We start from the raw sequence: 72089 nt of genomic DNA on the forward strand, positions 1-72089 counted from the left end.
AGTACAGGTAAAGGAACTGCACAACTGTGTCTGTCATCTTTCTCCTGCGCCTGGCGCACGACTCTGCTACATCCCGCACTGCTCACCATCTACTAACTCTTTCATCTACCCTTTGCATGGACACCCAGGGCCATGGAACGGGTCATCACCACCAACGTGACACATCCCTCTGAGACACCGGCCTGGTACCGATTAACCCCACTGCACTGGCTGGTCACCCACACTCCATGTCAGATTCATCTTTGACTGGGGAATTCACGATTTGACTTGATAACCCAGGCATGGTATGATAGAAAGAGCGACATGGACTAATGTGAAGTGTAGCCTGCTGCATCATTCACTTTTGGTGGGGGTGAAGGACACAAGGAAAGGGGTTCTTCCTGACCAGGAGCCAGCACTTGACGACTCAGTGCTTGCATTTTTTTGAAACATCAGAAGAGGAGGGCATATTTGCTGGAGTCTGTTTCGGCAATGTAAGCCAAAACCAGTTCCTGATGCTCTGGCTTTAAAAGTGGTTAACCTACTCCCAGAAAAGGTAGCCTTCCAGGCGATCCGGAGCCAGACCATGACGCAGGCTCAGCACCTCCTGCCTTAGCTGCTATTGTGCTTTTGCCACTACCAGCAGATGCACCACCACCATCAGCACCAGCTGGCCGCCCCACGCCCACGTCCGCGGCCTCTTCCACCAAACTTCAAAATGTTGCAGAACATGAACCCAAAATAACATCAGATATATGGTACTGTATCAGAAGCGTACAGCTCTATACAGTCAAAGAATGATTGTCAATCTACCTATATATACCATCAGTCACACAGAGACGCTCACAGGCTCAGCATGGATTAGACAAGAATATAAAAAGTAGAAAAAGTGTACAGTATCATCAGATAGCAGGTATATATAGTATAGTTTAAACATTCTAAATCTCTGTAGATATTTCAGGAGGCAGACATAGACGCTCTCAGGCTCAGTATGGATTACAACACAATATAAAAAGCCGTAAAACGGTAATGGATCTGAAGAGTACAGCTGTACATAGTGTAGGTGTCATTGTTGTCAATCTCAGTATTTATTTTCACAGTCAGAAAATAACTCTCACTTGGTCAGTTTGGATTAGACCAGAATATAAAAAGCAGTAAATGGGTAATGTATCACAAGCGTAGAGCTGTATACACTAGTGTTGGGGTAATTTTTAAATGTACATCTAAATTGCAGGACTAACCCACAGACTGTCACACGCTCAGGATGGATCAAACCACAATATAACAAGAAGATCCGCAAGAAATAATCACACATGTGGGACAATGTTCCAGGTGTCAATGATACACTTAGAGTGGTGGGTGGAGGAGGACTTGTGACAAAAGGGGTATGTTAAATCAAAGTGTGTCCACTAATTAGCATCACAGGTGTCTACAATCTTGGAATCAGTGAGTGGGCCTGTATTGAGGGATACAGATACTCACTGTGCTGTTTGGTGACATGATGTGTATCACACTCAACATGGACAAGAGGAAGCGAAGGAAAGAGTTGTGTCATGAGATTAGAAAGAAAATTATAGACAAACATCTTAAAGGTAAAAGTTATAAGACCATCTCCAAGCAGCTTGATGTTCCTGTGACTACAGTTGCACAAATTATTCAGAAATTTAGGATCCATGGGACTGTAGCCAACCTCCCTGAACGTGGGCTGCAGGAGGAAAATTGATGAAAAATCAAAGAGACGGATAATACGAATGGTAGCAAAAGAGCTCAGAAAAACTTCTAAACAAATTAAAGGTGAACTGCAAGCTCAAGGAACATCATTGGCAGATTGCACCATCCGTCGTTTTATGAGCCAAAGTGGACTTCATGGGAGACAACCAATGAGGACACCATTGTTGAAAAAAAATCATAAAAAAAGCCACACTGGAATTTGCCAAACTACATGTTGACAAACCACAAAACTTCTAGGAGAATGTTCTATGGACAGATAAGACAAAACTGGAAGTTTTTGGCAAGGCACATCAGCTCTATGTTCACAAATGGAAAAATTAAGCATATCAGGAAAAGAACACTGTCCCTCCTGTGAAACATGGAGGAGGCTCTATTATGCTATGGGGCTGCTTTTCTGCATCTGGCACAGGGTGTCTAGAATCTGTGCAGGGTACAATGAAATCTCAAGACTGTGATGAAGGAGCAGCCGCCATCTTAGATATGGGGCCACATGTCTGAGCTTGGCATCCATTTTGGTCTAAGTTCAGGAATTACAGGCAGCTTCTATACCCCCCAGGTGCTGTGTACTTAGTGAATACAAGCAGGATTTAGTTTTCCAATGCTAAATAGCCAGGGCCATTGGTGTGATAATGAGGATAGGCCCAAAACAGAGCTTCAAAGCTCAGGTATGGAGCTGTGCCAGCAGGGGGCCGGAAAAAAGCCTAGGGCTTCAATTAGAATGTACCTGCTAGCAGACGCAGGAATATACATCCTTTGTGTGTCCCAGACACTTTGGCTCCATCCTAGGAGCATGGATTATTAGCCCACCCTCTGACACAGGGGGAGGAACCTAGCGTGTTTAAGGGCTAGCAGCCCCTGGCAGAGATTCAGTCTTTCACACAGAAGATCTGGACATTGATGATCTAAGAAGGACCTGGGGACAGACCTGCCAAGGGGAGCAGCGGCCCATGCTTTGGGGGTCTGTCCGGCAACTAAGATTCTTGTGCCTGTGGACTGCAGAGCTCCCCAGCACCCACATGACCCTACAATCTGGTAAATTGACCTCCAGCTTACTATCTTAAGTCTTGTACCCTTATTGTTATATCTTTTCTCTGACTGTAAATTTACTGTATATTTCTGTAATTATCTAGTGCGCCCTTAAGGCAATTAAACTATAAACTTAATCTTGGGCTGATGCTTTTACTCTGATCACGAATCTTAGAACCCCCAGCGGGTAACAGGACCTCCTCCCCGGCGACCATTTGCTCTAGGTGCAGTTCCCTTACTGACCTGAGAGACAAAGGGGGCGCCGGAGAGCTGTGTCTGTGTAGTTACGTCACGGTGGTGACGTGGGAGGAACGGGTCTATGCGTGTTCCTCCACAAAGACTATCAATGGATTCTAGAGAGAAATGTGCTGCTGAGTGTCAGAAAGCTTGGTCTCAGTCGTAGGTCATGGGTCTTTCAACAGGATAGTGACCCAAAACACACAGCTAAAAACACCCAAGAATAGCTACTGTAAGAGGAAAACATTGGACTATTCTGAAGTGACTTTCTATGAGCCCTGATCTAAATCCTATTGAACATCTTTGGAAAGAGCTGAATAATGCCGTCTGGAAAAGGCAACCTTCAAACAAGAGATAACTGGAGCAGTTTGCTCTTGAGGAGTGTGCCAAAATACCTGTCGAGAGGTGGAGAAGTCTCATTGACAGTTACAGGAATCGTTTGATTGCAGTGATTGCCTCAAAAGGTTGTGCAACAAAATATTAAATTAATGGTACCATCATTTCTGTCCAGGCCTATTTCATGAGTTTTATTTTTTTTTTTAATTCTGTGGAAGCATGGTTGAAAAGCAATATCTGACTTTCATTTGTTTATTTTCATAGATTTTTGATGTGTCATTACTTTTGTCAGATTCAAGTTAATTCTGTCACCATTGTGGGTTTTCTATCATTAAACGAGGGGTACCAACAATTTTGACGACGTGTGTGTATGTATATATATATATATATACACACACACACACATACACACATACATTCCATGTGTTTAAATCGGTTGTATATATAACATACGCTTACTGTTAGTTCTCCGATAATCAGCCTAGTAGTGGAAACAGCTACGATCACCTCCGTTAATTGTTGGTCAATTGTGTAATTGTCCTGATGAGAGGAGGCAGCACCCGGCTGATCGTGAAAATAAGATAACATCGTCGTGGGCTCAGCGTGACCTTTCTAGCTGTGATCTTTGATTACGGCCAAATTGATATTTCCAGATACCAATGTGAGCAGTATGGGACAATCCCCTCCTCTCTCTTGTTGCCCTCATGGACACATGTGCAGGTAAGCAGGGCCGGCATCAGCATGATAGGTAATGATAGGATGTCTTGCAATGATTTAGTTACATGCAGGTACACCAGCACCTTGGGCCACACCTATCAAGTTGCTCAATCAGGCGTTTGGGTCAGGTAAAACACTTAAATCAGGCTCAGTCTAATATAAATTCACGGTCTGCACGCTAGGAGGCATTACCTTGAAGAGAGTAGCTATCTCTCGAAACGCGTTGGTTTTTTGCCTCCTTTGAGCCACCGTCTCATCCCCAGTGTGACGTCACGCTAGCCCCGCCCCCACCACACGCCGACTCCCTCAGCGTTGCTTTCAGATGGAGCACGCGAGGCAGCGGCGGTCTTCACTCTCATACTGAGCACCAGCAGCAGCAGCAGCCTCCACGCTGAGCACCCAAGCCTGCCTCACCGAGCACTGGCCCTGCAAGTAAGTGCACCAGACATAAGCACTTCGGTTCACTAGCGGGCATAAGCTGCCACTAATGCTCAATCACTTTGCAGGACGTGTACCACTATTTGCTCTGCACAGGATAATTATTCTGACCCTGCCTGTTGAAATTGGTTTGAAGGTCAGCATTTAGTGGTCATATAGAACATATATCACATCCCCCTCCATTTGGTGTGTCATTTTAATTTTTAACTATATTGTTCTACATCAGAAATTTTCAGCAACATTCCAGTTTTAGTGCCTAGAAACTGCTACATATACAGCACATATTTTATGTTGCTGACGTATTCAAGTGAGTAAATCAAGCCTGGTTCAACTTGTTTTTTTTTTGTCTTGAAATATAACAGACTCACCTCTATTTTAACCCTATATTATTTATTTAGCAGTTTTAGCATCCAAATGAGAGGCAATATACCTCTATAACAAGGTGAATAATCTTAGGATACTGCTATACATCCATCATCACGTGCTTTTTCTTACACCAACAAGTGAGTACCTAGTTTTATATACCTTATTTCCCAGTATAGCGCGGTGTATTTCTTTTCTTATCAGCTTCAGCTTTTTCAAACAGGCACCAGCACAGAGCCTGTTATCCACCAGCTGCATCTGGGAATATTGGGCCTTCCTTCTCTATCCAAGTGGATTTGCGCCGGTGTGTTAATTTTATATCAATTTACTCTTTATCTGTGCCTACACATTTTTGGCTGCTCCACTATGGCCTTTGAGGCTCTTAGACAGGACAGAGAACACCGAAGGTCCTTTTTGAGCACACATTTTAATGAGTCTAACAACTCCCTGGATGAATTCAACCAAACCAGGGTACTATTGAGATCTTTGGAGAAAGAACTAGTAAATGAGATGCGTGACATATGGGAGATCGCTTCTTTAGAAAAATATGCCCAAGCAGGAACCGTACCCAAGGGCCTGACCATCTATAAAACTTTAGCGGGGGATTTTGGCAACCCTGAAATTCAAATGGAATGGGATAACCTTTTTTCCAATTTTTCCAATCAGATTTTACACTTCATTATTGATAAACCTAAAGTCAATCTAAGACAGACCAGTCGGTCAATCAATACAATATTTGATCAACTTAGTGCCTATAATCATGTAGTAGGGCTGGAAAGCCTAACTTCAAATATTCTCTATAGGCTGAAAGAAAAAGAAATCTAATATATAAAGCTCAAAGTGTGTATGTATGGGCACTCGACTATGGGATGGAGGATATGTATGATGGGTATATATGGGCACGGGACTATGGGATGGAGGATGTGTATGATGGGTATATGGGCACGGGCCTATGGGATGGAGGATGTGTGATGGGTATATGGGCACTCGACTATGGGATGGAGGATATGTATGATGGGTATATGGGCACGGGGGTATGGGATGGTGGATATGTATGATGGGTATATGGGCACGGGCATATAGGATGGTGGATATGTATGATGGGTATATGGGCACGGGACTGTGGGATGGAGGATAATTATAATTTGTTGTAACTAACCACAGTTAGTTACTATGCCCGGGCAGCCCCGGGCTCTTCAGCTAGTAATAAATAAAAAAATGCAGAAATTTGCAAGGGATAACATCCCCATATCTGATACACGCAACACCGATATTTCAGAAAGACAGGGGAGGCTAAATAGCTCCATCACTAACAATTTTATTACATTGAATGAGTACGATGGATCCGCAACTGAGATTTCGGATACATCGCTAGTTTTTTCTACTTATTTCAATTCCACCCAGTATACACCAGTTTCCACTCGTACAGGTAATCACAGGAGATCTCAACCTAGTAATTCACCGAGGGAGGTGAATCCTCTTGAGATTTCCCAATACACTGAAAACCCACCGTCAATACCAGTCATCCCAATAGAACAACCAACTATCCCCATCACCAACAGGTATTCCCATCTCCCAACGGTGGTTGAGGAACCAATTGCTAACAGAGTTTGGGAACAGTCGACTCTGTCGACTAGTGCACGGCCCCATAAACAAATTAGCGGATGAAATTCTGCTCTCCCTAATTTAATTAGACAACCCAATACGTATGCGAAACAAGTCCAAAAGACTAACCAGGTACGACCTACGTTTTACAACAAACCAAATACCAACAAATTAATGAAACCTAGAACACAATTATCCATCAATAAGGATTTTTTTCCGTATTCCAAACAAAAAACAAAAAGAGGTAAAAGAGGTGGGACATTCTCCCAAAAGAAAATAAATAAAGGCATTGATGACCAGCAATATGTACAAAAAATTTTCAATCTAAGTTCTTATCAACTTACTCCAAATGGGCCTCAAATTTGCCCCATCATCTTATCCTAAACCGTTTATTTATTAGTATCAAAAAATACCTACGGAATCTTGCTCTTAAAAAATGTTTTCTTAAGAAGGGTGACAATCCTTCAACTACCACTTACACTACGGGTTCAGAATTTGTTCATACCGGTCTTTCTTTACCCTCCTCATTTAATCCCTTGAATGAATATTCTAATTCATTCAACACCTTCGAAACTCTGGTATGAACAGATATAAGGAAACTAGCTAATAAAAATAACCATAAAGTGCGATATATGACATACAACTTAACAGCTGGTGAACAAGACTCCATTATTAATCTACAGGCAAACAACAATTTGATCATTCGTCCTGCAGATCAAGGCGGGGGAATTGTAATTATGGATCACAGTATGTATCACAATGAATCCATGAGGTTACTGGGTGATCCTGTTACTTGTAAACAAATTCCCGCAGATCCAACAGAATCAATTCTTAATAAACTCAATTCTCTAGCCCTTAAAGGTAAATCTTTAGGCATTTTAACAAAAAAAAGAGTATCAGTTTATCAATAACAAAACGCCATCAATAGCAATGTTTTATCACATTCCCAAAGTTCACAAAAATACAGTAAATCCACCAGGTAGACCTATCATATCGGGCATAAATTGCCTTACAGCTAACCTATCTAAATATGTGGATAACCATCTACAAAAATGTATGCCCTTGCTTCCAGCCTATCTAAAAGACACCACTCACACTTTGCATGTTCTGGAACCATTGGAGTGGAATGATAATTTTATTTTAGCAACTCTAGACATTAAATCATTATATACGGTTATTGATCGTCTAAAGGTCAGGCGGCAGCTCAGTTTTTTCTTGACGCTTTGAAAATTTACAGACCTCCACAGATCCAATTTATCCTTGATAGTATTGACTTCATTATGAAACACAATTATTTTATATATGAAAATCGGTTCTATATTCAGACCCATGGCACCGCAATGGGCACGAGATTCGTGCCTAGTTTTGCAAACATTTATGTAGGCATGTGGGAACATGAATACATTTATAATAACGGCGCCTTACATAATAATGTAAAATTATGGCGCTGTTTCATTGATGATATTTTGTTAATTTGGGATGGCCCCTTATCTGACCTTAATTCATTTATTTCTAGATTAAACACCAATGATTTTGGACTGGAATTTACACCCACAGTTAGTAGATCCAACATAAATTTTCTGGACTTAAGCATTTGTATTGAACAAGGTAAATTAATTACAAAAAGCTACCACAAAGAAGTGGACTCCAACAGCTATATTCATATTAGTAGTTGCCATTTACCCACATGGCTAATTAATATTCCAAAAAGCCAGTATATGCGAATTAGACGCAATTGTACAAACACCATTGACTATCAAAAGGAAACACAATATTTAACTAATCAATTTGTAGCCAAAGAGTATGATACAGAGCTTCTTAATACGACCAGGCAGGAGGTACAATCTATGCCAAGATCATCTCTGATCCATAAACCTCCTATGGCTAATAACCTTCCTACTATCCAAGAACAAATTCAAAATTTAACTATTATTACCCAGTTTCATGCAGGCCATAAGGCATTTAACAAAATAATATGAAAACATTGGGCACATTTACAGGGAGACAAGTATGTAGGCAACTTGCTTCCCAAAAGACCTCGGTTTGTGTACACTAAAGCGCAAAATCTAGGCCTATTATTGGCTCCCACGACCAAAATGCGCAGTTCTACTAATTATGACCACCAATTAGCCCCGTCAAGTTCTAATCTACCAGGTTTTCAATCATGTGGGAAGTGTGTTTGTTGTATCAGAACAGCAATGTCTAAACAAGAACATAATCATTTTATGGATTCATCCAACAATAATACTTATTATATCAAAGATAGCATTTCGTGTCAAACATCAGGTGTTATTTATATTTTAAAATGTCCCTGTGGAAAGATTTATGTAGGGAGGAATAAGCGACCCCTTCAGGTTAGGATCAAGGAGCATCCATTGTCCCGTCACTTTTCAGATACTCATAATTGATCGTGCAAAGGAGTTTCCTTTTTTGGTATTCAAATAGTTTGGCCAAATCCAAGAAGGGGTGACTATCTTAAAGTAATGTCCCGGGTGGATCTACACCCTGGACAGTCTGGCCCCAATGGGCCTGAATCATGAAGTTGAGCTGTATGCATTCTAGTCTTCTCCCTTTTTTTTTTTCTTTTTTTCTTCTTTTTTCCCCTTTTCCCCCCATATCATTTTCACAATCTTTGACATGTTTTTATACAATTCCCCAAGATGACCTAGGATTTTTCCTTTTTCTCTTTTTGTATACTTGACTGGAGATTTATTCATATATAACTGTCAATTTTAATTATATATTTTCTAATATATATAAGAAAGAGAAAGAGAAGGAAAAAAAAAGAAAAAAGGAAGAAAACCTTTTTGACAGAAAATTTTTTGGACACAAAGGATTTTTTTTTGACACAAGAAAAATAAAAATTAAAACAATTTTTTTCTAATAACACTAGAATATGTCTCATTGATTGGAAGCAATTTGGTAGGAGGACGGGGAACTAATCGCAATTATACCATCGCGCTGAATAAAATACTAGCACCATGAATTTATTCAGCTGCTATGTATTCCTATGTATGCCTTTGAGCACAATGAAACAAATATCCAAAGGGGCATTTGACTGACAGATATGGAGCTTTGACACATTTTTATTGACATTTTTATTGTCATTTTTTAAATATGTTTTTTAATAACATTTTTTAACAACACTTTTTTATGCATTTAGGTAAATAAAGGTTATGTTTTATTTCATTTTTATCTTCATTTGTCACTTTTATTTTCATTTTCCTTTTTCCACCTTCTGATTCCTACAAAGAAGTTTTTTGGGGTTAAATTTTAACCCATCTCTGCAGTATATTGGTAATGATAGCATGTCTTGCAATGATTTAGTTACATGCAGGTACACCAGCACCTTGGGCCACACCTATCAAGTTGCTCAATTAGGTGTTTGGGTCAGGTGGTCACTTAAATCAGGCTCAGTCTAATATAAATTCACGGTCTGCACGCTAGGAGGCATTACCCTGAAGAAGAGAGTAGCTATCTCTCGAAACGCGTTGGTTTTTTGCCTCCTTTGAGCCACCGTCTCATCCCCAGTGTGACGTCACGCTAGCCCCGCCCCCACCACACGCCGACTCCCTCAGCATTGCTCTCGGATGGAGCACGCGAGGCAGTGGCGGTCTTCACTCTCATACTGAGCACCAGCAGCAGCCCCCACGCTGAGCACCCAAGCCTGCCTCACCGAGCACTGGCCCTGCAAGTAAGTGCATCAGACATAAGCACTTTGGTTCACTAGCGGGCATAAGCTGCCACTAGTGCTCAATCACTTTGCAGGACGTGTACCACTATTTGCTCCGCACAGGATAATTATTCTGACCCTGCCTGTTGAAATTGGTTTAAAGGTCAGCATTTAGTGGTCATCCTGAACATATATCATATCCCCCTCCTTTTGGTGTGTCATTTTAATTTTTAACTATATTGTTCTACATAAGAAATAGGCAGCAACATTCCAGTTTTAGTGCCTAGAAACTGCTACATATACAGCACATATTTTATGTTGCTGACGTATTCAAGTGAGTAAATCAAGCCTGGTTCAACTTTTTTTTTGTTGTTGTCTTGAAATATAACAGACTCACCTCTGTTTTTACCCTATATTATTTATTTAGCAGTTTTAGCATCCAAATGAGAGGCAATATACGTCTGTAACAAGGTGAATAATCTTAAGATACTGCTATACATCCATCATCACGTGCTTTTTTCATACACCAACAAGTGAGTACCTAGTTTTATATACCTTATTTCCCAGTATAGCGCGGTGTATTTCTTTTCTTATCAGCTTCAGCTTTTTCATACAGGCACCAGCACAGAGCCTGCTATCCACCAGCTGCATCTGGGAATATTGGGCCTTCCTTCTCTATCCAAGTGGATTTGCGCTGGTGTGTTAATTTTATATCAAGTTTTTTTTTTTTTATTTATAAGTCCGGGGTCGGTTCTCCGCCCAACATCATACTGACCACCATCTTTTTTCCTGTGAGAGCACGGGGACCACATGTTAGCGCTCATTAAGGTCATGAATATAGATGCCACTCCTCTCTCATAGACGTGTCACCCATATTCATGACCTTAATGAGCGGTACCACGTGACTGCACGCTCTCACAGGAAAAAGGTATGGGTGCCTGGACTCGGGGGAGATGAGAGTGAGGGGGGGAGAAATGAGCCCATTATTCTCTATGGGGCTCTACGGCCCATTATCCAGTGCAGAGTATTATATGGGGCCCATTATCCAGTACAGAGCATTATATGGGGCCCATTATCCAGTACAGAGCATTATATGTGGCCCATTATCCTGTTTGGAGCATTATATGGGGCCCATTATCCTGTTTGGAGCATTATATGGGGCCCATTATCCTGTATGGAGCATTATATGGGGCCCATTATTTTGTATGATGCATTATGTGATGTCCATTATTCTGTATGGAGTATTATATGGGGCCAGTTCTGTACAGAGCAATGTATGGGGCCTATTCTGTATGGAGCATTATATGGGGCCCATTCTGTATGAAGTATTATATGTTGTCCATTATTCTGCATGGAGCATTATATGGGGCCCATTGTTCTGTATGGATCATTATATGGGGGCTCATTATTCTGTATGGATCATTATATGGGGGCCCATTATTCTGTATGGAGCATTATATTGGGCCTGTTATTCTGTATGGAGCATTATATTGGGCCTGTTATTCTGTATGAAGCATTATATTGAGCCTGTTATTCTGTATGGAGCATTATATTGGGCCCATTATTCTGTATGGAGAATTATTTGGTTTCCATTATTCTGTATGGAGCATTATATGAGGCCCATTTTCTGTATGGAGTTCTGTATGGAGCATTGTATGGAGCCCATTATTCTTTATAGACCATTATATGATGCCCATTATTATGTAAGGAGCATTATATGAGGACCCTTTTTCTGTATGAAGCCCATTATTCTGTATGAAGCAATATATGGGGCTCATTATACTGTATGAAGCAATATATGGGGCCCATTATTCTGTATGGAGCATTATATGAGGCTCATTATACTGTATGAAGCAATATATGGGGCTCATTATTCTGTATGGAACATTATATGAGGCTCATTCTGTGTGAAGCAATATTTGGGGCTCATATTGTATGGAGCATTATATGAGGCCCACTATTCTGTATGAAGCAATATTTGGGGCTCATTATATTGTATGGAGCATTATATAAGACTCATTATTCTGTATGAAGTATTATAAGAGGCTCATTATTCTGTATGGAGCATTATATGAGGCTCATTATTCTGTATGAAGTAATATGTCGTGCCCAATAAACTGTATGGAAGACTGTGATGCCCAGAATACTGTATGGAGTTCTATACTGTCCGGTCTTAAACGAAAACTTTTGAATCCCCACTAGGGCACGCACTGTGCTCTGTAAAGATTTGCTGATTTCTGAGCTATTGTAGAATTTACAATACATATCACTCATGTAATGTAAGAAGTAAGTGATATCTTTGGCATTGTAGTATACCTATATTTCTTTGCCGTATCTGTGCATTATGAATTGTGGTACGTGTTAAAGGGGCCCACTGAGACACTTTCGCCCGGGGCCCACAAAAACCTGGAGCCGGCCCTGCAGGTAAGGGTTAGCATTTCCTATACTGTCACCCCTCATATGATGCTATTAGTTAAATAACCCAGGGCATCCAATAGCAGATAGTGCCCGGCAGCCCCACCTAGTGGTAAGAATATCTAGTGCAGATATCAGGAGGATATAATCCTTGGTCGTATCTGCTGTTCCTACAGATCGTCTTCTCCTGGATATTCGCTCTGTCTCTGGTGCACAATGATAACCTGGCTGCTGCTCCTCCTCAGTCTCGGTAAGTCCTGATATTATCCGGAGCCTCTCAGGTGATGGGAATATAGCAGGGACTGATCACCAGGCAGCTCCTTGACCCAGGGGAGGAATACTCCCTGTAACCTCCATCATTCCTGGTGAATGCAGCGCTCCGTGTCACACAAGGTGATGGTGGGTTTTATCTTCTAGGGTCGGTGGAAGGCCGCAAATTCAATTTGCCGATCAAAAATTTCAACAATATGCTGAAGGAAACAATGAACCAAGAGATGGCAGATGCTCTTCCTTATGGCTGCTTATGTGTATCATCTGCAAGTAATCAGAATGTGGAGCACATCGAAAGGTAAGTGAAAATCTACAGTACAAGACGTGAGCTGCAGTTCTATGTAACACCACAGATAAAACAGAGTTATCACTGTTATCTGTGGTGTTACGTGGGACAGCAGGTGACATCTACATTATCTGTACTCAGAGTTATCATTGTGCTATATGTGGTGTTACATAGGACTGCAGGTGACATCTACTACATTATCTGTACTCAGAGTTATCACTGTGCTATATGTGGTTTTATATAGGACTGCAGGTGGCATCTACTACATTATCTGTACTCAGAGAGTTATCACTGAGCTATATGTGATTTTACATAGGACTGCAGGTGACATCTACTACATTATCTGTACTCAGAGAGTTATCACTGTGCTATATGCGGTGTTAAATAGGACTGCAGGTGACATCTACTACATTATCTGTACTCAGAGTTATCACTGTGCTATATGTGGTTTTATATAGGACTGCAGGTGGCATCTACTACATTATCTGTACTCAGAGAGTTATCACTGAGCTATATGTGATTTTACATAGGACTGCAGGTGACGTCTACTACATTATCTGTACTCAGAGAGTTATCACTGTGCTATATGCAGTGTTAAATAGGACTGCAGGTGACATCTACTACATTATCTGTAATTAGCAGTGTGTTATCTGTGATGTTACATAGGACTGCAGGTGAGATCAGGTGCACTTTTGCACTTTCACCATCGCCATAACTGAACTCCTCCATCTCAAGTGCTGCTCACGATTGGCTGCTGCCCTCTAATGTGCTTCTGCTACTTAATGTTATTTCTTGCATTCTAGGCTTTGTTTCTTGTTCTCCCTTTAGTGATGTCGCCTTCTTCCTCTTCCCCCCTTCTTTTTCTTCTATCATTTATTCCCTTTCCAGGTATTTTATTACAATCTGTTGATTCCATGCAATACAGATTTCTGTTATCTTCGTATTTATATTACCTGGCGTCTTATTAGCTTTTGAAGGTGTATTGTTATTTTCTCTTACCTAGCAGTAGACATTATTGGTCCTTAGCCATAATATATTCTTTATTTATGCCATTGTAGTTTAGTGGTTGTTTTACACTTGTACATCTACAAAGATAGTTAAAAAAAGGAGAAGGTTAGAAAACAATAACTGAAAAATTGCCCGGTCAAGAAAGGGTTAATAGTTCGGGTCTTCTACAGACCAACAGGATTTTTTTTCTTTTTTGCCTCCAGGGCTCAGGTGTTATTGATGACATTATGGTTTCGCCCTGTGACATTACTCTCTTGTTTCCTCAGGTGCTGTGCTCTAAGTAAATGTTGCCGTGAAGCTATTGGCTATTTCTGTTTAACAGGATTTTTGAGATACACTTTCACATACAGTAATGGGATCATCCGTTGTGGTAAGTGCACAGTTCTCTTTGGGTCAGGATACAAGGTGACATTGTGAAATACGAGTGTAACAAATCCTCAGCTGTGATTACAATTAAAAAAAGGTTTTAGGCCTCGATGGAACAAAAAAGTTCTAGTTCATTCACTTCATTCAGAAACATTAAACTTGTAAGAAGCTTTAAGCATAATGGCCCTGATTCATCAAATCTGATGTTTCTTTGCCAGTTATGATCCCGGATGCGCTGGAGTAAGAATCTCCAATCTCCTGAAAAAGCATGCAGCTCACAGTGAATCTGGTGCATCGTTCAGATCTGTGCCCTAGTCATAGATCGGAGATTATTTCTATAGTACTTTATGCCATTTTCCTGCTATATATTATAATGAATTTGTAGCATTTTGCTTGGCCACGCCCTCCACTAAGCTCCACCTACTTTTCAAAAATTGGAAAACGGCAGAAGTTGCAAAATTTTAGTTTGCGTGGTAGAAAAGAAAGAGAAAAGGAAGAGAAAAGAAAAGAACTATATAATGATGAGCACACTCATAAATATACAAAATAGACACAATATTTATTGGCAAAAAGAGGCACATATCTCCCAACTTTTGAAGAAGGGAAAGAGGGACAAAGGCTGTGGTACACGCAGCGCACCGCTGCAAATTTTAGGTCACGCCCCGACCACACACATTTCACAACTAGTCACACCCATGTCCATGTCCAACCGCACCCATTTAGCACTGCTGATCTCACTGACTGGTACTGAGGGCACATTGGCTTGCATTATGGGCACAGTGGCTGATACTGTGGGTACACTGACTGGTACTAAAGAAAAGAAAGAAAGAGAACAGAGAGAAACAAGAAAACAGAGAGAGAAAAAAGAAAACAGAGAGAGAAAGAAAGAACAGAGAGAAGAAGGAACAGAGAGAGGAAAGAAGAAAGAAGAGAGCGAGAAAGAAGAAAGAACAGAGAGAGAAAGAAGAAAGAACAGAGAGAGAAAGAAGAAAGAACAGAGAGAGAAAGAAGAAAGAACAGAGAGAGAAAGAAGAAAGAACAGAGAGAGAAAGAAGAAAGAACAGAGAGAGAAAGAAAGAGAGGAAAGAAAGAACACTGAGCAAAAGAAAGAACAGAGAAAAAGAAAGAAAAAACAGAGAAAGAGGGGGCAGAAAAAAGAACAGAGGGAGAAAGAAAGAACAGAGAGAAAGAAAGAGGGGACAGAAAAAAAGAACAGAGAGAAAGAAAGAACAGAGAGAAAGAAAGAGGGGAAAGAAAGAACAGAGAGAGAACAGAAAGAAAGAACAGAGAGAAAGAGAAAGGAAGAAAAGAGAGAGAGAGAAAGAAAGAGGGGAAAGAACAGAGAGCAAAAGAATGAACAGAGAGAAAGAAAGAAAGGGGAAAGAAAAGAAAGAACAGAGAGAGAGAGAAAAAGAACAGAGAAAGAGAAAGAGGGGAAAGAAAGAACAGAGAGGAAGAAAGAGGGGACATAAAAAAAAAAGAACAGAGGGAGAGCAAAAGAAAGGGGAAAGAGATAAAAAGAAAGAGGAGAAAGAAAGAGGGAAAGAAAGAACAGAGAGAGGGGAAGAAAGAAAGAACAGAGAAAGAAAGAGGCAAAAGTGTTATGAATGGGTCACCAAGGAGGAAAAAAGCAACACAATGCTAAGTCTCAGAAAACCAGAGAGGTTGGTAACTATGCAGACTGCAGAGCCCTGATCTTAACACACAACTAGAAGCAGTCGTGGAGTGTGCCTACGGTGGTCCTGGACGTCTCGTCACAACCGGAGAGCTAAATAAGCCGAAAGTAAGAAAAGAGGAAAACTAACTCCCCAGAGCAGACCCCAAAGGAAAGACAGCCCCCCACATGTATTGACGGTGAAGCAAGATGAAAACACAAACAAGGGCAGAAAAATAGGCTGAGCCAACGATGGGGCCAAACTAACTTGAAAGGACAGGAAAGGAAAGATACTGTCTGCAATCTGCCAAAAAACCCTACCAAAAATAATGTCCAACGCTTCTGATAACAAAATTAACCCTGAAGTCACTAGACTTCTCCCACTATATCAGCACTCTGGAATATTCTGAGACAGAGCAAAAAGAGGCCAATCTAATAAAGGACAAAAAGGCAAATTGGCAAATACAGATAAATAAGAGTGGAAATTCAGCACAGCCCAGCCTGGCTGGCTGACCACACAAAAACTGAGTTGACCAATAAGAGCAAGTGTGAACATTAGCAAAAAACAAACTTAACTTGAGATGACTGGAGCAGAGCTGAAGTCCAAGACCTGAGAAACAGACTGAATCACCAGCAACAGGATAGGGCATTGGCTGTCTTATATCCAGTCTGATACTCCAGAGATCCAATCACTATCCTCCTCATCAGGTGGCAGATCATTACCAATTAAACTAACCTCACTTCCTCCTGTCACTACCAGAGGGAGAACGGAAGGAGAACTCCCAGCTGGTGGAGCAGAAAATGAGCTCATAATAGTACCCCCCCTTGAGGAGAGGTCATCGAACCCTCATCCACGCCACCAGGCCGATCAGGATGGGCCCGGTGAAAAGCACGAACCAATCTATCGGCATGAATATCCGAGGCAGAGACCCAAGAATTATCCTCCTGGCAATAACCCTTCCATTTGACCAAATACTGGAGTCCCCGTCTGACCAAGCGAGAATCCAATATTTTCTCTACCTCATATTCCACATTGCCTTTAACCAAAACAGGGTCAGGAGGAGCTGCCACAGGAACTACTGGCTCAACAAACCTCTTCAACAGTGATTTGTGAAATACGTTATGGATTTTGAACGTAACTGGTAGAAGCAACCGAAAAGAAACAGGATTAAGAATCTCCAAAATCTTATAAGGTCCAATAAATCTTGACTTAAATTTTGGAGATGCAACTTTCATAGGAATATTCTTAGACGACAACCAAACCATATCACCCACTTTAAACCTGGGACCAATGGTCCTATGCCGGTTGGGAAAACGCTGGGCCTTTTCCTGAGAGAGTGACAACTTATCCACCACTTGGTCCCATATCTGCTGCATTCCCACAACCACAGTATCCACACCTGGGCAGGACGAAGATTCCACTTGTCCTGAAGAGAATCGAGGATGAAACCCAAAATTACAGAAAAAGGGTGACATCAAAGTGGCAGAACTAGCTCTATTGTTCAGCGCAAATAAGGCCAAGGGCAAAAATGAGACCCAATCATCTTGATCAGCAGATATCAAACATCTTAAATAAGACTCCAAGGTCTGGTTTGTTCTCTCAGTCTGCCCATTGGTCTGGGGATGAAACGCGGAGGAGAAGGATAACTGAATTCCCAGATTGGAACAAAAGGCTTTCCAAAATCTGGAAACAAACTGGACCCCTCTATCGGACACAATGTTCTCAGGAATCCCGTGTAACCGAACCACCTGTTGCAAAAACAAGAGTACAACTCAGCAGAAGATGGCAACTTTGGGAGTGGTACAAGATGGACCATCTTCGAAAATCTGTCACAAATCACCCAGATAACAGTCATTCTCTGAGAGACAGGAAGATCAGAAATAAAATCCATTGAGATATGGGTCCATGGCCTCCTGGGCACGGGAGGGGCATCAGCAACCCACTAGAACGAGAAGAGGGTTTAGACTGAGAACAAGTCCCACAGGACTGTACAAAATTCCTGACATCACGAGACAAGGCAGGTCACCAAAATGACCGACTCACCAAATCTCTGGTACCAAAAATACCTGGATGACCAGCCAATGCCGAGCAATGGACTTCAGACATCACTCTTCTCTTTCTCCACGGGTCAGGAACATACAATCTTCCCAAAGGGCAACGCTCAGGTTTATCCTCCTGAAATTCCTTCAGGGCGCGTCTCAAATCGGGCGAAATGGCAGAAAGAACTACCCCCTCACCTAGGATAGTAGTAGGCTCAGTCACTTTAAGAGAATCAGCAAAGAAACTCCAAGAAAGGGCATCTGCCTTAACATTCTTAGGGCCCGGAAGAAAAGAGACCACAAAATTAAAACGCGTGAAAAACAAGGCCCATCTAGCCTGTCTAGCATTCAAGCGTTTAGCCGACTCCAGATACATCAGATTCTTGTGATTGGTGAGGACCACAAATTGATGTCTAGCTCCCTCCAACCAATGTCTCCACTCCTCAAATGCCCATTTCATGGCCAACAATTCACGATTCCCCACGTCATAGTTGCGTTCAGATGGGGAGAACTTTCGAGAAAAGAAGGCACAGGGATTCATCGTAGAAGTCACAGGATCTTTTTGGGACAAAACAGCTCCTGCACCAATCTCAGAAGCGTCTACCTCCACTTGAAATGGAAGTGAGACATCAGGTTGCCGTAGAACTGGAGCTGAAGTAAATCTCCACTTAAGCTCCTGAAATGCTGAGACAGCCTCAGGAGACAAATTCAGCACATCAGCTCCCTTCTTGGTCAGATCAGTCAGTGGTTTGACAATACTAGAAAAATTACCTATAAATTTACGATAGAAATTGGCAAAACCCAAAAACTTCTGGAGAGCCTTCAAAGAAGTAGGCTGAACCCAATCATAAATGGCCTGTACCTTTGCCGGGTCGATTTCAATAGTCGATGGAGACAAGATAAATCCCAAAAATGAAATCCTCTGTACACCAAAGAGGCATTTCGATCCCTTAACAAACAGGGAATTCTCCCTCAAAATCCGATACACAGTCCGGACATGTTCTACATGGGAATCCCAATCACTAGAAAAGATCAAAATATCATCCAAATAGATGATCAAAAACTTATCCACAAAGTCTCGGAAAATATCATTCATAAAGGACTGGAAGACAGAAGGGGCATTGGAGAGCCCAAAAGGCATCACCAGGTACTCAAAATGTCCCTTTGGAGTATTAAACGCTGTCTTCCATTCATCCCCGTGCTTGATGCGAATAAGATTATACGCCCCCCTGAGGTCAAGCTTAGTAAACCAGCAGGCACTCTTAACTCTGGAGAATAAATCAGACATCAGAGGTAACGGGTACTGATATTTAACCATCATCTTGTTAAGGGAATGATAATCAATACACGGTCTTAATGAACCATCTTTCTTGGCCGCAAAAAAAAAAAAACAGCGCCCAAAGGTGACGAGGATGGTCTAATATGACCCTTCTCCAATGACTCCTTAATATATGATCGCATAGCATCATGTTCGGGTACAGATAAGTTGAAAAGCCGACCCTTGGGAAATTTACACCCAGGCATCAACTCAATTGCACAGTCATAACTTCTATGAGGAGGCAAAGATGCAGACTTACTCTCACTAAATACATCAGAGAAATCAGCCAGATAATCAGGAATATCATGAGACTGAGGAGAGGTGGAGAAAACAGGAGCGTCCCAAAGAACACACTGACAACCCCAACTCACCACAGACACAGATTTCCAATCCAAAACTGGGTTATGAGTTTGCAACCAGGGGAAACCCAGAGCAATAGTATCATGTAAATTATGCAGAACCAAAAATTTACAATTTTCTTGGTGGTCTGGGGCAACTTGCATTATCACCTGGGTCCAAAACTGAGGTTTTTTCTCTGCCAAAGGAGTGGCATCAATACCCCTCAAAGGAATAGGCGTCTGCTGAGGCGTCATGGACAAGCCACAATGTTTAGCAAAGTCCAAATCCATCAGATTCAGAGCTGCTCCTGAAAATGTGGACAAGGAGCAGATCAAAATAATTGCCAAAAGGAACTTAGGTTGTACACTGCCCACAGCAAATGTGTGTGCAAAATGTTTCTCTCGTTTAGGGCAGACAGAAATAGTATGAGAGGCGTCTCCACAGAAAAAACACAGCTTATTACGCCTTCTAAACTCCTGATGTTGCGCCCTAGACAACACCCCATCACATTGCATAGATTCAGACATTTGTTCAGAAAGTGTAGTCTTACGTTCATGTAAACGCCGATCAACTTGAATGGCTAATGACATAGAGCCATCCAGACCAGAGGGAACAGGAAATCCCACCATAACATCCTTTACGGTCTCTGATAAATCTTTCCGAAAGAGAGCTGCCAGTGCACTATCATTCCATGTAGTAAGGACCGCCCACTTTCGGAATCTTTGACATTATAACTCTGCAGGATCCTGACCCTGGCTTAATGCCAACAGGGTTCTCTCAGCTTTAGGCATTAGGTTCATCATACAACAACAAAAAATCATTTGAAAGGTAACTCACCAAACCCTGACTGATGCACTGGCAGGACGCAGCAGAGCCCCATTGATAAAGGTTTAGGCAGCACAGGTGCACTCCACTGATCAGGACAGCCAGTAACCATTTGTGGTCTGGCTGCCCAGTGGAAATGCACACAGATGAGGCTTGCATAAGGCATAAGTCACACTGATAAATGTGATGCAAAAGTGTCTGAGCAGCCTATTGATCACGCCCATAGTATTAGCAGGCGGGCCGCTCTACACTATAGATACATGCAACACACAAAGAACCAAGCCAAATATAAAGGGCTCTAGCTGCATCCTGCTGAAAAGTGCAAAAAAGATATGGGGTATTGGTTACTATGCACTGGCAGGACGCAGCAGAACCCCATTGATAAAGGTTTAGGCAGCACAGGTGCATTCCACTGATCAAGACAGCCAGTAACCATTTGTGGTCGGCTGCCCAGTGGAAATGCACACAGATGAGGCTTGCACAAGGCATAAGTCACACTGATAAATGTGATGCAAAAGTGTCTGAGCAGCCTATTGATCACGCCCATAGTATTAGCAGGCGGACTGCTCTGCACTATAGATACATGCAACACATAAAGAACCAAGCCAAATATAGAGGGTTCTAGCTGTATCCTGCTGAAAAGTGCAAAAAAGATAAATAGATATGGGGTATTGGTTACTATTTTGGCCAAAGCAGATAAGCTCACAACCCAACGTCAAGGGTCCCCAGATATTGTGAGTCCCTAACACTAAATATAAACAAACACTAATCAGAAAAAAATCCATAAAAAATCATTTGAAAGGTAACTCACCAAACCCTGACTGATGCACTGGCAGGACGCAGCAGAGCCCCATTGATAAAGGTTTAGGCAGCACAGGTGCATTCCACTGATGAGGACAGCCAGTAACCATTTGTGGTCTGGCTGCCCAGTGGAAATGCACACAGATGAGGCTTGCATAAGGCATAAGTCACACTGATAAATGTGATGCAAAAGTGTCTGAGCAGCCTATTGATCACGCCCATAGTATTAGCAGGCGGGCCGCTCTACACTATAGATACATGCAACACACAAAGAACCAAGCCAAATATAAAGGGCTCTAGCTGCATCCTGCTGAAAAGTGCAAAAAAGATATGGGGTATTGGTTACTATGCACTGGCAGGACGCAGCAGAACCCCATTGATAAAGGTTTAGGCAGCACAGGTGCACTCCACTGATCAAGACAGCCAGTAACCATTTGTGGTCCGGCTGCCCAGTGGAAATGCACACAGATGAGGCTTGCACAAGGCATAAGTCACACTGATAAATGTGATGCAAAAGTGTCTGAGCAGCCTATTGATCACGCCCATAGTATTAGCAGGCGGACTGCTCTGCACTATAGATACATGCAACACATAAAGAACCAAGCCAAATATAGAGGGTTCTAGCTGTATCCTGCTGAAAAGTGCAAAAAAGATAAATAGATATGGGGTATTGGTTACTATTTTGGCCAAAGCAGATAAGCTCACAACCCAACGTCAAGGGTCCCCAGATATTGTGAGTCCCTAACACTAAATATAAACAAACACTAATCAGACTTCAAGGCAAGAAATAATTTACAATTCTTAAAATTCAGAAATTTAGACCGATCCCCAGAAAACACATCAGGAGTAGGGATCTTGGGTTCAGCAAACATGTGACTGAATGAGGTAGGTAGAAATTCCCTGCACTTCAGCAGCAAGTTGCTCCACACGATCAGACAGTTGCTTAATCTCCATTAGGAGAGAAAAAAAATCCTCCTACGGCCCCAGAGAAAAAGAGGAAAAAATATATAAAAATAAAAATTCTGACACTTTTTTCTTTCCCTTTTCTTTTTTTCTCTTAAACAATTCCTTCCTGCTTTTGAGTACCCTAGAATCTGCGGTATGGCTGGTGATTCTGTTATGAATGGGTCACCGAGGAGGAAAATAGCAACACAATGCAAAGTCTCAGAAAACCAGAGAGGTTGGTAACTATGCAGACTGCAGAGCCCTGATCTTAACACACAACTAGAAGCTGTCGTGGAGCGTGCCTACGGTGGTCCTGGATGCCTCGTCACAACCGGAGAGCTAAATAAGCATAAAGTAAGAAAAGAGGAAAACTAACTCCCCAGAGCAGACCCCAAAGGAAAGACAGCCCCCCACATGTATTGACTGTGAAGCAAGATGAAAACACAAAGGCAGAAAAATAGGCTCAGCAAACGATGGGGCCAAACTAACTTGAAAGGACAGGAAAAGAAAGATACTGTCTGCAATCTGCCAAAAAACCCTACCAAAAATAATGTCCAACGCTTCTGATAACAAAATTAACCCTGAAGTCACTAGACTTCTCCCACTATATCAGCACTCTGGAATATTCTGAGACAGAGCAAAAAGAGGCCAATCTAATAAAGGACAAAAAGGCAAATTGGCAAATACAGATAAATAAGAGTGGAAATTCAGCACAGCCCAGCCGGGCTGGCTGACCACACAAAAACTGAGTTGACCAACAAGAGCAAGTTTGAACATTAGCAAAAAACAAACTTAACTTGAGATGACTGGAGCAGAGCTTAAGTCAAAGACCTGAGAAACAGACTGAATCACCAGCAACAGGATAGGGCATTGGCTGTCTTATATCCAGTCTGATACTCCAGAGATCCAATCACTATCCTCCTCGTCAGGTGGCAGACCATTACCAATTAAACTAACCTCACTACCTCCTGTCACTACCAGAGGGAGAACGGAAGGAGAACTCCCAGCTGGTGGAGCAGAAAATGAGCTCATAACATGAAAGAAAGAAAGAACAGAGAAAAAGAAAGAAAGAGAAAGAAAGAAAGAGCAGAAAGAAAGAGAGGACAGAAAAAAAAGAACAGAGAGAGAGAAAGAAAGAGGGGAAAAAGAAAGAACAGAGAAAAAGAAAGGGGATAGAAAAAAAGAACAGAGAGAGAAAGAAAGAGGAGAAAGAAGGAACAGAGAGAGAACAGATAGAAAGAACAGAGAAAGAGAAAGGAAGAACAAAGAGAGAGAAAGAACAAGGGAAAGAAAAGAGCGAAAGAAAGAACAGAGAGAGAAAGAAAAGAAAAAAGAACAGAGAGAAAGAAAGAACAGAGAGAAAGAATGGAAAGAAAAAACAGAGAGAGAGAAAGAGGGGACAGAAAAAAAGAACAGAGGGAGAGCGAAAGAAAGAGGGGAAAGAAAGAATAGAGAAAGAGAAAGAAAGAACAGAGCAAAAGAAAGAAAGAGGGGAAAGAAAGAACAGAGAGACAGAGAAAGAAAAAGAAAGAAAGAGAAAAAAAGGAAAGAAAGAGAACAGAGAGAGAAAGAAAGAGGGGAAAGAAAGAACAGGGAGATAGCGAGAAAGAAAGAAGTAAAGAAGAAAGAACAGAGAGAAAGAATGAAAGGAAAGAAAAAAGAAAGAAAGGGGATAGAAAGAACAGAGAAAGAAAAAAGAAAGATTAGAGAGAAAGAAAGAACAGAGAGAGAGAGAAAGAAAGAACAGAGAGGGAAAGACAGAATAGAGAATGAGAAAGAAACAGAGAGAAAGAAAGAACAGAGAAAGAAAGAAACAGAGAGAGAAAGAAAAAAAGAAAGATTCTATAAAGATACTCTAGCAGCCCGGCTCCCATTGTAATGCCCACCTGAGCCTCCCGGTGCAGGACATATCATGATCCGCTCACATGGCCGGCATCCCTGATTCCAAGGCAATCCTGCTATCCGCGCTGTCGGAGGAGGACACGGTGATGGATATGAAGCATTCCTGGTTCCGTCACAATTTCCTCATGAAATGACTTCATTTCCGGTCAGCTTCCAGCACATCACTTCTGGTGAACCGTCATGTGCAAGTTTTAAAGTGCTCCTCGGGGCACTGCCGTGTACTCCAGTGTCCATGGGAAAAACCAGCTTTGTATGCCTCGTACACACTTGGCTCCGCTCCGTACATCCCGTACACATATGGCTCCACTCCATACACACACGGATCCGCTCCGCATACCCCATACACACACGACTCCGCTCCGTACACCTCATACATGCGCGGCTCCATACACCTCGTACATGCACGGCTCCGCTCCATATGCCCCGTACACACGTGGCTCCGTTCGGTACACCTCGTATACATGCGGCTCAGCTCCGTACGCCCCGTACACACGTGACTCCGCTCTGTACATCTCATGCACACGCGGCTCCGCTCTGTACACCTCATACACACACGGCTCCGCTCCGTACACCTCATACACACGTGGCTCCGTACACACGCAGCTCCGCTCTGTACACCTCATACACATGGCTCCGTACAACTCGTACACACACGGCTCCGCTCTGTACACCTCGTACACACGGCTCAGCTCCGTACACCTCGTACACATGCGGCTCCGCTCCATACACCTTGTACACACGTGGCTCTGCTCCGTACACCTCATACACACGGCTCCGCTCCATTCACCTCAAACTCACACAGCTCTGCTACATCCACACTGTAAACCACTTCTCTCCCCACACAGAAACTTACCCCCAGCACCATGACAACCAGCACAGCAGGCTCCTGATCAGGTGACCCCTGACTCCTCTCCTTCTGTGACCTCATCACAGGTCCTGTGCACACAGCCACAGAACAAACCCAGCCACATCATTGCAGGTCTCTGGGAGGGGAGGATGGGGTCGGTTCATGGGGGAGTGTGGCAGCTCAGTGCAATGCGGGACAAATAGCGTCCTGGGCGGGACGCGGGTGGGGGGGTGTCAAAAACGGGACTGTCCTGCGAGAATCGGGACGGTTGGGAGCTATGGAGACATACATTTAAAAAGAAGTAAAACCGTACAATGGTCCCAGTTAGTGATGATCGAGCACTAAAATGCTCGGGTGCTCATTGTTCAGGTTGAGCAAACTGGAATACTCGGGTACTCGGACAGAACAACGAGCCCAATGTAAGTCTATGGGAGACCCGAGCATTTTTGCCGCGATCCCCCCCGGGACCCTTTAAAGGTCTAAAAACGTCTGAATATAATGGAAACACTGCTCAAATAACATGGGGACATCATGGGGATCGCCCCGGAAGCATTCCTGACTCCTAGTTCACAGTTTTAAACAATTTTTTCCGAGATTCATGCCATTTTTCCCGGTGCAACAAAAAACACACCAAAACCAAACCAAAATGGATTTTGCAGGGAAATATGTACATCCTTTGCAGGTAATGACTTGCCTGTAAGGCAAAATAATTAACCCCAGACCGAAATGTTCCTCCCCCACTTGGGCTTAGTTCAGATGTGGCATTTTTTAAGTGTTTTTCAACCACTACAAATGCATTCACTGGGAAATGTCATTGTAACATTTAACAACCCTAGCTGGCCCTGTGGTGTGACACATAAACAGACCCATCTTGTTTCATTTATGAAGGAGGGACTCAAAGTCACGGAGCCTATTTTTACTGGTGCATCAGGCGGCATTAATATTCTTAAATGGCCATTATTAAACAGTGGGTCTCCTAAACTGTTGTAGCCTATGCTGTGAGTGGATGGGCTGCCAAGAATTACGACGCACCCCAATACCCCTTTCATAAGATGTCCAGGAGGGCTTCCAGAAAAAAATGTTGCATTGAATGCAAGGCCTGCCCTGCTACCAATTCATATGCACCCCAAAATGCCTTTGAACCCACATACTGGATGGGCTCAGGAAAATCAAGTTCACAATATGCATTTTGTACTTCCGTACTCTTTTGTTTCCACAGTGACAGCAATGTCTGCCCTGCTGCAAAGTCATATGCAACCCCATTACACCTTTGAAACCACATACAGGATGGACCCAGGAAAATCCACTTCACAATATTTATTTTGTACACCCAGAAGTCGCCAATGATACACATAAAAGGTCAAAGTTCATCTACCCAAGTGATGATTAATGGGGCTTCAGTGCAAAACTTCCAACATAGCAAAGTCAATGGCCTTTCCACGGCTAAAAAATTACTTACTCCTCCATGCAAAGTGCGTTTTATCCACAGAAACACTTGAAGATCATTCTATTTTTGGTTTGAATGTAATTGTATCAGATAAAGAAAATAACGTGGCTTCCCTGAAATCGTTTTCTTATGGCAAAGAAAAGCATTCAGTGAACTGTGAAACTGTAGATCGTAGATTGCAAGATAGTGGACGTTAAACAAGACGTGTTTCCTAAAGATTTTTTTCAAATGTCATCAAAGAGATGCTTCCTCTACCAAATCCAGTTCTCAATGTTAAAAAAAAAAAAAATCACGGAGTAGTGACTGCAAGGACAAAAAAGGAAAGAATCTGCATCTCTTACACCAAAACTTGCTAACACTTCAGAGTTGTGGTTGCTAAAAATCTCAACAATTAGTCCAAAAGCGAGTGAAACAGATAACTTAAGATCATTGCAAGACTATACAGTTAAATAATGTGTCCAAAAATGATGTCTGGTTTCAGTAAAGCTTTTAAGAATAACCAACAATGCAGTCTGAATGACGTGATTGGAGACAGGAGACTGTTAGTTTAAAAATAAAAAAACAAATAGTGCACCATGAAACCTTAAGCTGTCAAACCCTTTCTTGGTTTTCAAATGGTAATGGAATCCTGACAATATGTTGATAGCAGAGTGCACTACATTGAAAAAAGATCAACTTTTGGTATTTTGTAATGGTGTCATGGTTCCCTCTTTGCAGAATTATTAACTGGACAATTTTGCTATTTGATTTGCTAAGCTTTTATCAGTAAGGTTCAGATACAGCTTTAACCCTTTTCCTACCTTAGACGTACTATTCCGTCCATATGCCCTGGGACCTAAGTCCAAAGGACGGAATAGTACGTCTAATGCAATCAGCTGCGTTCACGGGGGAGCGCAGCTGATCACGGCCGGGTGTCAGCTGATTATCACAGCTGACACCCGCCACAATGTGTCAGGAGTGGTCACGGACTGCCCCCGATACGTTAACCCCTGGCACACCGCAATCAAAGACGATCGTGGTGTACCGGGGGTTAAAGGGAAGCATCGTCAGGGAGGGGGCTCCCTCCGTGCTTCCCTGAGACCCCCGCAGCAGCGCAATGTGCAGTGCTGCTGCAGGGGCCTCTTCCCTGCAGGTCCCCGGATCCAATATGGCGACGGGACCTTCAGGGGCCTGCAGGGAGCTGGTTTCCTCAGTGCCTGCAAAGCACAGGCGCGAGGAAGACTGCAGCAGTGCCTGTCACAGATCGCTGATCTGTCACAGCGATAGTGAATGTCCCCCCTGGGACATTACAATAAAGTAAAAAAAAAAAAGAAAGTGTAAAAATAACTTTAAAAAAAAAATCGCTAAATAAATTGAAAAAAAAAAATATTCTCTAATAAATTCGTTTTTTGAAAATAAAAAAAACAATAAAAGTACACATATTTGGTATTGCCGCGTCCGTAACATTCCACCCTATAAAACTATCCCATTAGTTAACCCCTTTAGCGAACCCCTTAAAAAATAAAAAACGAAGCAAAAAATAATGATTTATTATCATACCGCCAAACAAAAAGTGTAATAACGCGCGATCAAAAAGACGCATATAAATATCCATGGTACTACTGAAAGCGTCATCTTGTCCTGCAAAAAATGAGCCACAGCATCATCAGCGAAAACATAAAAAAGTTATAGCTCACAGAATAAAGCGATGCAAAAATAATTATTTTTTATATAAAATTGTTTTCATTGAATAAAAGCGCCAAAACATAAAAAAAGACATAAATGAGGTATCGCTGTAACCGTACTGACCCAAAGAATAAAACCGCTTTATCAATTTTACTGCACGCGGAACGGTGTAAACGCACCCCCCAAAAGAATTACATGAAACGCTCGTTTTTGTTCATTCTGCTTCCCAAAAATCGGAATAAAAAGCGATCAAAAAATGTCACGTGCCCGAAAATAGTACCAATAAAAACGTCAACTCATCCCGCAAAAAATAAGACCTCACATGACTCGGTGGGTCAAAATCCGGAAAAATTATAGCTCTCAAAATGTGGTGATGCATAAACTATTTTTACAATAAGAGGCGTCTTTTAGCGTGTGACAGCTGACAAATATAAAAACCGCCATAAATAGTAAATCAAACCCCCCGTTATCACCCACTTAGTTAGGGAAAAATAATAAAATTAAAAAAAATGTATTTATTTCCATTTTCCCATTAGGGCTAGGGTTAGGACTAGGGCTAGGGTTAGGGCTAGGGTTAGGGGTGTGTTGGGTTTAGGGTTGGAGTTAGAATTGGGGGGTTTCCACTGTTTTGGTACATCAGGGGCTTTCCAAACGCGGCATGGCATCCGATCTCAATTCCAGCCAAAAAAGTTAAATGGCGCTGCTTCACTTCCGAGCTCTGCCATGTGCCCAAGTAGTCGTTTACACCCACATATGGGGTATCAGCGTACTCAGGACAAATTGCACAATAACTTTTGGGTTCCTGTTACTCTTGGAAAAATAAAAATTGGGGGTGAAAAGATCATTTTTGTGGAAAAAATATGATTTTTTTAATTGTACGGCTGTACGTTATAAACTTCTGTGAAGCCCTTGGGGGCTCAAAGTGCTCACCACATATCTAGATAAGTTCCTTGGGGGTCTAGTTTCCAAAATGGGGTCACTTGTGGGGGGTTTCCACTGTTTAGGCACATCAGGAGCTCTCCAAACGTGACATGGCATCCGATCTGAATTCCGCCAATTTTGAAGTGAAAAAGTCAAACGGCGCTCCTTCCCTTCCGAGCTCTGCCATGCGCCCAAACTGTGGCTCCCCCCCACATATCAGGTATCGGCATACTCAGGACAAATTGCACAATAACTTTTCCAGTCTAATTTCTCCTGTTACCCTTGGTAAAATAAAAAAATTGAACCTGAAGTAATTTTTTTGTGAAAAAAAGTTAAATGTTCATTTTCTTTTTAAACATTCAAAAAATTCCTGTGAAGCACCTGAAGGGTTAATAAACTTCTTGAATGTGGTTTTGAGCACCTTGAGGGGTGCAGTTTTTAGAATGGTGTCACTTTTGGGTATTTTCTATCATATAGACCCCTCAAAGTGACTTCAAATGTGATGTGGTCCTTAAAAATAAAATGGTGTTGTAAAAATGAGAAATCGCTGGTCAACTTTTAACCCTTATAACTTCCTAACAAAAAAAATTTTGGTTCCCAAATTGTGCTGATGTAAAGTAAACATGTGGGAAATGTTATTTATTAAGTTTTTTGAGTGCCATATCTCTGTGATTTAAGAGCATAAAAATTCAAAGTTGGAAAATTGCGAAATTTTCAAAATTTTCACCAAATTTCCGTTTTTTTCACAAATAAACGCAAGTTATGGGAATGAAATTTTACCACTGACATGAAGTACAATATGTCACAAGAAAACTGTTTCAGAATCACCGGGATCCATGGAAAACGTTCCAGAGTTATTACCTCATAAAGGGACAGTGGTCAGAATTGTAAAAATTGGCCCGGGAATTAACATGCAAACCATCCTTGGGGGTAAAGGGGTTGAAGAAGGCAAATACTTGCAATATAACACTATTTTATTTCCAAGTACCAAATTCAAGGAACAGTATGATTGAATAGTATGAGTGCATAGTCATACACTTTTGTATATTTTAACATACAAAGGTTAAGTACATATAGGGATTCAATACATATAATGATTAATATATATATATATATATATATATATATATATATATATATATGTGTGTGTGTATGAAGATGAACTACATACAGTATAGTTACATCATCACCAAGAGGCTTTTAAACATCACCCGTCTGGAATATCAGAGAAGCAACACCAAGACAGAGAACCCCGAGGAGATTCACTACACTGCCTGAGCATCCCTAATTATGCAGGTATGAACACACTGTACATGTACAGGTACCCCAGTTTTGGCTTCAGTCTTAGTCATGTTTCGCTGGCCTATATAGTGATTTTGTTAGGGACAGCGGAACGCACTAAATATAAATAATAGGAAGTGCGTTCGCCACCCGGGGTCCACCGTGCAGTACGTGTAACAACTGCTGCTGAGTAATGGCAGACTCGCTATATGGTGGTATACTGCGCTCGGGTTAAATGTCACCTGAGGTGCACAGAGCGGACTCTGTTAAACTCACAGAGGCGCTTTAGTACAAATAAAGCATAAACGCCGAGCCTGTTAGCTTCACAGGTGTCAGCTGGCGTGCACACACGGTATATGGTCACAGGACACGGCCCAAGGCAGAGGTCGGTGTCCGTCTTGACCTACCGTGCGTGCAGCATCGCTACCGCAGACGCCAGTAGGTGCTGCTAACTGCAGCGCGGCGGTAACTACTGCCGCTGTACGACAGTGCCGTGAGGCATCACACTATCGGACGCTAGAGTAGCGGTTCGGTATGCACTGTGGCGTATGGAGAAGCTGGAGAACAAAAGGAGTTTCTTAATAAAATATAGTCTTTATTGTACATGCAAACAAATAAATAAAAAACATCATAATAATGCACATATACAGACAATGTATAGAAAGGACACCAGAACCGGGAAACAAATGGCAGTGGACATGTATACCAGCAAGCGTGCTGTAACATTCCCCATATGCTAATGCCCCCACAGAATGTAAGGTCAAAAATAATGTCCTATAAATTTCCCATGGTACTAATATGAGGTCTGGCTATCCATCGCCTCTGTAAACCCATACCATAAAGCATGTAGGACCAGCATGAAATGCTGAGCGGACACAGACCGGGGGAAGCAGGGGAGTGAGCAAAGAGTAAATACTCACATGTTGCGATACCACCGCCGCGTCCCGGGACACCCCGACGCGCGTTTTGCTAATACCTGTTAGCTGTCTCAAGGGGAAGTGTGTTTGTGCACTTAAAGGGTGTGTGCTGAGTTACTATGAGTCTGGTTTTTGTTATACTAACTGTGGCGTATGGCTTGCCACTGACTGGCGCTGACTATAACTCTAATTCCCTATCCACATGCGTAATATCAGAGGGAAGGGGTTTCATAATGAGTCAGTCACCAGAATCATACATCCATCACCATTCACACATAGCAAGCATAGTCTATACTAGTGCATGGGCGAGCGGCCATTCGGGCCTTTTATAGCCATGTGCTTCCGGGACCTTCCAGACCTCTGAGATGGGCCAATCACATCAGGACAAGCACCTGAGCACGTGACCCCCAATCTCCACTGGGAGATCGTCTCGTGGACATGCCAGTAGTGCAGCGAGAGGACTTAGCCTCTGGAGTGGTTTCCTGCAAAAAAGGTTGCGCTACCATTGCTGGTCCAGAGGTGGCAGCAACATCCAGACCCAGAGAGCTGGTCTGAGCAGGGCGCCTGGATCGCCGAGATTGCTGTGCAGGTCCCTGAGCAGTCAGAGAGGAATGGGAGACAGCTGGATGTATGGCTCTGGATTCCTGCTGTGCAGCTGCAGGAATCCGACGCCTAACAGATTTACACTATCTAGTAACTCTAGTTTCACCCAGCCCTTGAAGTGGCCAGCTTTCAAGGTCAGATGAAACAGAGATATCATGGAGTCATCAGACGAGGGTCCATAAACCCTTAGAATATAAAAGCCACAAGGATTTAGATAAAACCACCACAGACACAGGTTAATTAAACCTTAAGGTTTTACAATGACAAACAACAAACATATAGAAGCTTAGAACTGTTTGTGAAGTGAGCAAAAACAGTTCACAAGATTGTGTCACTGTGAGCATTGTCTGTCACATCTGTAAGTGTTTGAGCCGAAATGCAGCCATGTAATTGTCTGAATGCATTGTGTATATTTCAATATGGATTCAAAATAGCCAGATCTATATTCGCACTACACTCTTAACAGCAATCATATCTTTATTCTGCCTTTGTAGAAAAAAATTAGGCTTAACCCATTGAGTACTCTGAATAATCATGACAATCTTCTTGACCAGTATCTATAGTTAAGTGATGTTAAAACTAGCTTCTACTATGTCCTCCTGAAATAAAAGAGAGAACTGCAAGAATGTGAATATGTTCTAAAACATAACTGTGACGTTCAGCTGTGTTGTAAATATTAGAGCCACAATAGATGATCTGACCTCCTTTTAGAAAATAAGTTACAGATACAAAGAGCATTTATTATTATTCCTGTTCATGATCTAGGAAAGAAGGAACATGCAGTCTCCCTCATACAAGTTATCTCATCCAAAATTGATTACATTACGTACTCTGCATCTACAAGCATTCAGCTGTCACATTTTGCTATTCAACATTTCCCATTTGATGCTGCCAAAGTAATGTATTTCAATAAGAGCAAACATATTGTGTCAAAAGATATATTTCTATTGAGCTACTGAGCCACATTACCACCATTGCTTTAGCTAAGTTATATGCAGTATATTGTGCCGAATGTGATCAAGCAGTCAACAAAAAACGGACCTTTCCAAGTGAGCTCTTTAGAGCACCGAAATGTTCGGAACTCTTTTCAAACCAGAATATGGTTTACATATGGGGGGGTACCTTTGTTAAAAATATACTCTTGTCATCACAGACACAGTTGCCCCAAATTGTATTGCCTATAACAGCACAGACAGAACACGTTCACCCTGGTCATCTATTGGCTGTTAAGGAGGAGACAGTGATGAAGACCTCAGTAAAAGTAGGCCAAATGTTAAGGACCGGTCCGCCTAGACAAGAAATAGCCAAACATCCAGTGCATGGGCTGACAAACCTTTCCCTATGGTGGGGAACTTTTTAAAAAAATTATTATTGTAATCATACACACCCTTGCCCAACATTGTACTTCCGTAAAAGCACAGAACACGTTTACCCTGGTCATGTAGTCGCAGATAACAGGTAGACATTGAAAAGGTATTATTACAATATTAGCTCAGGGTAAAGGACCGGGTCTCTTACACTTATAATGCCCATACATGCAGCGCGTGGGCTGTCAACCAGTTGCCAATGGGGGTATACATTTTTAACTACTACACTCAGGGCATAATTGATACCTTTGTCAAAAATTGGACTGCCAGGCAGGAAAAAGAAACAAAGAATCTGCATCTGTTCCAACATTTGACAACACTTCAGAACTATTGCCGAAAGAAAACAACAAATTTTGCCTGAATAATAGTGATACAGATTCCGTAAAATCGTCCAAAATCACCAAACTAATGTGCAAGAAAATTGTGGATGCTTTCATTAAAGCTCTGGAGAAAAATCAACAATGCTGTCTGAATAACGTGATTGTGGACAGGAGACAGTTAAAAAATCTCAAAATATTTTTAAAGTGTAACCTGAAACCTCAAGCTCTCAAATGCTTATGTAAAGCCGACAATATGTTGAGAGCAGAAATCAATATATTGTTGGACAACATTTTATTTTTTTTTATGGTCTGATTGTACACTGTATGAGGCATTATTTTAAGGAGAAGATGACGATCCACAGCAATCGTATGTTTATTCAGCCTTTCAATACAAACACAAGCTTTACCCATTGAGTACTCGGGAGAAACATTACAATCAACTTTCCCAGTATCTACAGGCAATTAATGTCAAAAACAGCGTCTACTATGTATTCATCAAATACAAGAGAGAAGTACACTAATGTGAAGATGTTCGAAAACATAAGTGTGACCCCATGATAAATTTTCCATAAGGCTATGTGCACAGGTAGCGGAACTCTCGTGGAAATTACAGCGAGAATTCCGAATTCCATTCCTCAGGAAAATTGCATTTAAATTCCCGCGGAAAAACTAGCGTTTTCCAAGCGATCTGTAGCATCGCTTGGAGAACTAATTGACAGGTTGGTCACACTCGTCAAACATAGTGTTTGACGAGTGTGACCAACTTTTTACTACTGATGCTGCCTAGTAGTAAAAGATAGGATGTACAAAATAATTTAAAAAATAAAAAATATTGTTATTCTTACCTTCCGGCGTCCCGCGCAGCTTTCCCGCCTCTCTCCACGCTCCCGTTCTCAGTAATCCTTTGCACGAATGACCGCGAGACATCGCGCTCCAAGATCACGACGTCATCGCGGTCATTCTCGCAAAGGATTACTGGGACCGGCAGCATGGAGAGAGGCGGGAAGGCTGCGCGGGACGCCGGAAGGTAAGAATAACAATATTTTTTATTTAAAATTCTATTTTTTACAGGGATATGGTACCCACAGACCGGAGGACAGTCTCCTCTCCTCCGGACCGTGGGTACCATCCACAAATGTTCTGCTTACTTTTCACATGGTGGGCACAGCCACATGCAGAAAGTAAGCAGAACAATGCATTCCTATGTGGGCGGAATCGCCGCGATTCCGCAAATTAATGAGCATGCTGCGTTTTTTACCGCAAAGCGATTCCGCCGTGGAAAAAAACGCAGCATTAGCACAGCATTGCTGAATCCCATAGGAATGCATGGGATGCTTATTTTTTGCGGCAAAATCGTGCGTTTAAAACCGCCGCGGAAACGCAAAAAAAAATGCGACGTGTGAACACAGCCTAACTGTTCCTTTCAGCTGTGGAGTAAATATTGGAGACTAGAGTTGAGCTAATAGAACCGCACATGTTCGAATTTCGAACATTTTTATCGAACATTAGCGGTTTTGTGCGGTTCGATTGATTTCGAACTGGTTGTGCGGTCTGATACTGTTCGAAATCGTGTTCGAAATAGTGTTCGAAATGGCTGTTGCGTCGCACTTTCAGTTTCGCCGCCACGCCCGACATTGTGTCACCGCGAATAGAACCAATCATGAAGCGAGGGAAGGGTGCCACGGCCATGTTCGTTCCTGGCATTACACTGATTGACTCAGAGCGGCGTGTCATCGGTCGCGTCAGCCCTCGCGTCCTCGCGTCTGCATTCGCTCTTGCGAATGCGGTCCAATTAGTGAGCGTGTTCACACGCGAACGCACTCGCAGATAAAAGTGTATTCGAACAATGTTCTATTTGAATTCGAAATGAAATCGAACATTTTCGAATCGAACCGCACTTTTTGCGGTTCGATTCGAAATTAGATTCGAATAGAACATTTTTTTGTTCGCTCATCTCTATTGGAGACACCATAGATGATCACAGAGGCTTTCAAGAAAGTAATTTTGAGATAATAAGATCTTTTTTTTAGTTCTTCCAGTTTATAATCCAGTAAAGAAGGAACATGCAGTCTCATTCATAGAACTTATCTTTTCAAAAATTGATTAAATTAAGTCCTCTGCATCTACAAGCATTCAGCCATTACTGTTTTCTATTGAACTTGTCTCTTACCATTTGATGCAAAGTCATGGCTCTCAAGGAGAGAAACAAATATAGTGGACAAAGAAATTTTTGTAAGGAACTAGTGACCCAAAGTAACAGCATTGCTTTAGCAAATTTAGATGAAGTGTATTGTGTCCAATGTGAGCAACCAGGCAACACAAAAAGGATATTTTTCAAGTGAGCTCTTTAAGGTACACAAATGTTCTGAAGTCTTTGACAACAAGGATGTGGTTTCACCAATGGGGGGGTACCTTTTTTCAAAATATACTATTGCTATCACGGCCCCCCGTGCCCAAAAGTCACCAGCCTATAACAGGACAAAACACGTTCACCCAGGTTATGTAGTCGGAGATAAGGAAGAGATATTGCTGGAAACCAAGTTAAAAAGTTGGCCAAATGTAGGGATGTGGGTCTCTAAGCCTTGCAATTGAGTGCATGACCTGACAAACAATTCCCCAAAGGGGGTTACCTTTTTTTAAAAATAGACTATGGGCTTCATGGACACCCTTGGCCTGCAGCAGCACAGAACACGTTAACCCTGGTCATGTAACCGTGGACAATGAGGAGACATAATGACAAATCATAGTGAAATTACGTTACTAAATTCCAAATGTGAAGCCACATATGAAAGAAAATAACAAAACGGAAGGGCGAAAACAGGTTCATAGATATCAAGCCACAAAGTGTTCGATGAGATAGGTTTGTCCCTAGCAACAGCTCAGAGACAGTGATATAAATAAAAATATTATATAATACCATTGCCAAAAATTGAGTTACTTTTGCATCACGTAATCCATTCGCCATGGTGTTCGACTGGTTGTGGATGATGAAGATGAGGAGGCTAACAGCAAACAGACCAACTCAGGAAGTGGATAGATACCATTGTGTGGTTGTGAAGAAGGGCCTGAGAATACACCTCCCCAAAAAACACAATGCATTTAAGGTTATATTTCTGTGTTTTCATTTGGAGGTGTACAGAAGTCTGGGCCAATCCATCCCTTGTTCATTTTGATAAGGGTCAGCCTGTCAGCATTGTCAGTTGACAGGCGGATGCGCTTTTCTGTTATAATTCCCCCAGCGGCACTAAAAACCCGCACTGACAGGACGCTAGCAGCAGGGCAGACCAGGACCTCCAAGGCATAGAGAGCCAGTTCATGCCACGTGTCCAGCTTGGATACCCAATAACTAAAAGGCACAGGGGAATCCTGGAGGACGTTTGTACGATCTGCAAGGTACTCCCTCACCATCTTCCCAAACATTGAACTTCTTGTGACAGCACTCCTTGCCTCTGTGGTGGCACTATGGGAGGGTCGGAGAATATTTTCCCACGACTTAGCCATTGTTCCCCTGCCTGACCTGGATTGAACTTCTGTATCTCTCGCTTGGACTCCTTGACTATACAGCAAACTCTGACATCTGCTGCCAGCATTCTCACATGGGAATTTTTTTAATAATTCAGATACAAGGGCCCTATGGTAATGCACCATTTTAGACCCCTGTCTGACTCTGGAAAAAGAGATTGAAAATTTTCCTTGTAGCATGGGTCTTAAAGTGTCACCAACCAGTAATGAGTGTCCCTGAAAATTTTTATAATGCGAGGGTCACGGGAAACGCAGCACAACATAAAGTCAGCCATGCGTGCCAAACTACTAACAGACATGCCTTCCAGGTCCTCACCGACAGGACGACTGACCATGGTGTCCTCCTCATCATCATCCTCATACTCCTCCTCCCAGTCCTCAGGCCATCCACGGTGAACAAACAGTATGACAGCTTTGCTTGTAGCACCGTTTACAGCGCATGAAAGTAGCTCCTGTTCTTCCTCCTCCTCTTTATAGTCTACCAATCCACGTTGCGACGACATGTAGCTGGGCTGAGTGTAATCATCCGGTATGTTTCCTGGCTCAATGTCCTCATAGTATTCCTGCAATGCATCATGCATCCTCTTTTTGCTCTTTTATTGTGAGCAGAGAGGTTTTCAGAATGCCGAGAAGCGGGATGGTCACGCTAATTATGGCATCATCGCCGCTCACCATCTTGGTGCGGTCATCTAAGTTCTGGAGGATGGTACTTATGTCTGATATCCATGTTCACTCCTGAGGTCTTATATGTGGCGTCTGACCTGAATATCGATGTCCTTGTTGAAGCTGGTACTCAACAACTGCCCTCTTCTGCTCATAAATCCTTTGCAACATGTGCAGTGTTCCAATGCGTGGGAACATCACACACCAGTCAGTGAGGCAGAAGCTGCAAACGCTGCTGAAGCCCAGCAAGGGCTGATGAAGCTGTCGCTGTTTTTTGAAAATGGGCAGACATATGGCGTACTTTCAACAGCAGATCAGGCAGCTCCGGGTAGCTTTTGAGAAAACGTTGAACCACAGTTAAGCACAAGGTACATATGTGAGCTGACCTTGCCTCAGAGCTGCCACCAGGTTCTGGCCATTGTCTCACACGACCATGCCTGGCTGTAGGTTCAGCGGTGTCAGCCAAATATCTGACTGCTCCTTCAACATTGTCCACAACTCTTCTGCATTGTGTGGTTTGTCACCTATGCAGATTAGCTTCATCACAGCCTGTTGCCGCTTGGCTGAGGCAGTGCTTCCAGCTTGTGTTCATTTCAGAGATGGAGGCTGAAGTAGAGGAGGAGGAGGTGGAGGAGCTGTAGACTGTGGGGGCAATCCTGACTGACGTAGGGCCAGCAATCCTCAGCGTGGGAAGGATGTGTTCCATCCCAAGGTCCGACAGGGTGCCGGCTTCCACTATATTAACCCAGTGTGCCGTCAGTGAGATGTACCATCCCTGCTCACCGACACTTGACCACGTATCCATGGTTAGATGGACTTTACCAGTAACAGCATTGTTGAGGGCACAGGTAATGTTGTGGGACACATGCTGGTGTAATGCCGGTATGGCACAATGTGAGAAATAGTGGCGACTGGGGACTGAGTACCTTGGGACGGCCGCTGCCACCAAGTTGCGGAAAGCTTCCATCTCAACGAGTCTAAAAGGCAAAATTTTTAGTGCAAGCAGATGAGAAATGTGTGAATTAAGTACTGTGGCCTGTGGTGCATTGGCTGGGTATTTCTGCTTGCATTCCAATGACTGGGGCATAGACAACTGAAGGCTGTGCTGGGACAAGGACGTGGACAGGCTTGATAATGGTGCTGGTTGACTGTGGGCAACAGGTGCAGGGCTCTAGGCATCTTCACAGGCACGTGGAACTGGGGATTGGCATGTATGAAAAACAGTGGATGAAGTGTTGTCACCTGCATACAGTGTTCCTGGAGACTATGGTTCTGCCCGCAAAGTCGGGTGCTTTAATGCCATGTGCCTAATCATGCTCGTGGTGGTCAGGCTAGTAGTTTTGCTACCCCTGCTGATGCGGGCATGGCAAGTGCTGCAAATGGCCTGTTTGGGGTTATCGGCAGAGTCCTTAAAAAATAACCAGTCTCTGGAAGATCTAACACTTTGAATGGCAACTTCCGGCCTGTTGGTGTGACGGGGAATGGAAGCACGACTTCTGTGTGCGGCCACCACGGCCACCACACTGCTTCTTCCTGCCTGTTGGGGTGATATGCCTCCTTCCCCATGTGTGCTGCTTTGCTCGCTCTGCATGTCCTCCTGCCAGGTTGGGTCAGTCACTATGTCATCCACCAACTCGTCTTCCACAGCCGCACCCTGATCATCCTCCTGACTTTCCGGCAATTGTGTCTCATCACCATCCACCTCAGTTGACCATGGCTGATCAAAGATTTGTGAGTCGCTACATGGAATATCATCTTGCCCCGCTTAAAGTTGAGCAGGCGAGAGGCACGAATCTACAAAATGGATGACTGAACAGCTCTTCTGAGTGTCCGAGTGTGGCATCAGTTGTTTCAGGGCACTCGGCATGGTAGGAGGAAGGAGGAGCAGGGTGAGTAAAATCCGGTCCACACTCACGGCTGCTCAGACTTGACCGTGTGGAAGACCTGGTGGTGGTGGTGGCTAAGTGACTTGAAGCATTATCCAACCAACAAACGTTTCACACTGCTCTGGCTTCAGTAGTATTGTGGTGCGGTCCCCTAGAAACTGGGACAGGAATTTCAATCACGAAGATGTGGGTCTTTGCTGTGTCCCACTGTAAGCTTTGCCACGGCCTCATCCTCTGCATGCACCATCAGCATCATGTCTAATTCCCTATCCCTTGCCCATTTTAAATGGAGTAATGAAAGAGGTAAAAAGCTGCCTACAAATGGATGTCTTTTGAGAACAATTAGATGTCGTAAGTACTGTAGGCCTGCAAAGTGAAGATTTTCCACCAAATATACACCAGGCCTCTGCCTGAGATAACAGACTATTACTTACTGTATTACTTTTTATTTTTTTGGGTTACAAAAGACTGCTGGATATCAAAAAAAGTGACAATCAGGCGAAAAATCAAACAGCTGTAAACTGGCAAGAGTTTCAGCACGCACAGATATGAGTTGGCATGGAAGTACCACTCCAATGTGTGTGTGGCCTTTTTTATTTTGTGCCCTAAATTCTCATGTATTTAAAGCAAAGTGACAGGCAGCCTACTAAAATCAATCAGCCGTAAACTGGCAAGAGTTTGAGCACGCACAGATATGATCTGGCACGGAGGTACCACTACAATGTTTGTGGGGCCTTTTTTATTTTGTGGCCTAAATTCTCTTGTATTTAAAACAAAGTGACAGGTAGCCCCCAAAAATCAATCAGCCGTAAACTGGCAAGAGTTTCAGCATGCACAGATATGAGCTGGCACGGAAGTACCACAACAAAAAATGTGCGGCCAGTATTCAAATTGCACCTGGGGCTAGCTATATACAGCTAATATATCCCAGAGATAGCAGCTGCAGCAGCACCAGAACACAGGCAGGGAATGGACGCTCTTGATATATGCAGTGCTCTGCTGTATATACACACATACAATGCCTGCAGGCCTTCCACTGATGTGTATAGAGCGACATACAATACCCTGCCTGCCTAACACTGGAACCTATATAACGCTGAATTAGTCCTTAAAAGGACTGTTGGTATAGTTGGATGTCAGAATTTAGTATAGTAGACCCCACACTAACTAATAAATCAAAAATTCTGACCCTATATCGGCTGCCGCTCTCTCTACACTCTCTGCTTCCAGATGTAACTGCGCCGAGCAGGGCGGCGTCCGCTCTTATACCCCTGATGATGCTGTGCGGTCAGCCAATCACTGCACGACCACAACAAAGATGGCTGCAGCATTTCCTGGGCTGGCAGACAATCCCTGCACTGTGAATGGGTCTCTATAGTCTGCCAAAATTGCGGGGTGGAGACCCGAATTCCCGGCGAGTAATCCGGGAAATGCTTGCTGCTCGCCGAGGCTTCTGAGTATAGCGATACTTGGGCGACTAACGAGCAGTGGCACTGGCGAGCACGTTCGCTCATCATTAGTCCCAGTCCTAACACTGTACACAAATATTTGTGCGATGTGCAAAATCAACTCCTATGATGTTTTACAGAGACACATGATAGCATAAAGCACATGTGTGGTTTTGCAGTTGATATAACATTATAAATGGTGTTGTGTCGAAGACCGTGATTTTACAAAAGTATCCTGTGTAGGATGCATTTACTGGCAAATATTGCAGTCTCCACAAGGAAAGGAGCCCCTCAGTTCAAATTGGCCGCATGTCTTGAGTAATGGCTACTAGTGAAGATGTCCTGAAAATTGGGGGCCCTTCTTGAAATAAGCAAATGTCGATCACCCACAATGGTGGTGGTTTGAAGATCAGTTGTAAGAATCTTCCAATGTTTTTGTAAGACCTGTCTCACTTGTGTCCATTGTGGGTTGTGATTGGTGATAAACCGAAGCTGGAGATCCTCCGCCCTGGAGTTGTTGGTCAGCAACAAATCCTGTGTTACTTGTCACATTGGTAGGCTGATTAAATGTATTTTATAGGGTATCCCCTCCTCCTGAATCTCTCTGTGAGCTCTTGTGCTTGGCTATGTCCGTGACCTTTGTGCAGTTTCTTCTTGTTCTCAAAAATTGTTCTATGGGGACCTCTTTTTTCTTGTGCAGCGGATGAAAACTATGGTACTCCAAGAGACTGTTCGTCGCGGTGGGTTTACAATACTGGTTAGTCACCAAATGACAATCCTGTACTGAAAAAGTGAGGTCCAAAAAGATTGCTGAAATGGGAGATATGGAATTGGTAAGAACTACATTGAGAGAGTTCTGATTCACAGATTCCGAAAACATTGAACATTCTTGATGTGCACCTAGCCAAGCAAAAAAGATGTCGTCGATATAACGTAGTCAGTGTCAAATCTTGTCCTTAAACTACCATGAGCGGTAAACCACCATAGACTCCAGCTATCCCAAGAATAGGTTCACAAAGGCTGCATGCATCAGGCCCGCATGGCCACTCCTGAGGCCTGCAGATAGAATGACCTATCGGATAAGAAATAATTGTGTCTCGGGACAAAATCAGGAAGATCGATAACAAAGGAATCATGCATTCTGTTGTAATTCAGTTGTTGATCAACAAAGTAAGTGACTGCTCTCATACCATCAGAATAGTTGATGTTGGAGTATAAAGACTCAACGTCACACATGACCAAAAGTGCCTAAGCAGGAAAAGTGATGTTACAAGTCTTAGCAAAATATGATTTATCTTTCATGAATGAGCGAAGCTGCATGACCTGCAGTTGCAAAAGAAGTCCTCATATGTACTGGCCTTTTCACATAAGCTGCCAATCCTGGACATCATGGGGTGGCCCAGAGGTTTGGAGATGTTGTTATGCACTTTGGGTAGCATATAGAATGCAAATATTACCAGATGTTCTACCCATTTAAACTTCCTCTCTCTGACATTTACGATGCCCATGTCACATGCCCGATCTAATAAGCCCCTGAATTTGATAGAGAAAGACCCAGTGAGGTCTGAGGGGAGTCTACGGTAGAACATAGGGTCATCAAGCTGTCTGTAGGCCTCCTCCAGGTACATTTTCCCCCTTGTCAGCTTCCTTTATAAGAAAAGTGTTATTTTTAAGGCTCAGAACGGCTTGCTTTTCTGAGGTACTTAAGTTCCGATGATGATTTGAGTATGATGGTAACTGAAGTATATCGTTCTTCACCATCTCAAAGAAAATTCAGATCTCCAGAACCAAGGACAAGGACTGCATCAGACACTCATTTTCTTTCAGTAGCTCAACTAGATCGCAGAAAACTTGTCTGTCTGTCTCATCCAGTGTTTTAATCATATCTGGTTTTCTGTAAAGAACCATGTTGCGCTTCATGATATATCGCTGCCATCCGCTTCTCTAATTACTCAGTAACAACAGTCTGCTTCTCATGCAAAGCACATTTACCAGGTTAGGGAAGAGATGTCAGCCCTTATGGCGCGTCATGTCCTTGCTTCTGGTTCCGCATAGCGGCCTCACGATCACCACTGGTATGTGATTACATCTAACTATACTTGTTTTTAAGCTTTGACTGGCTACAGGGACTATAGTTCTCCTGACAAAGCCATGTTTGACATGGCGAAATATGTGGGGCCATGTCCCTGGTCCTGTTATGCTCTCTTGCTCCACCTAACAGACTGGACATTAAGCATCTCCCACTCACACACCACCTCCTCACCTCTCCCCTATCTGTCAGAGTCCTGCAAGGTTCAGTCCTATGACCCCTGATCTTCTCCATTTACACCTTTGGCCTGGGTCAGCTCATAGAATCTCACGGCTTGCAGTATCACCTCCATGCTGATAACACACAGTACTACATCTCTGGACCTGATATCACCTCCTTACTAACCAGGATCCAACAATGTCTGTCTGCTATTTCATCTTTCCTCTCTGCTAGCTTTCTATAACTTAATATGTACAAAACAGAATTCATTATCTTTCCTCCATCTCTCTCGACCCCCCTAACAGACCACCTATCCATCATATTCAATGTCTGCTCACTCTCCCTAGTAACACCAGCTCGCTGCTTCGGGGTAACTCGAGACACTGATCTCGCCTTCAAACCACATATCCAAACCCTTTCCACATCCTGCTGACTTTAACTCAAAAATATTTCCCGGATCTGTACATTCCTGCACGAAGAATCTTCAAAAACTCTAGTGCAAGCCATCATCATCTTCCGCCTTGACTACTGCAACCTCCTGCTCTATGGCCTCCCTTCTAACACTCTTGCGCCCCTCCAGTCTATTCTAAATTCTGCTGCCCGACTAATCCACTTGTCCCCCCGCTATTCCCCAGCCTCTCCCCTCTGTCAATCTCTTCACTGGCTCCCCATTACATAGAGACTCCAGTTCAAAACCCTCACTATGACATACAAAGCCATCCACAACCTGTCTCCTCCATAAATCTGTGACCTCGTATCTCGGTACTTACCTGCACACAACCTCCGATCCTCTACTCCCCTCTTCCCACAATCACAAACAAGATTTCTCCCGCACATCACCCCTACTCTGGAACTCTCTACCCCAACATAGAGCGTTAACACTTGGACCATTGTATGGTTTTATTTGTTTTTATATATGTCTCCTTTTGCCAATAAACATTGTGAATATTTTGTATATTTATGAGTGTGCTCGTCATTACGCAGTTCTTTTCTTTTCTCTTTCCTTTCTATCACGCATCTTTGATTAATTACTAGATGTAGCACCTATATCTGCACTGGGTATATTGATTGGAGTGCGCCCTACTACTTATGCAAAATTTCAGTTTTACGCCACATTCAGGGGGTAGACTGACTAATTGTTTGAAATTCTATTAGAAAGATATAGAAGTACCGAATTCAGAATTGGCAGCCGTTAAACTTTATATACTGAGAGAAAAGTCTCTTTATCACGGCTGTGTTCTTTTGTAAACCTTCTTTCATTCTTCTCCCATAAATTAGAAATTCACATTCAGCACCATTCACTATTAAATCGGATTACAGTTCTGCCAAGGAGATAACAGCAGTGGCAGTGCTCAGTAGTGTTGAGCATTCCGATACCGCAAGTATCGGGTATCGGCCGATACTTGCTGTATCGGAATTCCGATACCGACTTCCGATATTTTTTCAATATCGGAATTCGGCATCGGAATCGGAAGTTCAGTTGATTGACAGCCTGACGTCATCATGATGCGCGGTGTGTGCGCATCATGATACGCCGTCATTTCGGGCCTTCCGGGGGTCTCTGCTGGCCTGCCGGGGGGCTGTGCCGGCCTGCCGGGGGGCTGTGTGGACTGCCCGGGGTCTGTACCGGCCTGCCGGGGGGCTGTGCCGGCCTGCCGGTGGTCTGTGCACCCTGTGGGGGTCTGTACCGGCCTGCCGGGGGGCTGTGCCGGCCTGCCGGTGGTCTGTGCACCCTGTGGGGGTCTGTACCGGCCTGCCGGGGGGCTGTGCCGGCCTGCCGGGGGGCTGTGCTGATGTCCGGGGGTCTGTGCAAGCATCGTCCGATGGGACTACAAGTCCCATCTGGCGATGCCTGCTACCATGACAGTGATTGACACATTAGCCAATGATGGGACAGTAGTAGTCCCATCATCCGGCTAATGTGTTAAATGTTAAAAAAAAAAAAATACTACATACATACTACATGCATGCTACATACATACTACATGTTACATACATACTACATATATACTACATACATACTACATACATGCTACATACATGCTACATACATGCTGCATGCTACATACATACTACATACATACTACATACATACTACATGCATGCTACATGCATGCTACATACATACTACATGCATGCTACATACATACTACATGCATGCTACATACATACTACATGCATGCTACATACATACTACATGCTACATACATACCACATACATACTACATACATACTACATACTACATATATACTACATGCATGCTACATACATACTACATGCTACATACATACTACATATATACTACATACATACTACATACATACTACATACATACTACATGCATACTACATACATACTACATGCATGCTACATACATACTACATGCATGCTACATACATACTACATGCTACATACATACCACATACATACTACATACATACTACATACTACATATATACTACATGCATGCTACATACATACTACATGCTACATACATACTACATGCTACATACATACTACATATATACTACATACATACTACATGCATGCTACATACATACTACATGCATGCTACATACATACTACATGCTACATACATACCACATACATACTACATACATACTACATACTACATATATACTACATGCATGCTACATACATACTACATGCTACATACATACTACATATATACTACATACATACTACATACATACTACATACATACTACATGCATGCTACATACATACTACATGCATGCTACATACATACTACATGCATGCTACATACATACTACATGCTACATACATACCACATACATACTACATACATACTACATACTACATATACTACATGCATGCTACATACATACTACATGCTACATACATACTACATGCTACATACATACTACATATATACTACATACATACTACATACATACTACATGCTACATACATACTACATATATACTACATGCATGCTACATACATACTACATGCTACATACATACCACATACATACTACATACATGCTACATGCTACATATATACTACATATATACTACATGCATGCTACATACATACTACATGCTACATACATACTACATATATACTACATACATACTACATACATACTACATGCATGCTACATACATACTACATACATACTACATGCTACATACATACCACATACATACTACATGCTACATACATTCATACATATATACTACATGCATGCTACATACATACTACATATATACTACATGCATGCTACATACATACTGCATGCTACATGCATGCTACTTACATACTACATGCTACATACATACCACATATATACTACATACATACAATACATTCATACAATACATACATAGACATACAGTACATATAACATAGAGTAACACACTTACCAATACTTGTCACATTGTTCCCCGAAGCCATTGTCTTTTCCGGAATAAATATTAACATAACAAACCACAAAAATACTCACCCACGATCCGAAGCAGTCCACGAGTGTGTCCCACGACGATCTTGGGTAGAGAACTGCAGCATCAGATGATGCTGCCGTTCTCTACGGGCTGCAGGAATCCAATGACGGAAGGTAGGTATCCTTCCGCACTGTATTCCTCCGCCACTTAAAAAAAAAAAAAGTCCCTAGTCTCACTTTATGCCATTGCTGTGTGGGAATTTCCCACACAGCAATGGCATAAGGTGAGACTAGGGACTTTTTTTTTTTTTTTAAGTGGCGGAGGAATACAGTGCGGAAGGATACCTACCTTCCGTCATTGGATTCCTGCAGCCCGTAGAGAACGGCAGCATCAGCTGATGCTGCAGTTCTCTACCCAAGATCGTCGTGGGACACACTCGTGGACTGCTTCGGATCGTGGGTGAGTATTTTTGTGGTTTGTTATGTTAATATTTATTCCGGAAAAGACAATGGCTTCGGGGAACAATGTGACAAGTATTGGTAAGTATGTTACTCTATGTTATATGTACTGTATGTCTATGTATGTATTGTATGAATGTATTGTATGTATGTAGTATATATGTGGTATGTATGTAGCATGTAGTATGTATGTAGTATGTATGTAGCATGCATGTAGCATGCAGTATGTATGTAGCATGCATGTAGTATATATGTAGTATGTATGTAGCATGCATGTAGTATATATGTATGAATGTATGTAGCATGTAGTATGTATGTGGTATGTATGTAGCATGTAGTATGTATGTGGTATGTATGTAGCATGCATGTAGTATGTATGTAGTATGTATGTAGTATATATGTAGTATGTATGTAGCATGTAGTATGTATGTAGCATGCATGTAGTATATATGTAGTATATATGTAGCATGTAGCATGTATGTAGTATGTATGTGGTATGTATGTAGCATGTAGTATGTATGTAGCATGCATGTAGTATATATGTAGTATGTATGTAGCATGTAGTATGTATGTAGTATGTATGTAGTATATATGTAGTATGTATGTAGCATGTAGTATGTATGTAGCATGCATGTAGTATATATAGTATATATGTAGCATGTAGCATGTATGTAGTATGTATGTGGTATGTATGTAGCATGTAGTATGTATGTAGCATGCATGTAGTATATACGTAGTATGTATGTAGCATGTAGTATGTATGTAGCATGCATGTAGTATATATGTAGTATGTATGTAGCATGTAGTATGTATGTAGCATGCATGTAGTATATATGTAGTATGTATGTAGCATGTAGTATGTATGTAGCATGCATGTAGTATATATGTAGTATGTAGCATGTAGTATGTATGTAGCATGCATGTAGCATGTACTATGTATGTAGCATGCATGTAGTATATATGTGTTATGTATGTAGCATGTAGCATGCATGTAGCATGCATGTAGTATGTATGTAGTATATATGTGGTATGTATGTAGCATGCATGTAGTATATATGTAGTATGTATGTAGTATATATGTAGTATGTATGTTGCATGTAGTATTTATGTAGTATGAATGTAGCATGTATGTAGCATGTATGTAGTATGTAGTATGAATGTAGCATGTATGTAGTATGCATGTTGTATGTATGTAGCATGTAATTTTTTTTTTTTTTTTTTTTACATTCAACACATTAGCCGGATGATAGGACTATTACTGTCCCATCTTTGGCTAATGTGTCAATCACTGTCATGGTAGCAGGCATCGCCCGATGGGACTTGTAGTCCCATCGGACGATGCCTGGACAGACCCCCGAAGCCTGCACAGACCACCGGCAGGCCGGCACAGCCCCCCGGCAGGCCGGCACAGCCCCCCCGGAGCCTGCACAGACCACCGGCAGGCCGGCACAGCCCCCCGGAGCCTGCACAGCCCCCCGGCAGGCCGGCACAGCCCCCCAGCAGGCCGGCACAGCCCACCGGAGCCTGCACAGACCACCGGCAGGCCGGCACAGACCACCGGCAGGCCGGCACAGACCACCGGAGCCTGCACAGACCCCCTGGCAGGCCGGCACAGCCCCCTGAAAGGCCCGTACAGACCCCAGAGAGGCTGTACAAGGGCAGGAAAGGGTTTTTCTTATTCCGATACCGGAAGTCCCATAGACTTGAATGGGACTTCCGGTATCGGAATCGGCGATACCGATACTTTTTTTAAAGATCGGCCGATACCATCCGATACGATACTTTGAAGTATCGGACGGTATCGCTCAACTCTAGTGCTCAGTATATTGATAGAGCATGTAGAAATTCAGAGAAACACAGAAGATGCGGCAATCACAAAATCATATGAGCTACATGGTAAAAACTGAGTGACGGCTATTTTGCATTCACTCACGCTTCATCTAAGGCTGTATCGTCTTCTATTTTTCTATGGACTTCTTTTATTATCACAGATCCTTCATCTTATATCTCAGGCACAGATCATTCATAATGATAAATGTTTCTGTTATACCCACAGGTGAGATTCCGGATATAAACCATTGTGCCAGACAAACCTGTGAGTGCGACCGGAAAACTGCGATGTGTTTAATGAACCCTGAGAATTCAGAAGCAAACTCAGTTGATAAAAAGTGTTATAGGAAATTTAAAACCTGCTTTGTGCCACCAGAGTTTAAGAAGTTGCTGTTCTGAACAAAATAAATAACAATCTATGAGAACTTTACATTGTATTCAGTCAATTAATTGTTATTAGAAACCGAGGACACAACAAAGAAGACCGAGAGAGCACCGAAATGGGATGATATTCAGCACCTCAATTCTGCTGGTGCAGTCACTGTACATACATTACATTACTGATCCTGAGTTACATCCTGTATTATACTCCAGAGCTGCATTCACTATTCTGCTGGTGCAGTCACTGTGTACATACATTACATTACTAATCCTGTATAGAGTTGAGCGATACCGTCCGATACTTCAAAGTATCGGATCGGAATGGATCGGCCGATCTTAAAAAAAAGTATCGGTATCGCCGATTCCGATACCGGAAGTCCCATTCAAGTCTATGGGACTTCCGGTATCGGAATAAGAAAAATCCTGTTTTTCCCTTGTACAGCCTCTCTGGGGTCTGTACGGGCCTTTCGGGGGGCTGTGCCGGCCTGCCAGGGGGTCTGTGCAGGCTCCGGTGGTCTGTGCCGGCCTGCCGGGGGGCTGTGCAGGCTCCGGTGGTCTGTGCCGGCCTGCCGGGGGGCTGTGCCGGCCTGCCGGGGGGCTGTGCAGGCTCCGGGGGGCTGTGCAGGCTCCGGGGGGCTGTGCCGGCCTGCCGGGGGGCTGTGCAGGCTCCGGGGGGCTGTGCCGGCCTGCCGGGGGGCTGTGCAGGCTTCGGGGGTCTGTACAGGCATCGTCCGATGGGACTACAAGTCCCATCGGGCGATGCCTGCTACCATGACAGTGATTGACACATTAGCCAATGATGGGACAGTAGTAGTCCCATCATCCGGCTAATGTGTTGAATGTAAAAAAAAAAAAAAAAAAAAAAAAAAATTACATGCTACATACATGCTACATACATACAACATGCATACTACATACTACATACATGCTACATTCATACTACATACTACATTCATACTACATATATACTACATGCAACATACATACTACATATATACTACATGCATGCAACATGCATACTACATATATACTACATGCATGCAACATACATACTACATGCTACATATATACTACATGCAACATACATACTACATATATACTACATACATACTGCATGCTACATATATACTACATGCATGCAACATGCATACTACATATATACTACATGCAACATACATACTACATATATACTACATGCATGCAACATGCATACTACATATATACTACATGCAACATACATACTACATATATACTACATGCAACATACATACTACATATATACTACATGCAACATACATACTACATATATACTACATGCATGCAACATGCATACTACATATATACTACATGCTACATACATACTACATACATACTGCATGCTACATACATACTACATGCTACATACATACCACATACATACTACATACATACTACATGCTACATATATACTACATATATACTACATGCTACATACATACTACATATATGCTACATACATACTACATACATACTACATATATACTACATACATACTACATACATACTACATGCATGCTACATACATACTACATGCTACATACATACTACATATATACCACATACATACTACATGCTACATACATACTACATATATACTACATGCATGCTACATACCACATACATACTACATACATACTACATATATACTACATGCATGCTACATACATACTGCATGCTACATGCATGCTACATACATACTACATACATACTACATGCTACATACATACCACATATATACTACATACATACATACTACATACAATACATTCATACAATACATACATAGACATACAGTACATATAACATAGAGTAACATACTTACCAATACTTGTCACATTGTTCCCCGAAGCCATTGTCTTTTACGGAATAAATATTAACATAACAAACCACAAAAATACTCACCCATGATCCGAAGCAGTCCACGAGTGTGTCCCACGACGATCTTGGGTAGAGAACTGCAGCATCAGCTGTTGCTGCCGTTCTCTACGGGCTGCAGGAATCCAATGACGGAAGGTAGGTATCCTTCCGCACTGTATTCCTCCGCCACTTAAAAAAAAAAGTCCCTAGTCTCACTTTATGCCATTGCTGCGTGGGAATTTCCCACACAGCAATGGCATAAAGTGAGACTAGGGACTTTTTTTTTTTTTAAGTGGCGGAGGAATACAGTGCGGAAGGATACCTACCTTCCGTCATTGGATTCCTGCAGCCCGTAGAGAACGGCAGCAACAGCTGATGCTGCAGTTCTCTACCCAAGATCGTCGTGGGACACACTCGTGGACTGCTTCGGATCGTGGGTGAGTATTTTTGTGGTTTGTTATGTTAATATTTATTCCGTAAAAGACAATGGCTTCGGGGAACAATGTGACAAGTATTGGTAAGTATGTTACTCTATGTTATATGTACTGTATGTCTATGTATGTATTGTATGAATGTATTGTATGTAGTATGTATGTAGTATATATGTGGTATGTATGTAGCATGTAGTATGTATGTAGTATGTATGTAGCATGCATGTAGCATGCAGTATGTATGTAGCATGCATGTAGTATATATGTAGTATGTATGTAGCATGTAGTAAGTATGTAGTATGTATGTGGTATGTATGTAGCATGTAGTATGTATGTAGCATGCATGTAGTATGTATGTAGTATGTATGTAGTATATATGTAGTATGTATGTAGCATGTAGTATGTAGTATGTATGTAGCATGCATGTAGTATGTATGTAGTATGTATGTGGTATGTATGTAGCATGTAGTATGTATGTAGTATGTATGTAGTATATATGTAGTATGTATGTAGCATGTAGTATGTATGTAGCATGCATGTAGTATATATGTAGTATGTATGTAGTATATATGTAGCATGTAGTATGTATGTAGCATGTAGTATGTATGTAGCATGCATGTAGTATGTATGTAGTATGTATGTAGCATGCATGTAGTATATATGTGTTATGTATGTAGTATGTATGTATATATGTGGTATGTATGTAGTATGCATGTAGTATGTATGTGGTATGTATGTAGTATGTATGTAGCATGTAGTATGTATGTAGCATGCATGTAGTATGTATGTAGTATTTTTTGTTTTTTTTTTTGTTTTAACATTTAACACATTAGCCGGATGATGGGACTACTACTGTCCCATCATTGGCTAATGTGTCAATCACTGTCATGGTAGCAGGCATCGCCAGATGGGACTTGTAGTCCCATCGGACGATGCTTGCACAGACCCCCGGACATCAGCACAGCCCCCCGGCAGGCCGGTACAGACCCCCACAGGGTGCACAGACCACCGGCAGGCCGGCACAGCCCCCCGGCAGGCCGGTAGAGACCCCCACAGGGTGCACAGACCACCGGCAGGCCGGCAGAGCCCCCCGGCAGGCCGGTACAGACCCCGGGCAGTCCACACAGCCCCCCGGCAGGCCGGCACAGCCCCCCGGCAGGCCGGCAGAGACCCCCGGAAGGCCCGAAATGACGGCGCATCATGATGCGCACACACCGCGCATCATGATGACGTCAGGCTGTCAATCAACTGAACTTCCGATTCCGATGCCGACTTCCGATATTGAAAAAATATCGGAAGTCGGTATCGGAATTCCGATACAGCAAGTATCGGCCGATACCCGATACTTGCGGTATCGGAATGCTCAACACTAATCCTGTACTGATCAAGGGTTACATTTGGTATTATACTCCAAAGCTGCACTCACTATTCTGCTGGTGCAGTCACTGCATAAATACATTTCATTACTGATCATGGGTTACACTCGGCATTATACCCCAGAGCTGCACTCACTATTGTGCTGGTGCAGTCACAGCGTACATACATTACATTACTAATCCTGAGTTACATCCTGCCCCAGATCTGCACTCACTATTCTGCTGGTGCAGTCACTGTGTACGTACATTACTGATCCTGAGTTACATCCTGTATTATCCTCCAGAGCTGCATTCACTATTCTGCTGGTGCAGTCACTGTGTACATACATTACTGATCCTGAGTTACATCCTGTATTATCCTCCAGAGCTGCATTCACTATTCTGCTGGTGCAGTCACTGTGTACATACATTACTGATCCTGAGTTACATCCTGTATTATCCTCCAGAGCTGCATTCACTATTCTGCTGGTGCAGTCACTGTGTACATACATTACTGATCCTGAGTTACATCCTGTAGATCTTTTAATATAAAAATGAAAAACATAACAATAATAATAACAACAGAAACAAAACAAAAATATCAGCCAGAAAAATAATCATACTGAACACTGGTCTAGCCGCTCATTCTCTCCTCACACATATTATACGTATATACAAAATCATAACGAACAACCTTCTGGTCCGGTCACCAACAAACTAATAACAAACAAAATAAACAATAGCAAACAAAAACTAATTAAAAAAATAAAAATGTATGTATATAATGTTTTTTTTAAATTTTAAATCAAATAACCACAAACTATACAAATATATGCAAGACTTAACTAACACCCCACACTCAAGCCCACCATTTCCAACCCCCGCACTGACCTGAGAGCTGGTCCTGCGTCTCATGCCTCGGTCTATGTCCAACGTCCATAGGCCAGATCAGGCAGTGCCAGTGTTTCCCTCAAAACACCCCAGTGTCCCATAGTCCCAAAAGATAAACCCACCTCCCCCCTTTTCCCACCACCCAACCTAACACCTACACCCAAATTTATATCCCTATATACAATATATACAGAAACAAAAGCTACAATACCCACAAATCACAAAGCCCAAGTTCAGCACCTGCAGCCCTACATCACTGTATACCGATCACAAAACAAAAATCTACAGTGTCAGCAGCAGCCCACCACCAGGAAAGGAGATGACCAGTCTAGGGCACACTAAAAGAAAAGCCCCTCCAGAGGAGAGCGACCCTACGTGTGCCCAGTCTCTCATACTCCAGAGAGCGCACCTTCACCAGGTCACCAAGAATGGTCCTAAACACATCGTCCACTGGGAGGATTTTCCGTTGTGTTAATACTAAGCACCGTGTGTTCCACGTGTGATACCTAACCACTGCGCTAACTAGAAATAAGGTGCAGCGGTGCTGACCACCAAGGTCTCCGAATACTCCATAGGCCCATTCCGCATAGGAGAGACCGGCCAGCCGAGACCAGCCAAAGGAGGCACCTACCCTGTTGTACACCTCTGTGTTGAAGGGACAATGAAGCAGGAAATGGTCCATGCTTTCCAGCATGGTACCACAATGCTCCCAAGGACAGTTCCTGTCCTCAGAGCTCCTACACTTCAGATTGTCCCTCACACAGTTTCCCATGGAAGCAGCGCCAAGCCAAGTCCCAAAACTTCGAAGGGTTCCTGATAGAATTCAAAAGATGCAAACCCACCCCAAGATCCCGACTTGGGCAATCCCTGAGCACCAGAGGCCTCTGGAATTGGGTCAACAGAACCCTATTGTCAAGGAGTTTCCTTGGCAGAGTCCTGATCTCCCACATTCCCAGACCCCACCGGCAAATTACCTTCAGAACCAAGGTAGCGTAAGCCGGAAGATGTCCATGCAGTGTGCGAAGATCCTTCACTTGCCCTCCTGTCTCCCATTCCTGGAAGAAAGGCTGAAACCATCCCCTACAGGAGAATAGCCATGGAGGAGCCCTCTCTTTCCAGAGGTTTGCAATATTTATCTTAATGAAGGTATCCACAAGGAATACCACAGGGTTGACCATACCCAATCCTCCTAGTCTCGTCGTATGGCAAGTAACCTCCCTCTTGACCAAGTTCAGGCTATTCCCCCATAACAGTTGGAAGAACAAACTGTAGACCCGAGTCCAGAGAGACGCACACACTGCCCAGATAAATCAGTAAAAGGAGCAGGTAAGTTTTGATCAAGTTTACCCTTTCCCTTAGGGTCAAAGACCAACCCTTCCATTGGTTTACCTTCTGAGTGGTGATCTCTAGCCTGCTGTCACAATTTTGTTTGGGATAATCCCCCTGGCCAAATTCAATGCCAAGGACTTTTGCAGAGACTTTGGGTCCTGGAAGGGTGTCTGGGAGATCAAAGCCAAGATCTCCTCCTCCCAGCCAGAGACTCTCACACTTATCCCGATTGAGCTTGGACCCGGAAGCCTCCGAGTAGCGATCTACCCCTGACATCAGCCACCCTGCCTCCTAATGAGAGGAAACAAAAACAGTGACATCATCGGCATACGCCACCACCCTCAGAGTGGCTTCCGGTGCTGCCCGGTCCATCTCGATCCCAGCCAATGGTCCACGCTCCTCCCTCCTAAGAAGTGGGTCATTCGCAAACACGTACAGCAGCGGGCCAAGGGACAACCCTGGCGAACACCAGAACCTCAAAAGAGCTGCCAATCCAACAGTTCACAAGCGAGAAGCTCTCTGCCCCACTGGACAAGGTTTTAAGCCAATCAACAACTCCCCCGGCAGGCCATATCTCAGAAGGACAGACCAGAGGTACTCGTGATTAACCCAATCAAAAGGTTTTGCCTGGTCCAGTGACAGCATGCACTGTTAAGAATGGGTCACCGAGGAGAAAAAACAACACAAGCTAAGTCTCAGAAAATCAGAGAGGTTGGTAACTATGCAGGTTGCAGATCCCTGATCCTAACCACACAACTAGCAGCAGTCGCGGAGCGTACCTACGCTCCAAGCCGGGCTTATACAGGGTCAGGAGGTGCCGCCACAGGAACTACTGGCTCAACAAACCTCTCCAACAGTGATTTGTGAAATACGTTATGGATCTTAAACGTAACTGGGAGAGCCAATCGAAAAGAAACAGGATTAAGAATCTCCAAAATTTTATAAGGTCCAATAAATCTTGGCTTAAATTTTGGAGATGCAACCTTCATAGGAATATTCTTAGACGACAACCAAACCATATCACCCACTTTAAACCGGGGACCAATGGTCCTATGCCGGTTGGAAAAATGCAGGGCCTTTTCCTGAGAGAGTGACAACTTATCCACCACTTGGTACCATATCTGCTGCATTCTCTCAACCACAGTGTCCACACCTGGACAGGACGAAGATTCCACTTGCCCTGAAGAGAATCGAGGATGAAACCCAAAATTACAGAAAAAGGGTGACATCAAAGTGGCAGAACTAACTCTATTGTTCAGCGCAAATTCAGCCAAGGGCAAAAATGAGACCCAATCATCTTGATCAGCAGATATAAAACATCTTAAATAAGACTCCAGGGTCTGGTTTGTTCTTTCAGTCTGCACATTGGTCTGGGGATGAAACGCGGAGGAGAAGGATAACTGAATTCCCAGATTGGAACAAAAGGCTTTCCAGAATCTGGAAACAAACTGGACTCCTCTATCGGACACAATGTTCTTTGGAATCCCATGTAACCAAACCACCTGTTGTAAAATCAATTGTACCAACTCAGCAGAAGATGGCAACTTTGGGAGTGGCACAAGATGGACCATCTTCGAAAATCTATCACAAATCACCCAGAAAACAGTCATTCTCTGAGAGACAGGAAAATCAGAAATAAAATCCATTGAGATATGGGTCCATGGCCTCTTGGGCACCGGCAGGGGCATCAGCAACCCACTAGAATGAGAACAGGGTTTAGACCAAGAACAAGTCTCACAGGACTGTACAAAATTCCTGACATCACGAGATAAGGCAGGCTACCAAAAAGACCGACTCACCAAATCTCTGGTACCAAAAATACCTGGATGACCAGCCAATGCGGAGCAATGAATTTCAGACATCACTCTCTTTCTCCACTGGTCAGGAACATACAATTTTCCCATAGGGCAACGCTCAGGTTTATCCTCCTGAAATTCCTCCAGGGCGCGTCTCAAATCGGGCGAAATGGCAGAAAGAACTACCCCCTCACCTAGGATAGTAGTAGGCACGGTCACATTTATAGAATCAGCAAAGAAACTCCTAGAAAGGGCGTCTGCCTTAACATTCTTAGTGCCCGGAAGAAAAGAGACCACAAAATTAAAACGCGTGAAAAACAAGGCCCATCTAGCCTGTCTAGGATTCAAGCGTTTGGCCGACTCCAGATAAATCAGATTCTTGTGATCGGTGAGGACCACAACTTGATGTCTAGCTCCCTCCAACCAATGTCTCCACTCCTCAAATGCCCATTTCATGGCCAACAATTCCCGATTCCCCACGTCATAGTTGCGTTCAGATGGGGAGAACTGTCGAGAAAAGAAGGCACAGGGATTCATCTTAGAAGTCACAGGGTCTTTTTGGGACAACACAGCTCCTGCACCAATCTCAGAAGCGTCTACCTCCACTTGAAATGGAAGTGAGACATCAGGTTGCCGTAAAACTGGAGCTGAAGTCAATCTCCGCTTAAGCTCCTGAAATGCTGAGACAGCCTCAGGAGACCAATTCAGCACATCAGCTCCCTTCTTGGTCAGATCAGTCAGTGGTTTGACAATACCAGGAAAATTACCTATAAATTTACAATAGAAATTAGCAAAACCCCAAAACTTCTGGAGATCCTTCAAAGAAGTAGGCTGAACCCAATCATAAATGGCCTGTACCTTGGCCGGGTCCATTTCAATAGTCGATCAAGACAAGATAAATCCCAAAAAAGAAATCCTCTGTACACCAAAGAGGCATTTCGATCCCTTAACAAACAGGGAATTCTCCCTCAAAATCCGGAACACAGTCCGGACGTGTTCCACATGAGAATTCCAATCACTAGAAAAGATCAAAATATCATCCAGGTAGATGATGAAAAACTTATCCACAAAGTCATGGAAAATATCATTCATAAAGGACTGAAAGACAGAAGGGGCATTAGTGAGCCCAAAAGGTATCACCAGGTACTCAATATGTCTCTCCGGAGTATTAAACGCCATCTTCCATTCATCCCCATGCTTGATGTGAATAAGATTATACGCCCCCTGAGGTCAAGCTTAGTAAACCAGCAGGCACTCTTAACTCTGGAGAATGAATAAATCAGACATCAGAGGTAACGGATACTGATATTTAACCGTCATCTTGTTAAGGGAACGATAATCAATACACGGTCTTAATGAACCATCTTTCTTGGCCACAAAAAAAAAAAGGAGCCTAAAAGGTGACGAGGATGGTCTAATATGACCCTTCTCCAACGACTCCTTAACCCCTTCCTGACATCAGACGTACTATCCCGTCCATGGGACCCGGGCCCCTATGCCCATGGATGGGATAGTACGTCTAGCGTGATCAGCGGCGCCCACGTGGTGAGCGCCACTGATCGCGGCCGGGTGTCAGCTGATTGTCACAGCTGACACCCGGCACAATGTGTCAGGGGCGGTCACGGACCGCCCCCGACACGTTAACTCCTTGCACACCGCGATCAAACATGATCGCGGTGTACCGGGGGTTAAAGGGAAGCATCGGCAGGGAGGGGGCTCCCTCCGTGCTTCCCTGAGCCCACCACGGCAGCGCAATGTGCAGCGCTGCTGCGGGGGTCTCTTTCCCTACAGGCCCCCGAATCCAAGATGGCGACGGGGGCCTTCGAGGGCCTGCTGGGAGCTGGCTTCTTCAGTGCCTGCAAAGCGCAGGCATGAGGAAGTCTGCAGCACTGCCTGTGACAGATCACTGATCTATCACAGTGATCTGTGATGTGACAGATCAGCGATCTGTGACAGGACAGTGAAGGCACACCTGGGACTATGTAATAAAGTTAAAAAAAAAAAAAAAAGTGTTAAAATAATTAAAAAAAAATCGCCAAATAAATTAGAAAAAAAAAAAATATTCCCCCAATAAAACCATTTTTTGGAAATGAAAAAAAAAACAAAAAAACAATAAAAGTACACATATTAGGTATCGCCGCGTCCGTAACGACCTGCCCTATAAAACTGTCCCATTAGTTAACCCCTTTAGAGAACCCCTTAAAAAATAAAAATAAAAAACGAAGCAAAAAATAATGATTTATTATCATACCGCCAAACAAAAAGTGTAATAACGCGCGATCAAAAAGACGCATATAAATATCCATGGTACCGCTGAAAACGTCATCTTGTCCCGCAAAAAACGAGCCATCATACAGCATCATCAGCGAAAAAATAAAAAAGTTATAGCTCGCAGAATAAAGCGATGCAAAAATAATTATTTTTTATATAAAATAGTTTTCATTGCATAAAACCACCAAAACATAAAAAAATAACCTAAATGAGGTATCGCTGTAACCATACTGACCCGAAGAATAAAACCGCCTTATCAATTTTACCGCACGCGGAACGGTGTAAACGCACCCCCCAAAAGAAATTCATGAAACGCTGGTTTTTGTTCATTCTGCGTCCCAAAAATCGGAATAAAAAGCGATAAAAAAATGTCACGTGCCCGAAAATGGTACCAATTAAAACGTCAACTCGTCCCACAAAAAATAAGACCTCATATGACGTGGTGGGTCAAAATATGGAAAAATTATAGCTCTCAATATGTGGTGATGCAAAAACTATTTTTACAATAAAAAGCGTCTTTTAGCGTGCGACAGCTGCCAAACATAAAAACCGCCATAAATAGTAAATCAAACCCTCCGTTATCACCTCCTTAGTTAGGAAAAAATAATAAACTTAAAAGAAAATGTATTTATTTCCATTTTCCCATTAGGGTTAGGGTTAGGGCTAGGGTTAGGTCCAGGGCTAGGGTTAGGGTTAGGGCTAGGGTTAGGGTTAGGGGTGTGTTGGCGTTAGGGTTGGAGTTAGAATTGGGGGGTTTCCACTGTTTGGGCACATCAGGGGCTCTCCAAATGCAACATGGCGTCTGATCTCAATTCCAGCCAATTCTGAGTTGAAAAAGTCAAATGGTGCTCCATCCCTTCCAAGCTCTGCCATGCGCCCAAACAGTGTTTTACCCCCACATGTAGGGTATCAGCCTACTGAGGACAAATTGCAAAACAACTTTTGGGGTCCAATTTCTCCTGTTACCCTTAGGAAAACAAAAAATTGGGGGCAAAAATATCTTTTTTGTGGAAAAAAATGATTTTTTTATTTTCACGTCCGAGCGTTTTAAACTTCTGTGAAGCACTTTTTCAAAGTGCTCACCACACATCTAGATAAGTTCCGTGGGGGGTCTAGTGTCCAGAATGGGGTCACTTGTGGGGAGTTTCAATAGTTTAGGTACATCAGGGGCTCTCCAAACGCACATGACACCCGCAGACCATTCCATCAAAGTCTGCTGTTATGAATGAGTCACCGTAGGAAACAAAAACAGAAATGCTAGCTAAGTCCAGAAAACCAGAGAAGTTGGCAGCTATCGGATTGCAGACCCCTGAACCTATCAACACAACTAGCAGTAGCCGTGGGGGGTTCCTACGATGCCCTAGACCCCTCGATCACAGCTGGAGAATTAAATAGGCCTAAAGAAAGAAAGGGAAATCTAAACTGCCCCAGAGCAGACCCCAAAGCAATAGGCAGCCTCCAACATATAATGACGGTGAAGCAAGATGAAAACACTAACACAGGCAGAAAGATAGACTGAGAAAAGACGGGGCCCAAGCTAACTAGATAGAAAAGGACAGGAAGGCTGCTGTCTGCAATCCGTGAAAAACCCTATGAAAATAAGAGCCAACAAACTGACAGTGAAAAAGGCCCTGAAGACGCTAGGCTTCAAAAAAGCTATGTCAGTACTCAGGATATTCTGAAGACAGAGCTACAGGCAAAAAGAGATTCAGCTCACCCCAGCAGGGAATGGCAGAATCCAGAAAAGCAAGGAAAAACAAAAACAAAACACAAAAGCTAACAGGCAAAGCAGAAAACTTAGCTTTAGAGGAGCAGGAATCAGACTGGTGTCCTAGAAGTCCACAGAGAAATCACCCGCAGGGCAGAAGGACGTAGGCAGCCTTATATCCAGTCCGTGACTCCACTCAGCCAGTCATCCTCATTAGGCTCAGGTGTTTGATAATCAAGCTCATTACCTTCCTTCACCAGAATAGGGAGTTCACCAGACCTCAGTGACGAAGGGGAAAATGAACTCACAACAGTATGCATTCCAAAACGTCACTACTTCCCTTCCGAGCCCCGACGTGTGCCCATACAGTAGTTTTCTCCCACATATGGGGTGTCAGCGTACTCAGGACAAATTGGACAACAACTTTTGGGGTTCAATTTCTCCTGTTACCCTTGGGAAAATAGAAACATTTCTCCTGTTACCCTTGGGAAAATAGAAAAATTGGGGACTAATTGATCATGTTTGTGGGAAAAAATACAATTTTTTTATTTTCACGCCCGGGCGTTATAAACTTCTGTGAAGCCCTTGGGTGTTCAAAGTGCTCACCACACAGCTAGATAAGTTCCGTGGGGGGTCTAGTGTCCAAAATGGGGTCATTTGTGGGGAGTTTCAATAGTTTAGGTACATCAGGGGCTCTCCAAACGCACATGACACCCGCAGACCATTCCATCAAAGTCTGCATTCCAAAACGTCACTACTTCCCTTCCGAGCCCCGACGTGTGCCCATACAGTAGTTTTCTCCCACATATGGGGTATCCGTGTACTCAGGACAAATTGGACAACAACTTTTGGGGTCCAATGTCTCCTGTTACCCTTGGGAAAATGAAAAAATTGGGGACTAATTGATCATGTTTGTGGAAAAAATACGATTTTCTTATTTTCATGCCCGGGCATTATAAACTTCTGTGAAGCCCTTGGGGGTTCAAAGTGCTCACCACACATCTAAGTAAGTTCCTTAGGGGGTCTAGTTTCCAAATTGGGGTCACTTGTGGGGGGTTTCCACTGTTTAGGTACTTCAGGGGTTCTCTAAAAGCAACATGACACCCGCAGACCATTCCATCAAAGTCTGCATTCCAAAACTTCACTACTTCCCTTCTGAGCCCCGACGTGTGTCCATACAGTAGTTTTCTCCCACATATGGGGTGTCAGCGTACTCAGGACAAATTGGACAACAACTTTTGGGGTTCAATTTCTCCTGTTACCCTTGGGAAAATAAAAAAAATGGTGACTAATTGATCATGTTTGTGGAAAAAATACGATTTCTTTATTTTCACGCCCGGGCGTTATAAACTTCTGTGAAGCACTGGGGGGTTCAAAGTGCTCACCACACATCTAGATAAGTTCCTTGGGGGTCTAGTTTAGAAAATGGTGTCATTTGTGGGGTGTTTCCACTGTTTTGGTACATCAGGGGTTTTCCAATCGCGACATGGTGTCCGATCTCAATTCCAGCCAAAAACGTCAAATGGCGCTGCTTCCCTTCCGAGCTCTGCCATGCGCCCAAATAGTGGTTTACCCCCACATGTGGGGTATCAGCGTACTCAGGACAAATTGCACAATAACTTTTAGGGTCCTGTTACCCTTGGGAAAATAAAAATTGGGGTGAAAAGATCATTTTTGTGGAAAAAATGTGATTTTTTAATTGTACCGCTGTACGTTATAAACTTCTGTGAAGCCCTTGTGGGTTCAAAGTTCTCACCACATATCTAGATAAGTTCCTTGGGGGGTCTAGTTTCCAAAATGGGGTCACTTGTATGGGGTTTCCACTGTTTAGGTACATCAGGGGCTCTCCAAACGTGACATGGCGTCCGATCTGAATTCCAGCCAATTTTGCATTGAAAAAGTCAAACGGCGCTCCTTCCATTCTGAGCTCTGCCATGCGCCGAAACAGTCGTTCCCCCCCACATATCAGGTATCAGCGTACTCAGAACAAATTGCACAATAGCTTTTGCAGTCCAATTTGTCCTGTTACCCTTGGTAAAATAAAAAAAATTGAACCTGAAGTATTTTTTTTGTGAAAAAAAATTAGATGTTCATTTTTTTTAAATATTCAAAAAAATTCCTTTGACGCACCTAAAGGGTTAATAAACTTCTTGAATGTGGTTTTGAGCACCTTGAGGGGTGCAGTTTTTAGAATGGTGTCACTTTTCGGTATTTTCTATCATATAGACCCCTCAAAGTGGCTTCAAATGTGATGTGGTCCGTAAAAATAAAATGGTGTCAAAAAATGAGAAATCGCTGGTCAATTTTTAACCCTTATAACTTCCTAACAAAAAAAAATTTTGGTTCCAAAATTGTGCTGATGTAAAGTAAACATGTGGGAAATGTTAGTTATCAAGTTTTTTGTGTGCCGTATCTCTGTGATTTAAGGGTATAAAAATTCAAAGTTGGAAAATTGCGAAATTTTCAAAATTTTCGCCAAATTTCTGCTTTTTTCACAAATAAACGCAAGTTATTTGAATGAAATTTTACCACTATCATGAAGTACAATATGTCACGAGAAAACAATGTCAGAATCACTGGGATCCATGGAAGCGTTCCAGAGTTATGACCTCATAAAGGGACAGTGGTCAGAATGGTAAAAATTGGCCCGGTCATGAACAGGCAAACCACCCTTGGGGGTGAAGGGGTTAATATAGGATCGCACAGCATCATGTTCGGGTACTGATAAGTTGAAAAGCTGACCATTGGGAAATTTACACCCAGGCATCAACTCAATTGCACAGTCATAACTCCAATGAGGAGGCAAAGACGCAGACTTACTCTCACTAAATACATCAGAGAAATCGGCCAGATAATCAGGAATATCATGAGGCTGAGGAGAGGTGGAGGAATCAGAAGTGTCCCTAAGAACACACTGACAACCGCAACTCACCACAGACACAGATTTCCAATCCAAAACTGGGTTATGAGTTTGCAACCATGGGAAACCCAGAACAATAGTATCATGCAAATTATGCAGCACCAAAAATTTACAACTTTCTTGGTGGTCTGGGGCAACTCGCATTATCACCTGGGTCCAAAACTGAGGTTTAATCTCCGCCAAAGGAGTAGCATCAATACCCCTCAAAGGAATAGGCGTCTGCAGAGGCGTCATGGAAAAACCACAATGTTTAGCAAAGTCCAAATCCATCAGATTCAGAGCTGCTCCTGAATCCATAAAAGCTTTAGTGGAAAACGTGGATAAGGAGCAGGTCAGAGTAATTGCCAAAAGGAACTTAGGTTGTACACTGCCCACAGCAAGTGTGTGTGCAAAATGTTTCTCTCATTTAGGGCAGACAGAAATAGTATGAGAGGCATCTCCACAGAAAAAACACAGCTTATTACGCCTTCTAAACTCCTGATGTTGCGCCCTAGACAAAACCCCATCACATTGGATAGGTTCAGACATTCGTTCAAAAGGTGGCAGCGCCTCCCGTGTAGTTTTACGTTCACGTAAACGCCGATCAACTTGAATGGCTAATGACATAGAACCATCCAGACCAGAGGGAACAGGAAATCCCACCATAACATCTTTTACGGTCTCTGATAACCCCCTCCGAAAGAAAGCTGCCAAGGACCGCTCACTTTCGGCATTTTTGACAGTATAACTCTGCAGAATCCTGACCCTGGTTTAATGCCAACAGGGTTCTCTCAGCTTGATCAACAGCATTAGGTTCATCATACAACAACCCCAAGGCTTGAAAAAATGCATCCACATTAGTCAGAATAGGATTTTCAGGTGTCCGAGAAAAAGCCCAATCCTGGGGATCGCCGCGCAGCAAGGAGATGACAATTTTAACCTGCTGCACAGAGCTCCCCAATGAGTTAGGCTTCAAAGCAAGAAATAATTAACAATTATTCTTAAAATTCAGAAATTTAGACCGATCCCCAGAAAACACATCAGGAGTAGGAATCTTAGGTTCAGCAGCATGTGACTGAATGAGGTAGGTGGAAATTCCCTGTACTTCAGCAGCAAGTTGCTCCACACGATCAGAAAGTTGCTTAATCTCCATTAGGAAAAAAAAATTCTCCTACAGCCCCATAGAAAAAGAGGAAAAAATACAAAAAAAAACACTTTTTTAAAACAATTTTTTCCTGCTTTTAAGTACCCTAGAATCTGCAGTATGGCTGGTGATTCTGTTATGAATGGGTCACCGAGGAGAAAAAACAACACAAGCTAAGTCTCAGAAAACCAGAGAGGTTGGTAACTATGCAGATTGCAGATCCCTGATCCTAACCACACAACTAGCAGCAGTCGTGGAGCGTTCCTGCGATGAATCTAGACACCTCGTCACAACCGGAGGACTACCTAAGCCTAAAGCAAGAAAAGGGGAAAACTAACTGCCCCAGAGCAGACCCCAAAGGAAAGACAGCCCCCTCACATGCATTGACGGTGAAATAAGATGAAAACACAAACACAGGCAGGAAAATAGGCTGAGCAAACGATGGGGCCAAACTAACTAGAAAGGACAGGAAAGGAAAGACACTGTCTGCAATCTGCCAAAAACCCTACAAAAATAATGTCCAACACTTCTGATAGCAAAATTAACCCTGAAGTCACTAGACTTCTCCCTCTATATCAGCACTCTGAAATATTTTGAGACAGAGCAAAAAGAGGCCAATCTAATAAGGGACAAAAAAGGCAAATTGGCAAATACAGATAAATAAGAGTGGAAATTCAGCACAGCCCCAGCCGGGGCTGGCTGACCACAAAAAAACTGAATAGTCCAACAAAAGCAAGTGTGAAAATTAGCAAAAAAACTTAGCTTGATAAGACTGGAACAGAGCTGAAGTCCAAGACCTGAGAAGCAGACTGAATCACCAGCACCAGGATAGCGCGTCGGCTGTCTTATATCCAGTCTGATACTCCAGAGATCCAATCGTTATCCTCATCATCAGGTGGCAGATCACTACCAATTAACCAACCTCACTACCTCCTGTCACCACCAGAGGGAGAACGGAAGGAGAACTCTCAACTGGTGGAGCAGAAAATGAGTTCACAACAATGCACCCCTTCCAGTGACCAGCCCTACCCTGCTCCACCACCTCCCGGACACCGAGCACAGCATTAAATGTGCTGCGACCTGGAACAGAGCAATGCTGGGCCTCCGAGAGGAGCCGGGGTGCAAATTTCACCAGCTGATTAAACAGCACCTTTGCCAGAACCTTCTTGTCTGCATTAAGAAGCGCTATGGGACACCAATTCTTAATGAAAGATGGGTTCTTACCCTTTGACAAGATGATCAGGGCAGACCTCCTCATTGACTTTGGCAGAGTGCCTGAGGAAATACACTCTTGAATACCTCAGTCAAGAGGGGAACCAAGGCGTCCTTAAAGGTCTTATAGAATTCAGATGTTAAGCCATCTGGACCGGGCGATTTTTTTTGGGCAAGCCCTTCAATCACCAACTTAACTTCCTCTTCCCTGATCATCTCTGTCAAAACATCAAGAGAGGGGTCTACCCCTGGATCGGGAACGGCTTCAGCTAGGAAAGCAGACCTCTCATCCCAATCAAGATCCCTCTTCCCCAAGAGATGCGAGTAGAAGGATCTGACAACCTCCAGGATCCCTGATCTGGATCGCCTCAGGGACCCCGTAGTGTCGACCAGTCCTGTAATCACTTTACTACTCACTGACATCTTGCAGTTTCTGTAAGGGTCGGGCGAGCGGTACTTCCCGTAATCCCTCTCAAAAACCAAAGATGCATGTCCATCATACTGACACCTCATGAGCAAAGATTTCATTCTGGAGATCTCCTCATGGCTACCTCCACTTGAGACAAGATGCTTGAGTTTCCTCCTCAGACCCTGATACAGGTGGTACCAGCTCAGACTCCTGAGGCTCGAGAGCTGGCGGAAGAATCTCACCACCCTTTAGTTGAACATCTCCCACCACTCTTACTTACTACTACAAAGATCCAGTAAGGGTACCTGGCTCTGAAGAAAATCCTCAAAGGACTGTCTTATGTCTGCTTCTTCCAAGAGAGACGAATTGAGCCTCCAAAAGCCTCTTCCCATCCGGAGGGTCTCTGTAACATTCAGAGAAGACAAAATTAAACAGTGGTTGAAGAACTCCACCTCAACAACAGACACTGCTGAAGAGACAGCTTCCTCCTTTAAATAAAACCTATCTATTCTGGATCTATAGTTACCTCTATGATAGGTGAACTCCTCGTGGCCTGTGGTGTGCCGAATATGGACATCCACCAGGCGAGCCTCACTAGCTATACTATTAAGGGCGATGCTATCATAAGTCAGCTTGTCTCTTTAACCTCGTGGCCTCGTGACAGTATTGAAGTCCCATCTAAAGACAACCTGTCGACTTGTAAAAAGATAGGGCTTGATCCTCAAAGAGACACTACCGGTCCCACTTATATTGAGGACCATAGATGTTAATGAGCCGGAGCTCTTGTCCCTTCATCAGGATCTCTAAGATCAGGCACCTCCCCATTTCTAACTCAACAACCCGTCAGCACTTCACCGGTGCGGTAAAAAAGACCGCCACTCCGCTATATGGCTCGGCCGCAGGAGACCAATAGGAAGGCCCAAGTCTTCACTCCCTCTTGGCTTTAAACACATCTTCCATGTTTGGCAGCCTCGTCTCTTGCAAAAATCAAATGTCAGCTTCAACACGGCTGTGAAAATCAAAGGCCACAAATCTGGGTGTACTTGACTTTATGCTGGCGACATTAATGGACGCCAGCGTCAACAGAGTGGGTACTGCCATCATTGGTGATTGAGTAAGATGGCTTTTTTCTTCCCGCTTGCCTTATCCTCTGCCTCAGAGGAGGAATCCTTCCCACTCTTTAACGACATAGAGGTGTCCATTCCCACGTGTTTTTCCCTTTTGTCGTCCTCGTCTCCGGACTCTGGGTCAGTCCCTCCCTCCAAGAACCTTACATTCCCAGAAGAAGGAGACTCGGCACCCCGTGTATGCTCGGCCCAAGCCGGAACCTCACCCTCAGCTTCCTCCTCAGAGGAAGAGATGTTCTCAAGGGCTTGGAATCGGTTAGAAAGATCAACCAGAGAGTCAGTCAGTTTTGTACCTTGGTCAGAGAGGGAGAAGATGTTTTATCTCCCTTCTTTCTCTTTTTTTTATGCCGAGCTTACGCTTGTCCTCTAGCCTATTGTCCTCATCCATACTTTCATAATGGGAGGATTCGGAGGCAGTAGCAGTGGATCCTCTCGCCCTCCTCATCCAACTCATCATCCCTCGAGGACTCAGCAGCAAGGCTGGCATCCAGGACAGGGGTCACCTCCGTAGCCTGGGGCTCGCCCTGCTCCCTCTCCTGTCTGCGCTTGTCTAGATGCCTCAGCTGGGCAGGCGTCTTTTTATTGCTTTTGCCCCTTGGCCCCTCAGCTCCCTCACCCCTGCTAGTCCCTTCCCCAGCAGAATCAGCCTTACGGCTTTCTCCCACCGAGGTCACGACTGCATTAGAAAAGGAGCGAGGACAACGGCTGAATGGGTGACCTAAGTCACCACGCAGGTAGCACTTAATCTCCATACAAGAAGAATTGGCCGGAGCTGAGCCTCGGCTACCAGGGGGAGTACCCTGGAGTTGGGGGGAGTATATAGAGGAGGGGTGTGGGTGTCCCCTTCCTCTTTGGATCTGGCCCCCCACAAGGAGAAGTCACCCTACCATGTCGGACGTGGAGCGGGTCTTGGAGCAGCTGCGGGCGGCGGCGCGGTTACAGCCCCCAGGCTGGCTGGCGTCTCAGGTGGCCAGCATCGTTCCTGGGACGTCCGGAGAGGCTGCAGCAACAACGGGGAGGCAGCGGCGCTACAGACGGGTGAGGCCTCCCGAGCGGCTCTCACCCGATGCATCCCCCCAGGGCCTCGCGACGCCGCCGGAGCCCCTCCGGGGACCCTCCAGGCCGGGCGCAGCGTTCTGTGCCGGTCGCCGCTACCCGGCCCGGGAGGAATCCGCAGGCTAAGCGAGGGCCCGCAGCGATGGCCAGGCCGCGGCCTACTTCCAGGCGGGGGGCGGGCCTGTCAGGCGCCGGGCGGCGGCAAGCTCCTGGATCAACGGGAGGCCGCAGCGGTAACCTCCTCGCCGCGCGGCCTGCCTCCCCCTCCAGCAGGGGGGCGGACGTCGGGGGAGCTTCGGCCTGCAGCCTGGCAGGGCTGCCAGCATCATCCCCAGGCAGTGGGCCGCGGCGAAGGGGCCCAGCATCGGCGGTCCGCTTCGGGGGCTGCTACAAGAGGAGGGGGACGACTCCACATCAGGACCGCGGCCTGCTCCCCTGCGGGGCCGCCTGCAGCGATGCCCATGTACAGTGGTGATGGGCTCTTTTCCGGGGGCCTGGAGGCGCAGCGGGGGGCCCCCAGTGCTTCGCTGCAGGAGCCAGCCGTGGCAACGGGAGCAGACCTCACGGTGTCCCGGTCAGCGTCCATTGCCGGGGTCCCGTCATCGGGGTCCCTCGGGGGGCCCAGCCATCATCATTTGGCTCCTCCTGCGGGGAGTCCCAGAGGTCGACAGCAAGCTGGCGAAGGTACATCCGAGGACCCAGGTTTTCCGGCTGGAGGGCACACAGCCCCCTCGCAGCCCGGTGAGTATGGCTCTGTGTCCCCTGTTTGTCATCCAATTGCAACATCATCCTGGTTGGGTGGGGGGCCGTTGGCGGAATCCCTCGGGGTCAGCGAGGGGATGGGATTTGGTGGCGTAGCCGCGGCCGGCGGGGTTAGCGGATATGCGTAATTTAGTGTCACGTCTGGAGCGGGGTCTCACTTCACCGTCACCGGTGGCAGCTTGGACACAAGCTGGGAGTCCGGCGGGGCGGAGTGGGTCGGATCTTGCCGGTCGCGCAAGCGAACCGGTGTCGGTGTCGGTGCAGACTGAGAAAGAGAAGGAATGTCGCGTGCACTTGGACGATAGAGCGCATGGGGAGGTGTATGTTTGTCTTGAGGGTCAGTTGGGGGCTCATTTAAAGAAAGAAGTAAAGGAGCGCATTTGGAAGGACGAGTATGTGGAAATATTTTCCCTATTGCCATTAGAGAACTTTAACTTGGATAAGGGAAAGAAGGAGGATAGCAAAAAGGAGGATGAAAAGAAGCGTAGATGGCGTTTGATCCCGCAAATGTTCGTTAATTGGCAACAGGCGTTTGCTATTTTGGCGAGCGTCATTGGCGAAAAGTCCCCCGATAATTGCTCAGCGTTATTTTGACGCCATCGGGGAGGCCTATAGGGTGTACGGGGGTCAGGCTTGGTTGCGCTATGATGAGCAATTTCGGCAGAGGAAGGCTGTCCGTCCGGCTATCCGTTGGGACCAGAAGGACATTGGGCTGTGGATGCGGGTCATAGCTCAAAATAAATTTGGTAGCTCCTTTCATGGGGGGTCTGGGAGTACCAGCCAGAGTAGCGGCAGTTCCGGCGTCTCAGGAGGGGGCGGGCAGGTTCAAACGGGAAATCATAAGTTGGGGGTGTGCTGGCAGTTCAACGACGGCCCGTGTAAATTTGGGGCGAACTGCAAATTTAAACATCTTTGCTCCAACTGCAATAGCGCGTCCCATGGAGCCGCCAAGTGTTTTAAGAAAGGGAAGCCCCGAACCGGCGGTGGTAATTCCCAAGGGGGAGACCCCAGTGAGGCTGGAAAGGATGGTCCCTTATCTAAATAGATATGGGGATAGGGAGAAGTCGACTTTGCTGTACACGGGTTTCAAGGACGGTTTTGTGATCCCTCACCCCCCTTTTGCTATTCCTCGGGTTTTAAAAAATTTGCGTTCGGCCTTGTTACATGGTTCAGTGGTTTCAGAAAAGCTGCAAAAGGAGGTTTCGTTGGGACGTATGGCTGGCCCCTTTGTTTTCCCACCTTTTTCGGATTTGGTTGTTTCTCCTCTAGGGGTGGTTCCGAAGAAAGAGCCGAATAAGTTTCGGCTTATCCAACATTTGTCGTACCCTCACGGGGGTTCTGTTAACGATGGTATCGATCCGGAAATCGGGGGTGACTTGCGGCGTCCGATATCTTTTGAGGTGCTTGAACGGTTGGGCAGCATTTTGGAGACTGTGTGTTCTTCACACTATGAGGTTTTGTTATTTCGCTTAGCCTTTTCGTTGGCATTTTCTGGCGCACTAAGGGTAGGGGAACTAGTGTCGGGGAACAAGCAGTCAGCCGGGGGTATTTTGGCCAGGGACGTTGTGTTTACTGCGCGGGGCATTGAGTTTTGGTTGCGACGGTCTAAGACGGATCAGGCGGGTAAAGGTCGCTGAGTGGTGTTGGGCCATGTGCCCGGGTCTTTGATGTGTCCCGTTCAGTGTTTGCGGGGGTTTTGGGAGCTGGGTCCGAGTTTGAGCGGCCCCCTTTTGTGTCACGTGGATGGCTCTAGTTTGTCGAGATACCAATTTGGTGCGGTTCTCAAGAGGTCCATCCGATCGCTGGGTTTGGATGAATCCCGTTTCGCTTCTCATTCGTTCAGGATTGGGGCGGCATCAGAAGCAGCAGTTCGGGGTTTGGATGCGGCTTCGATTCGGCGCATTGGTGGTTGGGCATCCAATCGTTACCGAAGTTATGTTAGGTCAGTGGGAGGTGATGGGTGAGGCAGAGGGCGTTCACGCTAATGGGGTTTGTGTTTGATGTTGGCTTCGCCTTTTTTATTCCAGGTGTCGAGCCGTTGCTGGTGTGGATTTTTGGTCATTCCTTCGTTTACTGGGCGGATGTCCGGAACGAAGGCAGACAGCTCGGTTTTTCCAGGAGCACGGCCTTGGTGCGCTGGTGCGGTTTTAGGGGGATGGAGTGGAGACGTGTCTTGCCGGAGATACACGAGTGCGTTCGGTTGGACCGTGCTCCGGACATCCTGGTGTTGCATGTTGGGGGTAACGACTTGGCGGTTCGACCTTTTCGGGAGTTGATACGGGACATCAAGCAGGACT

General features: G+C 43.9%; 1 protein-coding gene across 2 annotated transcripts; it reads left to right on the plus strand.

The window, feature by feature from the left end:
* Nucleotides 1-12614: 12614 nt before the first annotated feature.
* Nucleotides 12615-49555, plus strand: LOC141085170 (acidic phospholipase A2-like). 2 transcript variants are annotated; one of them, XM_073570370.1, is made up of 4 exons: nt 12615-12770; nt 12938-13088; nt 14351-14454; nt 49352-49555. In XM_073570370.1, the coding sequence occupies exons 1-4, from the start codon at nt 12737-12739 to the stop codon at nt 49522-49524; spliced, it is 462 nt and encodes a 153-aa protein (XP_073426471.1). In that variant the 5' UTR covers nt 12615-12736; the 3' UTR covers nt 49525-49555. The 2 variants fall into 2 exon arrangements, with proteins under 2 accessions (XP_073426471.1, XP_073426472.1); XM_073570371.1 differs by lacking the exon at nt 49352-49555 and adding an exon at nt 26341-27881.
* Nucleotides 49556-72089: the final 22534 nt, after the last annotated feature.

This window comes from Dendrobates tinctorius, unplaced genomic scaffold, assembly GCF_039654945.1.
Source record: "Dendrobates tinctorius isolate UK_male_01 unplaced genomic scaffold, ASM3965494v1 ptg000028l, whole genome shotgun sequence".
Taxonomy (NCBI): Eukaryota; Metazoa; Chordata; class Amphibia; order Anura; family Dendrobatidae; genus Dendrobates; species Dendrobates tinctorius.

Coding starts and splice junctions, on each gene's coding strand:
- LOC141085170 (XM_073570370.1), top strand. CDS start 12,737: ATGATAACCTGGCTGCTGCTCCTCCTCAGTCTCG. Junction 12,771..12,937: donor GCTGCTCCTCCTCAGTCTCG/GTAAGTCCTGAT, acceptor TTTATCTTCTAG/GGTCGGTGGAAGGCCGCAAA. Junction 13,089..14,350: donor AATGTGGAGCACATCGAAAG/GTAAGTGAAAAT, acceptor TTGTTTCCTCAG/GTGCTGTGCTCTAAGTAAAT.